We start from the raw sequence: 71,137 nt of genomic DNA, 5'->3' as shown, positions 1-71,137 counted from the left end.
AGCACAGCCACGGAGGGGCTGGGGATGTTAGCTGTGTGCTAACAAGTGTCAAAGCTGCCTTGGAATGTGCAAACTGTGAACCATGTTCCCTTGCAAGAGTCATAGGAAGAGGAAATTAGTTTGTAATCTCAGGTATTTCTGCTATGTGCCCTCACCAGCCAACACAAATCATCTGACAGACAAGTTATACAATTCCCAAAAAAGCTAAGTTGCAGGCTAGTTTATGGGGAATGAGTAGGTCTTATTTCTGGTCAGGACCATCATATTCACAAAGCAATGCCTAGGAGTGAAGAATGCAAACAACCCCAAACAGAGCTTGTGTCTCCAGGAACTTTTTTGCTGACAGGAAGAAGTGGGAAGCGTGGCAGCACAGCCAATGATCACTGGTGCAGTAAAAATGTGACCATATAGAAACAACTGACTGGAGTCATCTGAAGAGTTGTGTATGGCTCACGTTTTCTTCTTCACTATCAGATTTTTCTAGACAAAAAAGCTTGTTTCTGAGAGAGAAAGTCAACACTTATACTATTTGTCTCTTAATTAAACTCTATCTTAAAATCCAGTAATTAATGAAAACTAAGACTTGACAGCCTTAGTACATCTACCCTTGAACTTTACAATCAACAATTAACACTAAATGTTTTTCTTTACACAAATATTTGTTTCCAGATTCCAAATTTAACATTCTATTCAAATTGTCTCACTCCTTCAATACTTCTAGACTTAATTATAAAAGAAACCACAAATATTTTCACCGAGAACTTGACATTACAAGCTCAGGTACAGCTAAAATACATTAAGGCAGTTTTAAATAATTATTTTCTCATCAGGCAATTTATTCTTTAAATCTAAGTGATGCTGATTATTTGTAGAGAACAAGAAAAGCCTGAAAACTGTTTTCCTTCCAGCAGTTATCACTAGCTCAAAGCACATCTTTCATGCCAAGTTACCATAGGTACTGTGACCAAAGATGCCAGAAAATCCCTCAAGATCCCCTTTGAGAACCTCCAACAGAACGTGGATTTCTCTAATCTTAACCCCTGGGCAAAGCCCTGGCCTGAGCAAACTCCATGGCAAAACTGCCACTAATGCAGGCAGGTAAGGAGTTCTCCCAGGAGTTCTCCCAGGAGCCCACAGGAGACTTGTGAAGCCAGACCCCTCTGCACAGCTTCTCTTGGAAATGTGCTTCCCTGAAGGAACATTTGCCCCAGCCACCACTCAGCTCCTTGTGGGACTGGCAGAGTTAAGCTGTCTCTGGCACATGAGTCCTCTTCACAATGCCTGTGTTAGCAACCCGTGGCAGGATGCCCTTCATGCTACCCTGATGGCCAGGTTGGTGTCCAGCAGCCAGACCCCCCGGGATGCCCCTGCTCCCAGTGACACACACCTACAAACAAGCACCAACTCTTGTGTGGTCTGTCTCCTTTCACCTGCACCTCATCAGTCCAACCAAAGAGGGTTCTCTCACTGTCCATCCACCACCACACTTCCCCAGTGCCCTGAGGTGAGACATTGCTGCCATCTCCCCTTACCTTCCTGTTTCTCTGCAGATCTCAGCCCCATGGGATGCTGGCCACAGGTGGGGGGGTTTCCATGCTCTGCTTCTCAGCAACAAGGTGCTCGCTTCTTCAGGGATTCCAAGACACCTGCAAAAGCAAGAAAGTCTCCATTTGTTTAAAGTTCCTCAAACATGAAGACCTCTTCATGTGACAGTCCCAACACTGAAGGTTCTTCAACTCCATGTCTTGGAAGCTAGAGAGTGGACAGATGGTATCCATCCTCAGATCTACACCTGTTACCCTTTAGGATGTCACCCATCCCCAAGACAACCATTTCATGTTTGTAATGATGTTCTTATAGTTCAGCAATTTCATAGAAGTGAATGCAGAAAGGAATCTGATTTTTAGATCAAACTACATCAAAACCAGTGATGTTGACCCTCAACATTCATGTCAATATTTCAACTGAAGGAAAAAATCCTAACAGATTTGTCAAAGAGTAACAGACTTAGCTAGAGTCAGCAGTTTAGCACAACCAACATGCAGGTTAACCACAGTCTGAGCAATGCCTGTATTCCAGGCTGGAACAAGAAAGTATTCCCAATTTTATTCACAGTTTTTAAATATTCCGTAAAAGACTCTACTGAAGAATAGCAGAGGTTTTTGTTCCCATTTTAGCCAAGAGATTCACGAGGGATTTATCAAGTATTTTTTAATAACAAGAGTCGTCAGGTCACAGATACCAAGTTGCTCTCTTACTGCAAAAATGTAAATGCTACTGGTCTACAGAACATCAAGAATTTCCTCATTGTACCACGTACAAAACAAAGTCCTTACGTTTATTGTTATAGGACAATCAGCTACAGGGCCCTCTAGTATTTTAGAGCAAAAGCACATGAAATTTTTAGCAGTCATTCTCTGGAGGGAGATTTCAAGGTGACTAGAACAATCCTTTATATGGATAAAAATATGCTTATAATTAGAACAGACTTCTTATATGATCATTTTGCATTTGTTATTCATGTTAGCAGATTGCAGAAAAGGTATAGACACTTGAAAAGACACAAAACTGTAATTGATGTTATTTTAATTCTGTATTATAAAGAAACAACCTACACCATCCTGTTCAGAACTAAAAAGCTACACTGCCTTCTTCCTGAAAGCCTGGGTGGCTATGGGGAGCTACTCACTACTGAGTGGGTAAAAGCATAAAGTTCACTCCTGAGTTTCACAGCAGTACTCAAGAATTATCACAGAAGATGGAGCACACGAGGTTCTGCAAGAACTCAAGATGGAAGATCTCAGATGAAAGGGGTAAGGGCAAGCTCTGGTCCGTGGGATGTCACACTAAAATGGGCCATCTAGAGTTCTGAGTCATTTCTACAGGAGTTTGTGTCTGTGACCTTGCTTTTGGTGCAGGCAGTTTCAGCTGCAGACCCTACCTGTCTGACTGCACTCAGGCAGGCACTAGCAGGGCTCAGCTGAGTCAGCTGCTTTCCTTCAGCTGATAACACCATCTCCCAGTTGGGCCCCCCCCCCAAAGCAGAAACACTGAAGATGGATCCTACCCCCCACATTGCCTGCATACACAGGAGACAGGGGACAGACCCTCCACAGAGTTCTGAGCACAACTTTTATGTCACCAGGTGACATTAGCCAGACCCTGGCCAGTCTCATCCATCACCACTCAGCTGCCTCTGCTTCCTTACAGCAGCCTAAGGTCTACATGGGCTCATCCCTGTCCTGGAGTATTATTTGCTATATTATTAGGCTTGTGCACCTGGGAGCTGGCACTGCTTATGCTGTACCCCCTGTAGAAGGGAGAAAACAAATGAAATTTCTGTTTCTGAGGCCATCAGCTTGCTTGATCTGCCCTGTTTTAAGGAACAATGCTATTAAAACTCGCTCTATAAGCAGAAAACTTAGAGAGAAAACTATACAGACCCTCATCAAGATGCTCTCTATTTCATTGCAGGAGACTGACCTACTCTTTCAAAGCAGAGCCAGCCTCTACAGATATTCACATGAAAGCTCTTAGACTTAAGAAATGAGTAATAACACACAAGTCATATCTCCTTCTAAAATTCAGTATGAAGTAATACACAAAATATTTATGGGAAAAGAAAATATTGCATTAAGTGGGTAATTAGCAGACCTGGACAAGGGCTTGCAGGCCCAAAAGCTTATCTATTCTCCCTCCTCCCAGCTATGTCAGTAAGTCTAGTAAGGAAAACTGCTTCTCCCTACTAATTTTCCCTTGCAGAAGCTTGGGCCTTTTTCTTCTAGAATGTTCTGGTCATTCCCCCCATATATACCCCTGAGTGGTTAGTACAGGTATCCAGATGAAGCCCTACCCTGTCACATTCAGGAAAAAACAATTTTTTCAGTGAACTTCCAATAAAAGGCAGCTCTGAAGATGCAGCATAAAATCAACTACCTCATCTGAGGACTCAGGTTTTTTCTAATAAAACCTGTGGATCAGCACTTATCCAAATTAAACACAGGGTGAAATGAAGGGTACCAAGCAGGGAAACTGTGGTGAAGGTAGAGGTTAAATGGGAATGGTTATACTGCGAGGTGTGCTTGAACTTACATAAGGGTTAGAAGATGGAAACTACTCTAATTTACTGTGGAGGATAAAAGAGGAGACACAGCATCAATAGAATCTATTCAGACTCCTTCCCCTCCTGCCTTGGGCCTGCTTTACACACTTGCAATTAAAAAAAAAAAATCAGAGCTTTTGAAATCAAAAGTAGGAAACTATGAAACAGCTCAGCTTGGCTGCAAACCTTCTGATACATCAGCCATTATCATGTTAAGCACAGGGCAGAATTCTCAGGCTGTGAAAGGAATGGTTTTGCTCATACTTTTTGCTGTGTCCTTCCCTGGGGCCTCACTCTGTCTTTCCATTTACTAATTTAAAGGCTGTTTAGTAACAGTGCGAAGATTATTTCTGTCACTCTTCAGTCCAGGTCCACAATAAAGTGTCACTGGCAAGGCTGCACAACCTCAGAGCACAGTCTGGGGTATCAGGATCCATTTGTCTCAGCACATTTCTTGTATAAAGAGAGGCAAGCAAGAAAACCTCGTACCCGAGTTGACAAGAAATGCTCAACAAATAAAAAAAACTCCAGAGAAGTATCCCTTAAATAGCTAATAGAAGATTTTTTGAGGATTTATAAAAGCAACTGGCCTCTACAAGAGATAGATTACAAGGAAGAGGAGGCCATCCCCAGTGCAGCAGCAGGAGTATGCGACTGGGGTCACTGTCACTGCAGTCTAACCCATAAATCCATTACTTTGCAATCAAAAATCAGTGCCTGCTCTAACAGCCACTGTCCTGGACCTGCGTATTACACAAAGGTGTCCATAAAATTACTCATGTGCACAAGCAGTTCCACGTGGCTCAGTGGATCTCACGATGTAAGTGTTGGCAGGGATCTGAGGTCAGGATACTGCATTCCTTAAACCAGACAGATTCCCACTGAAGTGACTACAAGTGCTCCATTTGCCAAACAGAAAGAATTCCACAGGTACTTGTTTGAAGTGTGATACCCATTTACTTTGGCCACATTTCCACCTTTTTTTAACATTTGCAGAAAAAAGCTGTCTGAGTGACCGAAGCAAATTTCAGAGTCTTTTGCACCACAAGTTCCTGCATGCAGCTACTGCCACGTGAGCCATCTGACCAACTCATGACACAACTCAGATTTCTGTCTCACACACACATTTACATTTACAAGGGCACGGGAGATTTTTGATAATTTTTATACACACAAAGAAATCACTGCCCTTCTTCAAGTGAAAGGAGGGCTGCATTCAGTGCCAGGTAAATCATTTGAGAGCAAGAGCTGCTCTAGTGAAACACAGCAAATTAAACAGACATCTTGCTGAATCAGCAGCACGGGGCTGAACCCTTGGTGCTGCTCTCTACAAATGGATCTATTGCAATATGGGTCATTAGTTTAACCATTTTTCACAAGTACAACCAAATAGGAACGTTATTAAACATTTATCTTCAGGGGCAGATTAGCTGGAGGAGATAAGGAGATGTGAGATGGCAGAGACTCTCCATTAGCACTGCCTATTCCAGCATGCATTCCTCTCAGAAGCACCTTTCATTCATAAAAATATCTCAGGAACCCAAAGCATCCTACACTGTCTGCCTTTACATGCTGGCACCCTCCAGATGCAGACCGATTTAGTTCCAATACACATGGTGTGATAACCTCCTGCTGCCTTCCTACTCTGTGCTGCCAAACAACAGAGGCAAACTTTTTTGAAAGAAAATACAAACCAAAAGCCAAATGTCCCCCCCCCCTCAGTCAGTCTGAGCTTGCTCCTCACACAGCAGGCCAGCCAGCGTTTTTTGGCAACCAGAACCAGATCTAGAAATGCAATTTCTGCCTCCTAAGGTTTTATTTAACTCTAACCTATGGCCTCCAGGCCTGATCCCTGCCTCCCACCCTCCCGCTGGCACCACACAAAGAGCAGACCTGCCTGAGAGAACCAGGGTGACAGACAAAAATTAGACAGAGAAATTCCCCCAGATCTTTTGCAGGTCCTCAGCAGGTTTCCCAACCAATCTGTGACACAACAGCACCAACACAAGTGTCCGGAAGAGATCTCCCTTAACAACAAGGGTTTGTCAGGGCAAGGGCAGAGAAAGAGCAGCAGAAGAGGAACAGTTTTACCACCTTGGTACTAGAGGAGAAGGGATCCTACCAACTGCAGCAGAAATTGTCCCTGACTTGTTAAGGAAGAGGGTAATTAGACACATAAAAACCAGGGAGGATGTGTTAGGAGGTTTTTAGTTGCAGATTCTGAGCAAGAAGGTTGTGGCCAAAGGCAGAGTGTGCAGAGCTACCTTTGCCTTATCCAGATTCTGGAGGCTTCTGCATTGCCTTAACAGGAGATTTTATCCTGATTTTAAAAGCTGCATTAGACCTTCTGGATTTGAAGCTATGAAATAAGGAAGCTGTTAACTACAGTCTCAAATCCTTTTCAATATTGATCACCAAGAACTGGAGAGCTGGGCTATAGATAGAAATTGAGCCTCTTTTAGCTGAGACTAAAACAACAATCTACCATAACTGGTACATGAATTACAACATAAATAATTACTTTTGTTACAAAACAAATGTGGCAACCAGGTCAAACTGTGCAACTACAGCTATGCATCTAGTCTCTAGAGAGCCAAACTTAGTCCCATGTTTGATGATGATTTATTAAGAAGTCCTGAAACAAACTCTTTGTTTTCCAAGAGTGAGTCTCAGGCCTTTACACATTCCTTTAGATAAGTCAACACTCCAGCAAACCAGATTGTTATTCCATTCCAAAAACCTCAGACCTGTTTTTATAGTCACAGAAATACACAAACTGCACCTTGTGATGGGAGGAACAGCTAGCTGAGAAAGAGAACAAACCTAAACAAAGTGCAGTCCCCCAGAATCTACCCCTGAAGTTCCCCAAAAGGCAGCATATTTCACTCCTTTTATGGAGGAATACTGGCTCCGGTATCAGCTGCCATGCCCTCACCAGCTCTTAAAAGTAGAAGAAATGTTAGGAAGGGATTTATGATTGGATGGGGAAAGGCAGGAGATAGACTATTAAAGAAAGTATGGGAAGGAGTTAGCAGAGAGCCAAAACAATCTTGCAGCTGCATTACATTATCCCAGTGGGAAGCTGCCAGGCTGGCAGCAAAGTGAAGCTCTATCCTCATGAAAGTGCAGTGCTGATACCACCAGCTACAACTTGAATTAAATGAGCTTCCCACACCTCAGTGCCAATCCAGCTCGCTCCTGCTCTGCAACAGTTTTTCTGTTCTAGCCCTGGGCCTATTTCAGGCAAAGGCTGCCAGTCAGTCTGAACAAACCATGCATCCAAACTCTGCAGTGATTTACAATTAAGCTGCTTTCAAACCATCCCAGTAGTGAGAATTACTATAAGCAAGCAACAGCTCTGGAGTCAGCAAGCTGCTACCCATCCCAATTTGATCACAACACAGAAAATCAGAATCTGAAGCCCAAACGAGTTCCTATGTTACCTGTGATAACCATTTCATAGCACCGCAAAAGCACACAGTACTGTTTAAAATACAAACCAGAGACATTATCTGTTCAAACTGGGAGAGTTTACACTAACCCAAGATAACAACTTGGAAAGGGAATTCATGGAAATAACTCTGGTAAGAAAAAGCATCTTGGAAAAGTTTCATAAGGCAAAGCAGGATTAAGGAGCAGCATGGTAGACAAATATCAAAAGGACAAACTATGCATAGGGTACGAAATGGCAGAAAGCCTGAAACTTTTTTCATGTCCTTGTCAGCATGACAGTGGCTTAGCACGGCAGCTGAATGCTTCCTTTCACCTGCAACTGTATTGCCATGGTCACCCACCAGACCTTTCAACACCATCCAAACCCTACTGCTTCAGGAGACTGCCAGAGTTTGTGGAGACCTTCCCTGCTGGTGTAAAAGCAGAGGCATAATGGAAACAGCAGCGTGGAGCCACGGAAACACAACCACCCTACTTCAAGTTCTTTACAGCTTCATGGGGACTCAGGCTGTGTTGTTGGTTTACAGTTGCACAGCTCCCCCAGGTTACACCCCCTCCCACAGAGGAACAGATGTCACAGTAATACAAATTTCTGTGCCATTCACTTCAAAGCACTTTATAAACATTAATAAAAACAAACTCTAAGTTATAAAAGCAAATTATAGATGGGATCACCTGACTAGTAAAATGCAGTTTCTTCTGCCCAGCAAAATTATAGCAAATAGTTCATAGCTACATTACACCACCACCCAAAAACAGGAGAAAGCCTGGCTATTAAGACACATCCAGGAATCTACTTTTAATACTTACAGTTAGAAGGAACATTTCTGAAAATGTTTCAGATATTAAGCATCACTCACTATACGTCCTGGCTCTGAAATTCTTCTGGTCACCTTTACAGAAAACTATAAAGTCTTTGACAGCAGCTGTCCAGAAGAAAAACGAGCCTCAGAACTTCACAGATACAAGGACAGTCCATTTGGTTTTTGCAGGTATGTGACATTTATGTGACAGGGATGCCAGATATGCTGTCATATACCTTTATGACAAACCTAACTTGCCAGCTCAAGGGAAGCTTTTGGTTGTAAAAAAAATCCAAACAAAATAGCAAAACCAACACACACACCACAGATGATTGATCTTCAGTAACTAATGACCTGGATAACACATTTCCAATTAGCAGAGCAACTCATAGAAAATAGCTCTCATAACACATTATATATAAAGACTGAGGAAACCTGTTCACTGCCCGTGTCCTGACCAGACAGTGGTGTTTGCAGCCAGGCAGAAATCAGCTCCTCCACAGACAGCTGTTCTTTATCAGCTGTATCTGACCACTCAGATAAAAATGTAGAATGATGATAGACAAACATATCAAAGTTGGGAAGAGGTAAAAGCCCAGTACTTCCTTTCCAAGCTAAAGTATTGCTAGCCTGAGGAATGTTTAAAGAGCCAGATTACACTTTACCTTTTATTTGTTTGCTTAATATCAACAACCCAACCTATGCTGAGAGGAACATCACTAAAGACCTTATGCAAGGAACCTTCTAGTCCAAGGAGACAACAAAACTTCATAAGCAGAAGTCTGTTCTCACAGATCTTACTGCAGAAGCAGTGTCTAAGGTGGCAGTCAGAAATCTTCAAAGATAGTCTGATATAAATGTAGAGAAATGGTAAAGGAGACTCTCTTCTTCCTGCACTATGTATCCTCCTGCAATCACCTAACACTATCACACAGCTACAGAATTGCATCTGATACCAAAACAAAAATCTGTAGTGCTTCCAGAATGCAAAGAGCAAAACAAAACTCAAGTCTATGTAGTTTAAAAACATGGGCAATATTCCTGTGGGGAAACCAAGTCCAAAGCAATTCTAAATTTCTTCCTTCTGAACTCCTTGCACTGACCCACAGGCCCCAGTTTAGTGTTGTTCTTAGCATTCCTGATCTTGGAACAGCCTGGTTCTTTAGAACCACTGGAGAACATTCATTTGCAGACAAAGAAGGTTCTCAGTTGTTTCATTTACATCTTTGCCTTCCCCTGAACAGCTTCAGCATTTACAACAGACACTTGTCTCTTCTTCTGGTAGCTTCCATAGGGATGCAGAAATTCCTTCTAAAAAGTATCCAGCCACAGTAGTGCTAGGGGGGTGAATTTGTTGGAAAAATGCCATCTGTATTTGCAAAACTCTATAAATAATGATATCACCCATCTGATACTGGAGGTCAACTCTTCCTTTCTTCAGTGTTCACTTTTCAGCAACTGAAATCACAAGGCATGAAGTCAATAGATATTTAAGCTATTTAAATAGCACCAAGGATAAAGGTCATGCCTCTGCTGTGAATTATCTTCACAGGAACCCACCCAAATCTTGGAAACCACTGCCTTGGAGATAGGAGATTCTGGGGGTTGTATAGATAAGAGGATGGTATATTCAAATCAGAGATAGCTTTTCCCAGAGCGTACTTAAATAGCTTGGAGGAAGGCCTTGGGTAAAAGAAAGAAAAAGAAAAAAAAAACAAAAAAACACCAACCCAGTCCCAACAATGCAAAGAATACTCCCCCCCAAAAGCCCACCAATGAGATACACTTGGGAAAATGCCCATGAGGTTGTGGAGTTTTGCTCTCTCCTGCCCTGACCAAGAGGCTGGTGATTCCCAGGCTTGTCACAGGGCAGGATATTCAGCAGGCAGACCTTCCCATCACTGCTGCCTCATGGCCCAGCTCTGTCCTCAGTCACACACCTAACAGAGACAGCTTCTCCCTTTGCAGACCTCAGGTACAGTTCAGTGAGCCAGGCTCAAGAGCTGACCCTGCCACAACAGGTATCACACACTCCCTCTCCTTCACTTACACCAGAAGTTTTCCTAAGATCTCCAGGAGTCAATCAGCTTGCTCACACAGCTGCAAATTAGTCAAGCAACAAAGAAGCAAATTAAAAAAAATATTCTGACAAAGTAGCAAACTGGATCACTTAGTCAGAGGTCACTTGAACAAAGGAATGGATGGCAGTGAGAAAAGGGGAGAGTGTGAGAAGACAAAGCCTGTGGCTCCCCTGAACATCTCAGGGAAAGAGCTCCTCAAGAGGTAGCAGGAACTTGAAGTCAGCTCTTAGCAGCACCACTTCACAACCACATGCAAAAAACATCAGCAGATAACACAGTAAATACAAAACAGATAAATCAAACCTAGGAAGGAAAGGGCAGTATCTTCCTGACTTTCTCTGCACATTACTACACACATGTGAAAAACAACTGTTCACATAACTTCAAGAAGTTCTGAACGTTCCTGTGAATTCTGCTACAAAAAGTCTTTTTTTTCTTCCTCAAATTTATGCAATAAACAGAATCTCAGCTTCTGTAACAGACAGCAATAGCACAATTAAAAAATTCCACCTGAGGCCAGCTCTATTCAGCAACCAGAGAGGAAGAGAGCTAATTAAAACCACGTTAGCTACAATCAGAAGTGGTTAGCTGCACATACCAGACAGAACATAGCATCTGTCACAGGCGACTGACCTCTAAACAGAGAAAGGGGCAGAGAAGGTGAATGCATTTACAACAAAACATATAGTCTGAAGAAAAAAGTCATCTAAGAATGCCCAGAATCCCTGGGTTTGGGTGAAAAGAACAGACATGGAGCTAAAGAAGATACTAAAGGCACATTAGTGCAATCCTGGCACAGATAAATCAGATTATGTAGCTGGGAGTTTTGCCTATTTTCTTTGAGTTGAGTGTCTCAGTAATTTATCAAATTCTCTTAACCAGTTACTTCAGATAGTTAGTATTTCAGGTTGGTTTAGTACAGGCTTAAACCTCCAAAGGGGCATTTTGCATCTCAGAAACCACCTCACCCCTTGCAGGAGGGAGCTGGAGTTATCTTTTGAGAACAAGCATGGGGACCATCACTGTTAAATTTCAAAATTTTCCCTGCATTGCCCAAATCTCTGTAGGCTGCAGCAACTATCATTTTGGCTCCTACGGCAGTCAGAAAGATCCTGAATCATTTACATGGGAACATCAGCACTGCTATTACTCCCAGACATTTCTTTCTTCACTTTCCAATGTTTTCTCTGTGCTACCTGTCATTACCTTGTTTTCTCATTTTCCTTTTCATTAAAGGTTATTATTCAAGGGAGGAAATGCAGCACAGTCCAAGAATTCATCGGCATGAATGAAGAGAGACATATGGTCTAGTGACCTAAGAGAGGATAAGGAGCCAGGCTGCTTGCAAGACCCAGCCTAACAGTCCCCCTCTTGCTCTTTGTGCAAGTCATTTAAGGTCAAATACTTTTCCCTTCCCACAGCCAAAAAAGTTCAGCACGGGGTCAGCTCTTTTGGACAGAGGGAAGGGTCTCACCCCACTGACACTGATGCTCCAACTTCCATTGTAGCTACACACACTCCCCGTGTGAAGGACAGACCCCTCAGTTACAACTCAGGAGATGGTGAACTCAAATATTTCATGATCGTGACAGCGCATGGCACGGCCTCACAAACATCTCATGCAGGGACAAGCTCTGTACACTTGACATCAACTGGTCAAGGCAAAATTTTACTTGGATGAGAGCCTTCTCCCAGCATGACTGAAATAAAGAACATGTGTTTTCCTGATTAGCTCTAGCTACAGACTTGTGCAATTGCAAACAGCACACAGCCCAATTCTCAGCACATATAGTGCTGACTGTTCACCAGTCAGCCCGTGCAGACCACTCACTGGGGTGATGTCCTGTCACCTTTCATCTCCTCCAGTCCCAGACTGAGCAGTGATGCTTTCAGCTCCTTTGGTTCTCCAATTGTATAGAATCATTCTCATTTGTTTAACAATAGAGTTGTGGGGAAAAAAAAAGCAAACAACCAATAACCGACACTTTAGCATTAATGTGTTTGTGGTGGGGTTTTCTTCTGCCACAGAGGAGTAGAACCAGACAAAGCAGATTTTCTTGTCAGGAAAAGAGATAGTTACAAGTAAGTTATGTGAAATTTAGTCCTGTGGCACTATTTGTTTGGTGCATGGACTTACAGCTAATTTCTCTGCCTTTTTCCTCTAGGAAACAGGAGCACTGTTGCTGAATTCAGAGAGCCACAAAGTCCGGATTGTCTCCCTGGAAGCTTCAGATTAATGCAGGATAAACAGACTAAGCCAGACTTTGGTTCTCTGCTGCATTCCTGTGACATACCATGGATACCTGAAGCAGAACAGCAAGGTAACGCCAATTCTGAAGATTCACGATCAATTCTCAAAGTTTCTGTATATTTTAAGAGTAGTAAGTGTGGAGGAATTGTCTTACTACAATGACTAGATCCTGTATGAATCAAAGAGAAACAGCAAGACTTTTGTCCCCTGTTCCCTCTCCCACGAGATCCTAGCTTGACAGTCATTGATGCACATTTCTTACCAACTTAGGCCAAAAACCAAAGAACTCATCTTTTAAAGCCTCTCTAGCAGTCAGGTTTCTTTGTCAAAATTTTCATGACAAGAATTCTGAGCAAGCCAATGGTTGTCCTGGCACCTTACAGCTTCAGAGTTTCAAAATATGGCAAACATCAGTGCTGCCACAAAGAAGCCCAAACAAAACCACACAACAATACTTTCATTCCTTCCCTCTTACTCCATGTTCTCACCATAATGCCACATGGATCTGAGCTTCCATTTGAATGGACTCGAGCTTCAGACTCACCAAGTTAAAAAAAAAGGAAGGTCAGTAAATCTCAGGCCATTGCGGGTTTCTTTGCTAAGTGTCAGCTGTAACATATTGATGAAAAGAACTGAGTTATACTGAAACTGCCTGATCTAAACTCCTACACATCCAAAGCTGTACTGAGAACAGTAACACAGGGACTTTTGAAACCACACTATTTTCCTCCCCTCTAAAAAAGTGAGCAGAATCACTGTTTGTGGACAAAAGCAGAATCTTACCAAACATCACCCTTTAGCACTGGTTGAGAGGAGGAATTTTGGGTACAAGCTCAGGGAGCACTGACTCTTTGGCATTTGCTCACCACAAAGGCATTAAGCAGAATGTGATTTACTTTCTTTTCAAAGCTGAAAGAACTGCCACAGAGAAAGGCACCATTACTGTGTGCTAAAAATATCCAAACACAGGAGGAGCACAGAGGAGCTGGTGCACTGTAAATTCATATTCCAACATATTGCACACTAACTCTCCTGTACAGACAAGCCCTTAGACTAATAGGCACCTGGGAGTCTTCAAGTCTGAGTGCCCAATAAATAAAAAGGCTATTTTATATTTTTTTATTGGTGCTCTGGAACCAAGCTCTGATGTCCCTATTCAGACAATGCTTCCATTGAAATCAAGTCTTGGTCTGTTATTAAATACCATTTCTTTTACAGCTGCAAGTTTTCCAGGTTAGAGGATAGGGATTTCATATCAAGCCAAATCACTAATCTCAGTCCAAATAGGGATTGTGCAGGCATTTATTTTGGTTTTATATAGGTACCTTGATAGTGCTTGATTCAACAGGCTTGCACTGATGTCAAGTAATTCCCCAGAAGTCTACCAATTCCCAACCCAGATAAACTCAAAAAAACCCAGCCAACCAACCAACCAAAAAACCACAAAACTCAAAATTCAAATTTAATCTTATTTTTAAAACTGTTCCATATTCAGAGTTGTTAGGGACAAAGCTGGGAACTACTAAGAAGTTTGAAAATCATTAACACAGCCTTCAATTCTAGTTTCCCAAGCTTCAGAAACATAGCAGACCCTCAGAGCAAAGCCCTGAGTTCTTACAGCTCTGATCCCCAGGTTATCTTCACATGCTCCCCAAAACCATCACAGTTATCTCCCATACTGACTGATGAGGCATGAGCAGAGTTCACTGAACCCAGTGAAACACCTCTAGAGATGAAGCTAACTCAGTGCCAAGAGTTCACAGCCCAGTTGAAAAACTCCCCAATCACAGTGAGCAATCCTGTTCTGGGTAACCTGGCCACTCACAACCAGGCACTCCTGGGAATTATTTGCAGTTCCGTGGAGCTGTGAGGAAGGGACAGCAGAGGTGAGCCCTTGGCTAACAAAGCAGACCTGGGCAGCACTTGATTCACTTGTTAGCCCTGTCTGCAAGAAGCTGCTCAGGTTCTGACACAAGAACCCATTTCCCCCCTTGAGGTACCCAGCCAGCACATGCAGGAAACAATCACTTACATCCATGCTATTTTAACTTCCTTTTCCCTACGCTTTCTGCCTTTTTAGAGCGATGGGTCACTGACAAACATTTTCCTTCTATGCAGTTCACTCACTTACAGTGGTGTTCATGGAAAGTTTGACAGCTTTATCTTCTTTCTCAGCTACTTACAGCTGTGACTCCATTACTTTGAAGTCAACTTGGATTTGGTTGGAATGAAGTGCAGACATCAGTGACTTGGGCTTAGTGTGTCACCTGCATTTGTTATCTTGCAGTAGACAATTTAATCAATTACACTTTTTGTCTAGGCAAAAGAACAAGACAAAAATGCTGACCAGCATTTCACAGGGTTGTTTCTTCATTGCTAGCAGGCCATTTAACATCTGATAGACCATAAAAAATGGTCTTCCCAAGGGCTAAGGGAGTTGGGATTGTTATTTTTATAGTGGAGGTCATTAATGAGCAAGCAAAAGCAGCATGGAAACAGCTAGACAAGTCTTGTTGAGTTAATAAGAAACTGACATCCTGCTTCACTGCTTTCTCATTAAGCTCAGCAATGTTCACATCTAAGGAGACTGATGGTACAAATGTGTTTTAATGCTCAATTGAGATCCCCAAGACTTGAGTCAGAGCAAGTTTACCCTTCCTTTTTTCCCCATCACTTCTTTCAGTTCAGCAATTTCTGAGGAAAATCACTACACTGATTTTTTACAAATCCATCTCAAAAGCAGAAAATTATTTCATTAAAAAGTTAGATATACCTTGACTTTTCTGAACAGAAGTCGAGTCACCCCAAATCAAATTTTGCTCTCCTGATTTTATAAAACAGTCTGTAAAGCTACTCACCATATTACCGTACTTTACATGTTTTCCTGGACAAGAATCTTATAACAGCTTTGTTGTGGGGTTTAGGTGCCACATAGAAATTCCCAATAGCTTAAATAGGAGCAAGGAGCAGACACTACCTTCAATGGTGTCTTTTAGTATCAAGGATCTATCATGCAATATGAACAAGAATTCAGTAAGACAACTACAAGAAAAACCTTATTAACTCTCTAGCTACTCTCCTATGCCCCACTTAATTTTGGTGCCTCTGCCTAGAATCTTTACTGAGTTCACTTGCTTTTGTTCTTGCCAGGTATCCTTCTGCAGAGGATCAGTTTCCTGATTTTCAGAGCTTCTGTTGCCAGATCCAAATACCTTTTCTTAATCAACTTTCACTGCTCTGCTAACTGTTCCCAGCAACTGACTTTGTAGGAGCTTGGCACCACACAGGTGGCAAGGCAAGGCAGCTCAGAGGGTAAAACTTACCCAGCAGCGAGCTCCATGTCACAGAGGCTCCCATCAGCCTTGTGACACAACTCAGAGACACAGGGTAACACAACATCTTTGCTGACAGCTGGTTGCTGCAGGGTCAGTCACTAGGTACCATCACCATGCTCAGAAAGCCAGGCTGGCACTATGCAGCACTCAGTCATTTAGAACTGGCTTCAGGCTTATGGAGGTCCAAGAGAAGAGGGAAGAAACAGATGAGAGGGAAGTTCAACAAAGGGAAGTGATGAAAAAAAGCCACGTGTTCCCTTTTGTACTTTACATGTACAAAACCTTCATGTGTGTAACAGGCTAGAACTGCTAACACCGAGCAATTCCAGTTCTCTCCTGCTGTTTTTAACACTAAAGAAAACAGTGCAGTGCATTAGTGAGGGAGTTTCATTCTCTTATCTGTTATTCTCTAGCATTTGTTAGCTAAACCTCTTAGCTCTCCTGGCTACCCATTGCTCACACCAGGGAAGTTCCTACAGCACACCTTTTCACACAGCATGGGTTTCATTTCATAGTTGATTTCTCTTTTCTGAACTCCACACACACAGAATTTCTTGTTAGTAAGCTCGTAACGACTGTACATCCCAACTCTGAAAACTCCCTCTGGAGCTGTTGCCACAGAACTCATTTTTCTGTTAGTTTCTTTTCCTTTTCTTCTCCTTACAACAACCTTCCAAAACATCCCTAGATCTTTCAAAGCACTGTTCCTACAGAGCAGATACTGGGGGGTAAGGAGCTGAAGCTGCTGAAGGTTTGAAATCTCAAGTCATTAGGGTCATACAAAGCTGAAAAGCATTTAAAGGACTAAAAAAGAGGTGAGAAAGATAAGATGGATCCCAACATGCCAAATTACAGGATTCCAGTGATGTAAATAAACAGTTTCCATTATAGGCCATACTGGTTTTATGGAATGCTTCAGAAGCCCACTGATCTGAGATAACCTGGGAGAACTCTTCCATTATTGCAATTCCATGAGTGCTTCCCACTTCATTCTCTGCTGCAGAAACAGTGCAAGGCAACTGCAGAGACTTTTCCCTCCCAAGTCCCTCTGCCAGCTGAACACTGGCAGCTATCTCAAGACTAGCACACTCTTGACATGAGTAGAGCTGCCAGGGAGGAGAAAAAGGAAGACTTAAAGTCAAATCCACAGCATATACCTATGAACACTTTAAAGCAAAGTTAGGGCTGGTGTTGAAATCATGCCCAGCATTACTACAATCTACTCTGTACCATGTGAAGACACTGTGAACAACAGTGTGAGACCACAGAGGCAGCAGCAGGGGCTGGTGGAACTGGCAGTACATACTACTAAGTGATACCAAGGTCAAAAAAAGATCTTTTTGAACTCCATTTTTCTTGTGAGAGAAAGGGGCAGCAAAGCAGGAAAAATGACAAAGCCACAGACCGGTAAGAACTAATAATCCAGAGAAGCAAACATGCATGCCTTGATTGTGTTTCTGGTTCTTTCTGCAGTCTCAGGAATTCTCCTTCTTTTTGGTGTGGTTTTCATTGGAAAAAAGAGTTTAATATTGAAAGGCTTCTGTCCATTTTGATATTTTTATTACATAGATTACAAACCCATCAGATGGGCTTGGCATTTCATAGCACATAGTGCTGATCCTGGACACCTGAAGCAGATCTCCTAAAGTCAGTATTTCCTGTTTAAAGCAGGAACTCTTTGGCAAAAGGCAGTATCCTTGCTCTTACATGTGCACTTCAGCTTTGTGTGACAACTGCAAGATCTGTCAGCGAAACTGTTTGTCACGTTGCTCCCACTCCCTCTTGCTGTCTCATCAGAGCTGATCTTAGGTTGTACAGGGCTCTACATGCCAGTATCACACGCAAGCTGCTATCTGACTCCTTCCTCAATTATGATTAAGCCAATATAATCAGTCGGCATGGGGGAACTATGCAGGCTCTGCCTCCTTTCTGGAGACAGAAAGATACTGGAGTTCTCCTCCCCCAGGCAAGAAATTACAAGTGTGAGATGTGATGAAATTCGGAACCATACAAAACTTGCCTGGTTTCAGATTTCATTACCCCCACACCAGCGAGGTTGGCAAGGTTGGAGATGCTCTGCCAGTTGAGGTCACATAACATCAAGAATTCAGGAAGTTTCCAGCAGGTAGCAGGGTAAGAACTTGCATCTTCCGTTGAGTCTTCTGCTGCAATTTGTCCAAGTTCTGAAGTCCCACAGGGCTTTGCTCTACAAGCAATCTACACATGCCTTAAACATAAATAGTCACAGTTCAGCTTTGCAAATGGTCATGGGTACCAGAACAGCTGGGAGTGCTGTGTTCCTTCCTGGGCTTGCAGCAGCCCCCCCACACTAGGGATGCACCATTTTCACCAGTGCTGACAGTGGTGGCAGTCTCAGCAGTGACTGATGACTTCAGGAAGAATGGTTCCTGCTGTTACATTGAATTTGACTCCCACCACGACTGACATACATTACAAGACCTGGCTACATGTTTAGCTGGAATTCACCTCTCCCTCAGTCCTTTCCTGACCAACATCCCATGGCAGACAAGATGGGCCCCAACCTAGAACAGCTTTTGAGATGAGCTCTGCTCATACCCTGGAAGTCATTAAAGGCAGAGAGCATGAAAAACCAGAAGCACAGATTGAAGCCTGTAACTGTTAGGAGAGCTGTAGGTGGGGAAGCTCCATCTCTACAAGAGTTTTTGTCTGCTTAAAAATTCACATGAGTTTTACAAAAACACATTTCAGTGCTGTGCCCAGACAGCAAACTCTACATCCTACGTGGATTCTCAGGCATCCTTGAAACAACAGCTCTCTCTACTGGTGCCTTCACACCCTCCACCTCAGGCCAGCTCTGCAGAGAAAAGCACACAACACAGAGCACGGCTGTGGGTTTTTTGTTTGTTTGTTTGGAAAACCCTGCTCCTTCCTCCCCCAGCCCATTCTGTTACTGTGTATTTCCCAAGTACCATGCTTACATATGAATGGGAAAGACCAACTTCTACTGCTAAAGAATGGCTTATTTCTACAGTTTAATCTCTCAAACTTCCATCTGCAGCCAGCAAGAAAACTGTCTCCTGGGGCTCTGTGAGGAAGACAGAGAGACTGCTGCTTGCAGCCTATTTTAATATTAATTTTCCCAAGAGCAGAGGTCTGATAATTGACAGCAGCACAGTGTTGACCTAGCAGCTTCAGTCTTGCTCAGAGGTCACCTGCAAACTCTTGTTTTAACTTTAAAAAAGGATCTCTTCAAGGGATGACTGATACAGGGTTTCATGAGGCCTTCTACCTAATCTTATAATTTGGCAGCTCAGTACTGGTTTCAAAGACTTGGAAGTACATCTGAACCTCAAACTTTCAATTCTAAAATGCTACCTAAAAGGGGAGGGGGGTAGCAGAAGGGTTTCCCCTCTGCCCCCCAAGCAGAGAGGGGGACACTTTTGCCCCTACGAAGTCTTTAACCCTAAACCTTGGAGAGTTATTTTGGTTTTTCACTTTATCCATCAATCCCAAGTAATTTGACCATACAATCACCAGTTCTTATTTAAACCCTGTTTAAAAGGATGATTTAGGAAGCCTTAGCACCCTATACACTGAGAAAATACTTTTGATAGATCATCAGAAATCCATTACCTTGAGCCACAAGAGACTGCAACACCAAGTTCCAAATTTCTCTGGGGTAAGGGAGTTAAATATAATCACTTTTTTTGTTTCCCAATGTCAACTTTAGAACCAAAGCTATTCTCTCATCCCATGGTTTGGCCACTTATTTCCTGAGACCAATGGCACTGAACCACAGCTGCAGCACAGATGTTCAGAAAGGAAAACTATTCTGCTCAGATCTGAGTGTGGCCTAAGCTAACCAAGAGCTGATACTCACTTTTACAGATTCAGACAAGCAAAGGATGGAAAACCTGAATGCAGTGTTACACAAATGGACCACACAGAAACCTTCAGCAAACTGACTTTACACAGAAACAGCAGGTTTTAAAACGTTAACTATTATTTCAGAAAACAAGAGTCAGACTAGTTTTCCATTTCCTTTGTTTCTATTTTGGACAGGCATCTTAATGACATTATTGTCTATCACATTGTCTAGCACGGTGAAGCATCAGAGTGGAATTTCCCAGCATTAGTACCCCAACAATAAATGCCTCCAAGACATCATGATGAGAAAGGAGAGTCATTGTCTCCTATTTATACAGTCAGAGACAGATCCTGTCAGAGTCCTCAGATTAAAAAGTTTGACTGCTACAGCATCCAAGTACTTTTAGGGCACTTTTATGAGACCTCTTAAAACGTAAAAATTAAAGAAGTAAAAGGCTCTATGAAGTTTACTGCTCAGGTACAAACCAACACTGCTGCTAAAGTCACTGGAAGCTGTGGATTCACATCACTCCTGAAGTAAACAAAATTCAGACCGTGAATTTCTAAAACCCTTCAGGATCTTTAGATGATAAGTGTTACAGAAATTAAACTGTAATTATTAAAATATTCACCATTGTTAAATATGTAAGGCACCTGCAAATGAGGCTTTGGATCTTTCTCACAGCACGGGAGAGAAGAGAGCACGGGACTGTCTTTCCTCAGTAATGAGACAAGTGATCTCCAAGGAGAGCAGCAGCTACCTGCTAGGGCCACTACAATTACATGATTTGTTCATGATATAGCACTGACAAATCATTCTGAGGAGTTTCAGACCTTACAGACATGCGAAACATGGCAAGAGGTTTAGCCAGGAGTGAAGCCAAGTGTCAAGATTTTTCTACACCTTCCCAAGCTTTTTTTTTTTTATCAAATAAAATCAGGTCTAAAATTTTATGGTTAATGTTATTGCTCTCCCCTCCCATCTCCCAGGTTTTACAGGAATCCAGATTCCTGTAGCCTGAATCTGGATCAAGAGCTTTGGGATCTCCCAGCCATCACACAATGCAGGAGCAGACAGGAGTAAAAACAACTCTGAAATGCAGTTTAAAAGAGAAGATTTCCCAGAGAGCAGAAAAAACAAAACAGTTGGCAGCAGCTTTGGTATTTTAAGTCCTATGGCAGCAAAACTTCCTGTCCCTTCTCCTGGAATGCCTTTGACTATACATTTATGTTACAGACTGGTTTCAGTCCAATTTCAGACACTGAGCTGGCTGCAGGAGTTGGGGTGAAGTCCTGGTGTGCAGATCCTGAGATTATATATTCTCTTATCAGCAGCTCTTGTGAGGTAACTAACAAATTAGTACAACAATTTCCTGATCACCACATGAATCAACTACATTTTTAGTTACTTTAATGTAGGTTAATATCTGTCTATGAAGTCTGAACATTTTCCACCAGTTTTTCTGGATGGAAGTTCACTACAGTCCCAGTGTCCCAATGCTGCTTTTGTTGCACCTGTGTGACTAATAACAATGAAGATTCAAAATAAGATTCTCTGTGTATTTGCCGAACTCGGGCGGAAACTGAAGCGAGCAGAAAGACCAAAAATAAAAGTTTTAATATTCAAAGTCATCAAGGTATGAGTTGATGACTTGAGCAAATTCTCTGACCTCAGATGAAAACACAACACTTTCACTGTTTACACTTTGTTCTGACACTTTTCTGCCCCACAAAAATATTTACATGAACAAACATATATACATAGTAACAAACCTATCCATAGACTTAAACATTTGTAGCCTGAATCAGCACTGAGCGAAGTGTCCACAGCATCCAAAACCATATCACCCACACCAGCAATGTACTCCTTCCACACTGATTTGACTGATTAGCTTTGGGTTTTTCCAGAAAATAAAAACACAACAAAACCGGGGAGAGGCAGAAGTGGATCCGTGTGGGGAAGGCAGCAGAAGGTGTGTGATCAGAGGGCGCTGGGGTGAGGGGAGCTGAGGAAGCCGCAGCCCCAGGCCGGCAGCCATGGCCTCCCCCTGCTTGGGCTGCCTGCATCCAGCTCTCAGCCCAGCCAGCTGGGAGCAGGAGGGTAAATAAGTGCAGGGAGCTGTGCTGGAGAAACTCCCATGCGACAGAAAAATGAGAATAAAGATTTTATCAGCATGTCCTTACCAGCTCTGCTGCCAGCATCGCCTCCACAAGATGGCTGCCGCCTCAGGAGCCCCCGCACTGAGGGGAGGCCAGGACGTGCTGGACCTCTCTCCTCACAGGGCACTTCCCCAGTCCCACAGCCCCAACATTTCCCCTCTCACCACCCTGCCCAGAGGTTTCTCCTCAGCAGGATGGGCAGAGGGGCTCCTGTCCCCAGAGATCTCCCCGTGGGGCAGCACCTCCTGCCCCAAGACCTCAGCTCCCTCCAGCAGCCCCGGCTCCTTCACCCCAGCACAGGTGTAGCCAGGGTCACCCCCGCACTCATCAGTCCTAATTAGCAACAGGTTCTGCTTTTTATTTGCTTGAGCACCATGCACACAGGGGTGGGTGAACCCATCTCCCTTGGATGGAGCAGCTCCTGCCATACTAAGATGATTAAGGGAGTGGAACATCTCCCTTATGAGGAAAGGCTGAGGGAGCTGGGGCTCTTTAGTTTGGAGAAAAGGAGACTGAGGGGTGACCTCATCAATGTTTTCAAATATGTAAGGGGTGAGTGTCAGGGAGATGGAGTTAGGCTCTTCTCAGTGGTGACCAGTGATAGGACAAGGGGTAATGGGTGTAAATTGGAGCACAGGAGGTTCAAGTTGAATATTCGAAAAAATGTTTTTCCTGTAAGGGTGACAGAGCCCTGGAACAGGCTGCCCAGGGGGGTCGTGGAGTCTCCTTCACTGGAGACATTCAAAACCCGCCTGGACACGTTCCTATGCGAAGTGCTCTAGGTGGCCCTGCTCTGGCAGGGGGGGTTGGACTAGATGATCTTTCGAGGTCCCTTCCAACCCCAAGGATTCTATGATTCTATGTCTGGGCTGCCTGTGTGGGGTGACCCCGGCAGGTCCCAAACCCTTCCTGAGGGCAGGCAGGACACCTCAGTTCCTTCACAGCTTCTCCTCACAGCAAGCAGAGCTTCCCCTCAGGAATCCCTCCCAGACATGGCTCCTGACAGGTAGGTCCCCTTCACACCCTCTCTACTTCACCCTTTTTTGCCTTACATCCCTGCAGCTCCTAGAGAAGTTCCCTTCCCTCCCAGTTTGGAACTGGAGAAGCACAGACTGTTTGCAGCCTCCCCGTGTCCCCATAGCGAGCCTCTAGCTGATAGGTCTGGTAACTTTCAGGCTTTTTCGGATTTTTCCTCAAAGTGTCCTCTTTCCTGGAATTAGATGAAACCTCTGTGCCTGCTCCCTCGTGTATTACAACTTCAAAACGTATATTCAGAAATATAGGAGGAAATACGAGTTTGGCAGAGGTTCAGACAATATAGCTTAAATAGCAGCTTACTGGAACACAAAATACTTGGAGATTAACCTAAGAGCCATCAGATATCACAAAGGCAAGTACTTACTGGCAAAAAAAATAGTAAAACATTTACCATATAGAGAAAACAAGCATTGTTGGTCACAGCGACAGGGAAATTCCCATATAAGTCAAATCTTCTCCATAAGTACATAAACAACATCTCTTTCAGGAATTTTGAATCTCAGTTAATAACAGATAAATCATCGTTCACACAACACCAGCTTTAAGTGCATTATTGTATTTGTGTTCAGCTTCCTTCTGGAAAATGGCAAAAAGAGAAATGTTCACAGGATAAAGAAAGAGCAGAAAAAGCAGAAAGGTGGCAGCTAGAAGTGGAGAAGAGGAACAAGCAAGAACAACAGAAATGGAAAAAGAAAAAGTAGCAAGAACAAATGGAAGAAGTGAAGGCAGATTTGGAAAAGGAACAACAGAGGAGATGCACAGAAGAGATGCAGTTGGTGAGGATAAATTCTAATTTGAGAAGGGAATATTTAAATGGAATGATGGCACAGAACCACTGTAGAGTCTTTGCTTTTTGTCAGCCAGGCATTCACATCCAAATGCATCCATGTTCCAGCATAAAGAGACATATGTAGCAGAGCATCTTCTAATATAATAGGAGACTAATAACACAGAGCATAAAGGGCCAAGCAAACTTACCCAGTACCCCCAGACAAATTCCAAACTATAGGATAACATCAGATATTTTTGTCTGAAACATGCATACATAAATTTCCATCTTTGAGCAGGATATTAGTATTTTCCTTAGTGTTCTGTGTATGTTTACTAACTTAATTACTAATGCTTTATTTATCATTGCTCTGCATTCTCAGTCCATCATAAAATTACAGTTTTCACTCATTAATGAAGAATCAGTATCAACAGTGAATCAAAGTCATTAAACAAATCCAGTTTTAAAAAAAAATTGTACCTAGCTTACAGTGAGTTCATGAAGATGATATTCCACACTATCCATAAAGCATCAAACCCACTTCTGCACATTCTTCCTAACAAAAACCTCAGCGTACTTGCAACTAAATGATTATAAAGGCATTTTATAGCAACATAGGGTATTCTTTTATGATACAAGATATTCTTTTATGATACTACCAAAAAAAAAAAAAAAAAAAAAAGCAGTAAGAGCACTTTTGCTCCTTACCTCTGCTAACATAGCTTTAGGGGGAAAAACAAACAAACAAAACCCACAAACCAAAACAACAAATGCATAAGGCAAAGCCCTGGGAAACCCATCAGTACCTGAAGCAAGCTCTGGTGTAATATAATTACCACATTTCTACTCAGCTTTTGAAACGTTCTGCTTACACAAAACAACTCATTCTGACCCCGATTTACTGCTTCGCTCCTGTGCATCCTGATTTTTTCCTTAGGGATGGTATTTACCGGGGAGAACAGCGGCCTCCTTGGGTGATTTTTCAGAGCTGCAACCGACCTAGAAATGACTGAAGGCTTGGGAGGGTATCCCCAGGATCCAGATTTGAAGAAGTAGCAGCTTTAATCAGGTGGCTGAAAATAAAGGATGAGTCTGACTTATAAAGCAGTTTTTTACATTAATCCCATGCCTTGCTTAACTCAGTTTCAGGAAATGCAAGTAGGTATTCAAGTCAAACTGCTGGACTGAGAATGCTGAGTTAATTTGGAAATAATTTAAAATAGCTCTCACTAAAGCAGGAGGCCTTTAGTCTGTTTGTACATAACTTCCCAATCCTAAAATATTCCTTTGCAGTTCTGGGCCCCCCAGTTCAGGAAGGATATCGAGGTCCTGGAGCAGGTCCAAAGGAGGGCAACCAGGCTGGTGAAGGGACTCGAGCACAGACCCTATGAGGAGAGGCTGAGAGAGCTGGGGCTGTTCAGCCTAAAGAAGAGGAGGCTCAGGGGAGACCTCATCACTCTCTACAACTCCCTGAAAGGAGGTTGGAGCCAGGGGGGGGTTGGGCTCTTTTCCCAGGCAACTCTCAGCAAGACAAGAGGGCATGGTCTTAAGTTGTGCCAGGGGAAGTTTAGGTTAGATATTAGAAAGAATTTCTTTCTGGAGAGGGTGATCAGACATTGGAATGGGCTGCCCAGGGAAGTAGTGGATTCTCCGTGTCTGGAGATATTTCAAAAGAGCCTGGATGTGGCACTCAGTGCCATGGTCTAGCAACTGCAACGGTGGTTCAAGGGTTGGACTCGATGATCTCTGAGGTCCCTTCCAACCCAGCCAATTCTATGATTCCATGATTCTAAATTTGCTTGACTTTCTTTTGTGCTCCTTGCTTACATTGTAAATCCTCCCATAAAACCAGCCCTTTTTCACTGCCATTCTGCTTACATCTGAGTCTCAGCCAAGGCTTTCCGTTACCTCCTTGCTTGTTGCATAGCCTGGGTTCTTGTTCTGAGTTTATTTTCTCGTTCCACAAACATGCATTCCAGTTTTTCCTTCCAGAGCTTGTTCTTTGAACTCTCCCAGCTCTCTCTGTGCTCTCCTCCATCCCTTGTCTATGCATCTTTGTATCCCATGGGCCTCCTGTTCTCCTCAAAAGCACACACATCCAAACCATAATTCAAATTTGTGCCCCTTACAGACAATATGAAGGAAAGTAGACAGTGATTTTTTTTTTTTTAAATACTAAATTTGCAGAACCAACCAGACATATACTAAGCACTAACCAGCACCTCTTCTCTCTTTTTCCTCTAATTTCTCTCCCCTTCGCTTTGACAATCTGCTCATCTCTTTGTGTTGGACATGCTCTCCTGGTAAGAATGTCCAGCAAAGCCAAGGTTGCTACAGCAGTTAATCATAATTTATGTTTTAGTTTACAGAAACAAAAATCAGAAGAGCAGAGGCACCAGGAGGAGGAGGCAGCAAAGAAGTCACAGAATGCAGCCCAACCATGTATTTGGCAGCAGCAGCAGCAGGAGGGTTATCACAGAAAGCTTCTGCAGTTCCAGAAGATACAGCTGGAGGAAGAAGGAGCAGAGATATATAGACAGGCTCAAGCTTACTTGAGCTGCAGATAATCCAGCTGAATGGGTGGTTTCTGGTAAAGACATGGATTCAGCCTGTGAGTCTGGCATGGAATTCCTACAACACCAAGTCCCAAGCTTGCAGAACCTCAGCTGCTCCTCCTCTATTAAACAGATGCAGAAACAACAGTCCCTGCAGCCTGAAGGAGAGAAACTCCATAGCCTAGCTAGGATGCAAGATGCTGGTAGTAAAAACATCTGTTAATTTATTGAGGCTTTCATTATATACCTTCTCTGTAGCTACGTAGTGTAAAAAACCCCAAACAAACAAAAAACCAAACACCTAACAAATAAAAACAAATACCTAACAAAAGCAAGCAAAAAGCAAGCCAAAAAAAACCCAAAAAACAACCAGCCAAACAAAAAAAACCCAACAAAACCCAAAACAACCAAAACTTCTACCTTCTAACAAACAGCTGCAAGAGAAAGGCTTGAAAACCTAAATGCCAAGCAGATTTAAAAAAAAAAACCTCACGTTTGAGACAATAATCAACACTTGTAATGTCAGTAATACAACAATATTTTCTTTTGATTTGTAATTGATGAGAGAAACATTTCCTAAATAGGAAGTGTTTGAGCATGAATGAGTATTTAGCTGTTGGTGATCTGTTTCTAAGAGGCAGAAAAATGCAGACAGCAAGCAGCAGCAATGTGGTTAGGGGAGGAACAGTCAGCATCTGGTGAAGACTGCAGAAAGCCTGGAGTATGAAAGAAACTGGGAGAAAGCAAGATATGAGGCGAAGGAGCAAATAAAGAAAGAGGGAAGTGCTAGACTACCTCTAGAGGAAGGAAAAACACAAATACAGGTTTTCATCAGATCTGTAGCTACTAATCAGTACGAAGTTATTTTTTGCCTCAGTGATAACACATCTTCACACCTAGTGCCAGACTATTTAAAAACACTTCTGCAGTCAGGAGTTGTGTCAGTGCAGTTGATGCTAAAGAGCAGCACTGGCACCTCAGGAGCTTCTTAAGCTGCCCTCAGGACTCCAAGACACAATGCAGTTCTTTTGCTATTTAAGCAGTTTTCTAAGATTACCCCAAATTCCATCAGCAGTTCACATACACCTTATCTGAATTCTTTAACTCCTAATCCTACAGATTGTGGCAGCTATTTACACTACAGACAGAAGCCCAACTACGTTTCCCCACACACCTTAACTCTGATTACCTTTAGGCAGTCCACTGGATGGGATGCTTCCAAAATCCAGCCCTACCAGGACCCCAGCACACAGGAGCTGGGAATCTGCACATCACACCCAGAACAGTGCAAATAGCCTAACAGGCCTTCAGAAGGGAAACCTAGATCCATCTGTCTGTGCCAGGGACAAAATGACACATGGGGACAACAGCTGAGCAGGAATAACTCTCTCCTGGTTGCTCCACTCATGCTGTTGTGACAGGAGAACACTCTGGCCCATGAGAATGTATCCGCACAAGCCAGGATTTTTCTTCCCCCACCCATTCCAAACCTTGCTCCTGGGGCAAGTCCCATCTCCAGTCCAGGCTCAGTGCTCCAGCAGGCACTGTGTGCACTGTGTCAAAGCCAAGAGAACTACCAGTGAGACAGCAACAAGCAGAGTGTGTGAGTTTCAAGTCAAAGCACCAGCCTGCTAACCCAGTGAGGAATTCTGTGTCTATATTCCACTTTATTAACACTGTCTGCAGGCAACGAGCAGATCTGGAACATCTGCAGTTCTAACAAGCACTACAATTAGAAACTACTAGACTAGAACATGCTCAGGATATTCCTTGTCCATGAGTGTTTTCTTATTTTCAGGTACTTGAAAAAAAACTAGGCCTGAAGAACCATATAAAACAATTAAAAAAATGATTGGTGCCAGGCATAGGTTATCGTAGTGAGGTCTTTCAGTTCCAGTCTGATTCCAGATTCCAATGGGATCTGCACAGGATAAAAAAAAGAGCAGAAAAGGCAGAAAGGTGGCAGCTACAATCGGAGAAGAGGAACAGTGTGCCTTTCCAGCATTTGCAAGTGATTTGCAAGACTGCCCTGGGGTCTGTGTACACATCCTACAGATAGCAAGGAAAAGCATTCCTGCTCCACCAGGTAGCAGATACCAAGCCAGACAGCCCTCCCGAGGCTTCCCCAGAATCTTTGTCCCATCAGTTCACAGTAAGGATGGAGACCTCAGTGCTGACCCTTGGAGGCATCTCCCAAACCACAGAACTGCAGTAACCATGCTAGAGTTTGAGAACAGGCTAAGCTGCAGCAGCAAGAGGACAGCTGAGAAACCAGAGCAACTTTTCCTCCTTGCCACTCAGGTTTATCCTATTTTCTGCTTCTCTAATAGTGTCTAATGTGAGGCAGTGTAACATTTGCAGTGCCAATTCATACTGCAGTTTCCAGAGTGTCCTCTGGAGAACAACAGCCAATTTTTGCACTCTCCAAATTGAGGCTGAACCTCACTGAAGTAAATATCCATTAAGTACTGGTGCTAGAAGCAACCCAAAACTTGTTTACACCACGTCCAACTTGGGGTGTTCCTACAGTTCTGTGTGGTGCCTCAGAAATCGATCATCTTATTTAAGAAAACTTCCCTGCACAGCAATAATTCACAAGTGCTTGGAGAAGATGCATGGGTCAGCAGAGATACATTATTGTTGTATTATTTAAAATATTTTCTATTTGAAGCAGGAAAAGCTAAAAACTAGTGTGCAGTTATTGTGCTTCTAAAACAACAGTTAGTCAAAACTTGCATCAGACTTAAAACTTGAAGTCCAAAACCTGCCAACATTTACACATTCAACTTAAAAAAAATTATTTTCAAATTGATGATTTGATCATAAATTGGGGCTGGACTAGATGACCTTTAGAAGTCCCTTCCAACCCAAATTATTCTATGATCATATAAATCTAGTTATACTTGAGAATACGTAAATCCTTTAAATGTACAAGCTTTAAAAAAATTGGTAGATCTAACTTTGTAATGTACTTACCAACAAAGCTTTTATACACCATCATAGTGAATATTAAATCTATACATTTCACAACTCAAAATAAAGCAAGGATTAGCTTCCACCCTCTACTGCATTACCAATTCAATGAGAATTGTTTCCCTCTCCCAACTTTGTTCTTTTCTTAAAACACTTAAAACCATCATCAGTGGGACTCTATTCTTCCAACATGCAGGTAAGCACACAAACAAAGATAAAGAAAAATCACAGGAAATAAGATTAGTTATTTTTCTCCATCATATGAAAGCCAACCTGACTTCTGGAAACAAGCTTTAAAGTTGAGTGGTTTAGAAACTTTACACCAGATTATTATTTCAAAAAGGAATTATTTGAAACTATCAGTCCTCCCAGAGATGTGAAGAATATTCAAGCCTGCTTAATCCCAGACTTAAAAACTCAGGTTTTGTTTCAATATACAACTTCCAGGAACGTGCTTCCTATAGAAGGGGCACCAGTGCACCTATGGTGTGTGTATCTTCTCATTTTACACCAAGCTCTCAATACTGATCTTTGAGACAGTTCTGTAACTCCTGTTCCATCAAATTATCAGCACAGACATTGCTTTAGACCAGCAGCTCCACTGAGGTGCCACACGAAGTCTGAGAAAGAGGACAAAGTAATTTGTACCAAAGAGATGAATTTGAGGACAAGGTTACACAACAGAAATCAATCTTCTACTGCAGCTGCATTCTGCAGGAAACCCTCCTCCTCCATAGCCTCCAGAGGACTGAATGCAGTGCTTCAACCAGAAACTCATTTAAATGAGCACATAAAACAGATTTGAGAGAAAAGCAAAGAAAGTTAGTTCCAAATTACAGTACCAGCCTCAAAGCCAGGGATCTGGAGTCTGTTCTCAGCTCCCCTTGCAGCTTCCTCAGTGACAGTAAACTACTGTCCCTCACACCTTAGCTCCTAATTTGCAGAAAAGGGATAATGGGAATTCATCTACTAATGAGAACATAAAGATTTAAATTAAAAGATAATCTGATAACAATCACAAGGCTGTTTTCTTTCTGGACTTGTGGAACAGATATATTTAGTACTCTGAAAAAAAAAAAAAAAAAGGGAAATAAGCACAAAGAAGCCATGTTGCTCTACATCACAGCAGCAGTGTCTCTTCCCCCTAAGAACTGAATGACAGAATATTTTAAGAAAACCCCATATCCTGGCATTTTGTAAACAGAACTTTTAATCTTTAAAAAATTGCTGAGTGCAACTAGGTGTACAAAAGTATAACTAAATCAGTAACAGGACAAAAAACACAAGCATGAAAGAAAAGGCATTTCTAGCTTTACAGCAGGTGCCATAAAAACTAATTAAGTCAAAATCTGTTATTTCTTCCAACTATGCCATGACTAAAACGTGTCCCTAAATGAAGTTGGAATTCAAACTGAACTTGATTTAGCAAGTCAAATTAGAAACAAGTCCTATTTATCTGCAAAAATACTGAAGCAGGGACAGTACAGAAACATTCTCTCCTCACTACCCTGCTCAAATTCCCATCTGAGCTTTTATAACCAGTAACATTCCCAAAATGACCCTTTGGAACCTGCAGCTAGGTTGATCAGAAAGTGGACCCTCGTCATGATGCCTGCTGCACTACCATGACACTTCCATATCATCCATCAGAGGGAAATGATGTAGTGGTACCATAATCATATGGAATGTGAACATTAAAAACATCTTCATATTTCCTTCCAAGTTGCATTTTCAGTTTAGCTTTTGTGCATGAAGTGAAGCTGTATGTAACTATGTGAATACTCTAACAAGAAAACAGACAGCTAGTAGTCTGAAATAGCCACCTACAAAACAAGGAGATCCAAGTATTTTACTAGGGCAAGCTGAAAAAAAAGTAACCTTTTTTGAAATGAGGTATATTTACAAAGCACTTCCTTTTTTTTTTCTGGCTTCAAGATGTAGTTACTGGAGAAGCATGCCCTAATTATAAATATTAATGGTTTTACTCGTTTCCAAACATTTGAAAAGAAAATGCAAGTTGTTTATAAAATTGTTTTTCTTGTTTATTTTAAATGAAGCTGGTACAGACAATGTCCATTCAAAACCCACGTCCCAGGCCAAAAGGTACAAACAAGAGTGTCAAAGTAACACCAGTTGTCTGCTGTGAACATTCTTGCATGAATACCTGCGTGTACTAATTGCTATATGAAGTTAAAATGCTTCTGGGCTCTTCTGGCAAGATTTAAGCATCATTAGGGTTTTCAACTTTATGTCTTCAGCAAAGCCATCTCTGGAGCAAAGTACAGATGACAACAGTTCTAGCTTTTCCTTTTCCCACTCGATCGTCTTCTTTGTCGGGCCATCAGCACACTTTAAGCAAAACAGCTCTGAGTTATGGACACACAATTTCTCCAGTTTAGTTCTCTGAAAAACTTCATCTCGCACTGAAAGTTATAGTCCAGGAGTGAAACAGTCACACATCAAAACTTCAGGGCAGATATGGAAGTCATTAAGAACACTCTCCCACCTGGCAGATCTTACAGCCCCCGTGCCTGAGATGCAGGAACCTAGCAACATACAAATGCATGTGTGCACGTGTACTTCTAGAGGGGAGGGCAGGAGGGAAGGGGGGAGCAGGGCTGCAGCTGGATCACAAAAGTTCAGCACAATGAAAACAGAAACAATAGTGTATAATGAGCACGAGAATTCAAAATACCAGACGCCTGAAAATAAACTCCCAGAGATGGGGTGCCAGTTTCAATTCAGTGTTGAACACCACATTACAAAAGAACTATTATTTAAAAATAAAAAAGGATTAAAGGGGAAGAAAACAGAAGGATCTAAACTGTTGAGTGACCCCCTGTCTGTTCCTGATAAACTTCAATCACATCTTCCTCTTCCATCCCCAGCTGTAAGAACAAAGAAAAAAACCAGCATGTAATTGTCATAAATCTGGTGTACTGCATCCAGGTCCTAGACAAATTATACAGTGTTTTGTTCCTCTGCCCCATCGTAATTCATAGGAGACAAAAAGCACTCCAGTCATCATCTCACAAGATGACACGTGAATTTTAGTCCTTTTCCTTCAGCTTTGTACATCTCAGTCAAAACCAAGCTCTACCAGTGAAGTCCAGATCTGCTTGTGAAGCAGTACATATCAGCCATGTGCTTCACCTCCCTCCAAACCCCTTCCCGGGACACAGATGCACAGGAGCACAACCAACACCCTCCTGAATGCACCAGCTGCACAGCCAGCTGAGGATGAACACTGTGAGCACACCACCAGCTCAGAGTACAGCTAAACCCTACAGCTTGTAACTCCAAGCCTCTTTGCAAGTGTGCACTCAGTGTTCAGGATCACAACACACCAGTTCATCTGATTTTCAGAAGGCCATAATTCAAGTGTCTCTTCCTGCTTTGTCATAACCATTGGTGGAAGTCACTGGGCAGCTCAAGTAACCTGTGTTTTGTTTGTTTACCTGGAGCTAATAAATGTGAACTGCACACATATTCATCCCAAAGTCACACTGCAGCTCTGTCTCAACAACTGGGAAGTTCCATTGGTAGATTTATTTTTTTTTTCTCTCTGGTAAGCAGTGACTACATTCTCTCTCCTGAGAGAACACGAGGCCTAATCAGCCTCCCTCTGAACTTCGTATCAGCCTTATCAGAGATTCTAGTTACACAAACAAATTCAGACTATGTTTGACTAAATATAGTTTAAAAAGTTGGCTGTGTTTCAAGAAACACCATTCTGGTTAACAGCCCAGCAGATCAGAGAGCAGTCAGTTTGGTATTCAGTTTCTCTGGTGAACTATGACACTTCTCCTAGGAAGAAACTCACCTCCTTGGGGGTATGATTATCAGTAATTCTCTGACCCTCGAAGAGGAACCTGAGTGAATTCATTGGAACACCCTACAGAAAGAAACAGATGTACAAGAAAAACAACAATTTACTGAAACTTGTATGAATTTACAAGAAACCACAAGCAAACATACAATTTTAATAAAAATTCCACATGGGAAAGTAAAAAAAGAAAGCGTTAGTTCCTGTTATGCAGGGAGCTCAGCTATTCTGCTGCAAGCTTGGAACATGACAGTGCTGAAACACGTGTGTGTTCTCAAGTCTCACTAGAATTCTAACTCAACAAGCTGGAAGTTTCCTTAGCTTTTTTTTTTCCTTGTATTCTTTTATTTATGAAGTGCTGGCTGCATCCTGCCTTCCACAACAACTTTACAGGTGAAGGTCCAGCTTTCATCTGAGCTGTGTACCACCTTTACTAAAGGTCCTAAGGCAGCAGGGGAACACAATGTCTACTTCACAAACCCTTGCCCTTGCTCTCCCAACATTTTACCACCACAGGAGGGAACAGTGGCCTTGACTTCTGCCACTTCTGGAGAAGCTCTGTACTGGGGACAAGAAAGAGCAGAGATGGAGGAGTTAAAAAGGAACAGCATTCAAGCAGGGAGAACAGAGCATCCCAATGGTAAAAAAATTTAGGCTGCATCTTTTTCTTTCAAATCATGAGCAAACAGTGAAATATAACCTGGTCTGTGCACCAATTACATCTTAGAACTATTGTTAGCAAATAACCAGGCAGAAAAATTCACAGAAAGACAGCTTTTCACACTGTTCCAACAACCCCTCTGGCCAGCTTAGAAGAAATGTTCATGGCTTCTTTACCACAGAACTGCTACATGATACCTAAAACAGTACTGACTGCTGATCTCCTTAATCAGAGAATCTAGAATTCAGCCTGGGAGACAGATATAGTTGTGTTTATTCAAGCATGTATTTCTTTCATAAAAAAAAATAAAAAATTCCATAAACATATATATTCATCAGCCAGTAAGAATGCTGCATTCATTACTTCCAAAACCTTGTTTTAAAAAACACCAGGATTTCAAATTTATCACAATTTTAACCATTTGGACACAAAGATATCAGGTGTATCTTTTCTTTGTTCCTGCTCTGGAAGGAGAGCAAAAAAGAACATCTTCTATAAAAGAACACTTCAATTTACAAGTTCCATGTATCTCAAGGTATTCTGAAAAAAAAACCCCAAGTATTATTTATTTTATCTCCTGAAGAGAATTCCAACACAGTTATTCAAGAAAAGACTGTACAAGGTATCTATCCCCAAAGCAGGAGGGTAAACTAGGCCAGGCCTTCTGGAAATAACAGCAGTGAATCCTCAGTCTCTGCCACAGCATCTGGAAAATGTATTTTCTTTGTTATGCAACAGGAAGTTTTTTACCTGCACCCACCATTAACATCACAGATTTCTTGGACTTAGGGCATAAGAGCCAGTGCTAATCAATTACCATATTAATGGCTGTAAGCTGCAGCATTCCAGGGCTTTAAGGGAACTTTGCTTGGAGACAGGATGTTTTACAGTAAGTATAAATGCATGCCTGAGCACTCTAAAAGGTAAAGTTTCTGAGTAGCCACTAATATATTTTCAAACAGTAATATTAAATTTATTACAAAAATCACAACTGTTGCAAGTAGAAATGCCTTTACTTGGCAAAAGAAATTAAGAGACCTGTTATATTTGTACTGCCACATGCTTGTCCTTGTTGAGACAGAAGCTTGACTGTCTCAACAAATGTCTGTTTGAAAGCACAGTGCAAAAAGCTGAAGTGTTCAGCTTCATTTCATTTTTTGAAGAGAGTGTCATTGTTTCACAAACCTGTCTTTGACAGTATGATTCTTTGAGTTTCTTGAGGTGTGTTGTCATTTTCACCTTGAAGTGAATTTCACTGCTGTCCTAAGAACAGAAAGGAAAAAAGTTACTCCCTTTGTAGAAACTGCTTACTTAACCTGTGCCAATTTTAAGGCTTTTAATAAGAAAAACTTAAAACTAATATGGAATGCAGTTCAACTATCACCGTGCATGCCTTGGTGCATCATAAAATGAACCTCCAGGATGATTTATCACTAATTCATTATGCCCTTCCACAGGAAGCTCTACTTTAGAACAGATGGTATAGTACAGCCTCAGGCTCACTATGGAGGGTTTAGATTGTAAAGCACTAAAACCCATACAGGGTTCAGTCTGTGGTTCCATCTTTACCCAGCTGATGTGCTTAAGAAACAGAAACACACATACACAGGGGACTTCTGCTCTAAGATTCCCAGAGAGACAAGTTAGAGCTTGCACTTCAAAATATATACAAAACCTCCTCCAACTACAGTAATTATCTAGAAGTGAGGATACAAGCAGACTTGGCAAGGCAACACTAACCTCAGGAGTTACTCATTATTCTATACCCTTTCTCTCAGTCATAAGAAATGAGTAACTACAACTGTCAAAATGGCTACAGACAAAATAGTCTGCAAGAGGTTCTGTAAAATAAGCATGCAGGTCACATTTAGCTTTTGAATGCATTCTCATCCTTGTCAATTAAAGCAGCAAGAGGTAAGTAAGTTTGTGTTAGTCCTGCTTTAAGTCCTCCATGTCCAGTCAACAGCACAGCACTTGTGCTAACACCAAGTCATGTGAACCAGAGGTTCTTTGCACAGAAGGACTTCTGTTCAAGAAGGATTGACATTCACATTCCAACACAACTTGAATTCAGACTTATAATCCACCATTCACATAATGAATAATAATCATAATTTACTTCTACCAACATGCCAGCCAACAGAAACCTCCTCTCCCTACACAAAAAGCTGACCTCACGTACATGAACTGTAAGGACCCAAACGTATCGATTTTGCCACATTTTAATTAATTTCCTTAGCTAAATCAATCCCCTAGTCTTAAAATGGGGATCACACTGACCAGATCCTGAGTCATAAGGATAAATGACTCAAGCTTTTAAAAAAAAACCACACCAGAGTATATTAATACACATTACTGGCAATTGCTAAGTGTTTTATGGCAGGGGAGGATCCACACTGAAGAGGTATCAGTTTTCATTTTTTAATTTCTACAACACAAAAACTCACAAACAAATTCTTATGTAAAAACTCACCTGCCCAATGACTTTGAGTTTGATGTATTCCCCTTCTTTCTTATCTCCCAAGTCCTCAGCCGAAGGTTTTGCTTCCTGGAAAGAAAAAAAAAAAACAATCTGTCCAGTGAAAATAACCAAGTGTTGAACTGTATGACAGTTGTGGTTATCCTCCTTATTATGTGAAAGCAGACTACCCAAGGCACCTTATTTCTTCCTTTCTGTGTGTGAGAACTTATACACAGCATTAGGAAAAGCTGATGGGCCAACTGTGGAGAGTTTAATTAATGACAGAAGAGAAACACTCCAAAGAATGTAACAGCTGAGAGAAGGATCATATGGAAATAGATGACACAAAGGTGTACTACAAAGGCTCAGATATTTGACAGAAACAAAGCACATTGTGAGGAGGGTAAGCAGAAAGCACTTGTGGCATCAACTCTAGTTACTACTTTCAAAAGGATGCTCAGCCTTCCTATTTTCTGTGACAACAAAACACCCCTAATGAACAGCTTCCTTCTAGCACGTTGAAGACCACAATTCTTAAACACTGAAGCTCATCAAAAGGGTTTAGGTGTTATGTTCTCTAAGACATGAACTAAGGACACAGAAGTGTTGGTGTTAGCAGCTGACAGGTAAGACAACTGAGAGCTCAGGTCCTGTTAACCCCAGCCCTTGCCTGTCCCTACAGATCCCAGGTCAGGCCTCCAGCTGCATTCCACTGCAGCACAAAGGGGTTTTACACAGACACTGCCTCAGGTACAAGTGGCACTTGATGAAGAAATCTTCCCAAGCAGACAGAAACAGAGATACCCTCATGATGTTTACAATCTTCCTTTTATAGTTTATTAACACAATAGAAAAAACAAGCAAAATATGTACAAGTACCTACCATATACATTTTATGAGGTCTGAAAAGAGTTTTTGCTGAGTATACAGAAAAATTCCTTGTACGACTAGACTTGAACTTTAGGGTCAAGCCCCAAGGAACTATGTAGTAACATTCTATACATAGTCCATCCAGATAGGACTTTATATCCATATTAAAATGGTGGACAAGCCTTTTCAAGTATTTTTTTCCCCCTAACAAGGTTGAAAAATGAACAATTTCTCTGAATGCTGGCAATTCGGGGATGGGCAGAGGGGGGAGTCTGCAAACACCTTTCTTGTCTGTACCAGCCTCAGTCTGGAGGAAAGAAAGAGAGAGGAAGTGCTCTTTGGATCAGTTTGACTCACTGCCTTAAGCCAGATCCATTCTGCTTCTGTGATGACAAGAAAGGAGGAGCCAGAGACTTTACCTACTTTTAATTTATTGGGTTTTAATACCCACCTGGGCACAACCTGGACTGCTGGGACTGACTCATCACTCACCAAGCTCAAGCACAAAAACTGACCCCAAGCTTTCAAGAAACTAAGATACCCTCAAGTCCCAAATCAAGTCACTTAAAAGGTGTGAAAGGAACCTTCACCGTGCTCCCCAAAGTTTTCCCTTTCCAACACAGCTGAACTCTAACCTCATGGGGCTATTTGCAGGAATAAAAATACACTGGATTCCATTCCTGACTAACAAGAGAAAGGAAAACAAGAACCTTTGGCTTGTTCCAGTAACTTGCACAACCAGCATTTTTGCTGTCCCTCTGCAGGACTACTAACCTCTAGGAACCAGAGATACAGATCTCTACACATCTGAACTCTGTAACTTCAAAACTGCCCCAGGATTTATTGTCACTGAAATATATACCAAGATATCCCTGCTCAGCTTTCCACAACACACCTGCACAAGGTACAGCAAACCATCACAGCTACTGTGGCAGTGCCTCTGGCCAGTGGGAGTGGGAAACAATTATTTGGAAGATGTTTGATTCCTACTCTCAGGGAAAGAGGGCTCTAGTGCTAAAAAGGAATATGGGAAGCAGCAAACAGCAGAAACAGCAGAGGGAAGTGGAGTCTCAAAGGTTCATACAGTAAGGATGCTGTATGAAGCTCTCACCCATGAAATAAGAGCAAATGAGCTGTTATTTCAGGGGAAAAAAAAAAAAAAGAAAAGAAATAAGATCGACTCAGTGTTGACAATGCCAATAATTGGAGCTTAAAAAGAGTATTTGAAATCAGAACACAACAAGACTCAGCAAGTCTGAAACAGCTCCCTGCATTTTGTGAGTGAACTACACTGCTATTCAAGGCCAAATCACAAAACCAACACAAACCCCTCAAGAACAAAGAAAGCAAGGAACCTGCAAAGTTACTAAACTACAAGCAGTCACTAACAAAACTCTGGATCAGCATTCTGCAAGAAAGTCTTCACATTTTTACTCACACTGTGAAAAGAACTGGTGTTCAGGCATCTCCTGAAACAGTACACTGAAAAAGACTATCACACAAACAGAGCAGGAATGCCACACTATAAAAAGGAATACCACTTTCTGAATTGCATCAGATTCCTCAAGTTTTGAAGGTGTCCTTCCACAGCTTTCCTAAACAGCACAAAATGAAGCTTCTAGTGCTGTCTCAGATTAATATGGAAACACTAAGTTCATGACACCAAAAAAAGCACACAAAGCTTCTTGGAACACACTGGTGTTGCTATTGCAGCTAATTACACCACAAAACAAACACTGTAAGGCAGTGTCTTGTAGCTTTCCTCCTCTGACTTTCTGAAGTGATCAAACTTCAACTTCTAAGCCTAAAAAACCCCATATACTCAGGACATTTCAGGTAACCTCTCAAAAAATTACTAGAGGAATTGGACTTGAACACAGACAAACTCTTGCATTTGTTATAGGAGCAAAACCACATACAAACTACAGCTTTTTTTATTAGTAGCACACCAAGAGATAAAAATGCCAGCATCTAGACTCAAAGTAAAACCAGCCTGAGACCCTTGAAGGGAGAGGAAAAACTATTCTTTTTGCTTCTGCTTAGATCCCACCAAGCTGCCATGTGTTTTTTGAAGCCTGCCCTTCTTCCAAGTGTCTTTACTTAGCATAAAGGTTAATTTCCTATTGAAGCAACTGAATCAAGTACATTTATTTACACTAAAATGACAAACCAAATTATCATAACTGGTGACAAACTGTATCCTCTTAATTCCAGGGCACAGCAAGGAAATCAGTGTAAGCAACACAGAATTTTGAGTACTCCAATTATTTCTGCAGGGCTGATAAGCAGAGGAGTGAGATTTACAGTGCTGCATTACTGCACATTATACTGTAACTTCTGTTTAGCTCCTGTTGCACAGTTCCCCCCAAAGTGTATGACAACACATAACACTTAGCTATCCAAAAAAGGTAAAAAAATAAATCTGAAACCAAAGCCTTTTAAGACATGCATCCAAACAAGGTGCATATGATGAATTTTACATACTTGGAGCATTCCCAAAGAACAAACACGTATGTGTTTTAGCAGAACTTGCCTGGAGAAGGAATTACCTAATGAAAGCTGCTATGTGTTAAAACATGCCTTGCTTCACAAACGCAGGGAGCTACAGAGCGGGTCACGTGAAGATCCAGCTACAAAATCTAGTTCAAAACCTGACTTTTGGGGTTTTTTGCTGCCACTTTCCCGTATTTCACTCCTCGGGAAAGCGTCCTGCCGGGTGGCAGCAATAGCTGAGCTCCTGGCTGCACTCCCACAGGCAGAGAGGCAGCATCACATCCCATCACATCCCCCCAGGGCATTGATCCCTCATTGTGCTGCAGAACCGAGCCCGGGGAGGAAGCCCACCGGGACACACGGCTCGCACTCCCGGGTCACCGCGTACCACGGCCGTTCCCCAAAGCAGACACACTGTGTGCTAAGCCTACCCTCCTCTTGGGATACTTGTGAGTTCCTGGCTGGCACTCCTGCTGTTCTTGACTTCACCGCACTGCAACAAACATCATTCGTAGCTACTGACATTGATTTTTCCAAAGTCGAACCGTCACGACAAAGTTAGAAAACACTGCCTTACAAAGGCAAGGCGAAAAGACTAAAACAAACCAAACAAAAGCCCGAATAAACAAACAGAAAAGCAGAACACCAAACCGGAACGCTGTTTTAGTTTTCCACCAGCAGCCTAAAGCAAGAGCGGTAAGCAAAGGGAGCCAAGCGAGCCGGGAACCCGTAGTACAAGAAGTGACCATTTAACCTGCAGCTGGACAGTCAGAACCGACCCGAACGTGAGGATGTGCCAGGAGCGGAGGGAGGACGGGAAGTTTAACAGAGCCTGGAGTTCCCCAGCCCTCCCGGGGCAGAGAGCGGAGCCGGCAGGCCGGGCCCAGCCCGCACAGAGCAGAGCATCCTGCCGGAGCTGGGACACGGAAAACGAAAGGGAACAACAACTGCTGGGCAACACGGCTCGGCCCTCGCTGCGCTCCCGGGCCTCCAGCGCCGGGGCTGTGCGGGCCCAAACCCGCCCCGAGTCCCGAGCGGAACCGAACGGGGGATGGAGGAACAGACGGGGAGAGGGAGAGGGGATGGGGCGCGGGCTGGGCCGAGGCCGGGGACCGGCTGCCCCCCGCCGCAAACATCCCCCCGGCGCCTTCCAGGCGGCGAAAGCTCCGCCGGTCCCGGTTGCGTCGGGGGTCCGCAGTTGCCGGTACCTGGTCAGACATGGCTCGGCCCCGTTGCGTGCGGCAGGCTGGGCTGGGCCGCGGCTCCGTCCGCTCCTTTCTCTGCCCGCAGCGCAAACACAGGCCGAGGCGGGCGGGACTTCCTCTGCGCCTGACATCACTTCCACACCGGGCCGGACCGCCCACCGCACGGGACTTGCCGCCGAACCGGCACCGCGGGGGCGAGGCGGGACAGCCACACGGGCATCCCGGGGCTGTGAGAGAGGCAGCGGACACCGGGCAGCGAGCCTGGCAGGGCCCAGACTCCTGAGAGGATGTTTGGATCACAACTGATAAAATACTGCACCAGGGAGGGGAGAAGAACGTCAAGAGAACCAACAGAGATGCTGTGCAGAGCTACAGAGTTCAGAGTCTCTTCTGAGACAAGGGCGAGCAGGCAGGAGAGCCAGCTGTGTGTGTGCTGTGCCAGGAGCTTACACAAAGCACCAGAACAAGGCACTCAAGGGCTCCACAGCCACACACGATACCACGGAACAGAGGGACAGACAACTCTGTCCTCAACACTACCTCCAGTCACAACTGAAAGCAGCTTTAAGAGCAGTAACCTTCTTTAAGAGTAACCTTACAGCAATAAGGTTAACACCCAGCGTGAAACCGGAATGTAATTCTTCATTTTACCCATTCCTCTACGCAAACTTGTAACAAAAGCTGCTACTGGCACAAGACAGAATATAGCTATCGTCCTTACACACGCTAACACCACAGGCACACCACTGAAACACACTACAGTGACAATACCTCCCTTCCCTTTACCCAGCCTGCTAAAAAAAGCCCCACATCCCCTCCATCTAAATGTACCTACATGAGCTTCTTCCTACAAACGCTAAAACTCATCCTGCTGCCTCCTCCTCCTCTTCTTCCTCCTGCTGCTGCAGCAGCCTCCATTAAGACTTCTTCCCTAATAACCTTATTTTGTTCTAAGGGCTTTTATATCCTCTGTAATTTCTCCATCTGCAGCTTATCTTCATCACCTGAAGTCACTGCTGTTCCTTCACACCCACCTGGTTTAAGAGACAACAGATGTTAGTGCTTTCCTCAAAACTGCAGCACAAAGCCTCCTTGGGCTGTCAAAAACAAATTTCCTATAAAGCTGGATCTTAAGAACAATCTATAATGTCATCATGCCAATATCTTTGCTTGAGAGCAGTTAGTGCTGCACAGAGTGCTCTAAATCAGGCAACCAAGCAACATTTACACTAAAATTTGCTCTTTTCAACAGCAGCTGGGAGCCAGCAGCACCAGCACTTTAAAACTCGGGGGAACCTGGAAAGTGCCTTTCAAGTTGAGCTTAATTTATTTGGCAGCCTTATTAGTTGTGAGACCTTAAAATAGGTTAAAGCACTTTCCTTCGGAAAAAAAAAAAAAAAAAAAAAAAAAAAAAAAAAAAAAAAAAAAAAAAAAAAAAAAAAGAAGAAAAGCGCAAATACCCATGTTTCTGGCTATTTACTTTCCAGTGTATTTCTCAGCAGCAGCAGAAGGAAGGCAGGCGTGCTGACTCACAGGGCCAGTCGGAGGAATGCCCGGTATGGAGCACGCCCCGGGTCCATTTGGACTCTCCCCGCGGGCAGGAGCACCCGGTTCCCAGGGGAGGCCCGGTGTGCGGGGAGCGGCCCACGTACGGCCTACACCGACACACCGCCTGCCCGCAGGCCCGGAGAGCGGCTCAGCACACAAAGCAGAAGCCGTCAGGAATGGACGGCTTTGGGCCGGAACCTCTGCATCCCGGGGACACCGCAGCAGCGCCAGGAAGCCCTGCAGCCCTGAACAGGGGATGCCGGCCGTCTGGCGCCGCTCTGTCAGGGAAACGCGGCTGTTAATACACAGGCCTGATCCTCACAGGTAACGTCAGGTAACGCCGGTACCGTACGGTGAGGTAACGGAGGTAACACCGGTACCGTACCGTGAGGTAACGTGAGGTAACACCAATACCATAACGTGAGGTAACACCGGTACCGTACCGTGAGGTAACGGAGGTAACGCCGGTACCGTACCGTGAGGTAACACCAATACCATAACGTGAGGTAACACCAGTACCGTAACGTCAGGTAACACCGGTACCGTTCCGTGAGGTAACGGAGGTAACACCGGTACCGTACGGTGAGGTAACGGAGGTAACACCAATACCGTAACGTCAGGTAACACCGGTAGCGTTCCGTGAGGTAACGGAGGTAACACCGGTACCGTACCGTGAGGTAACTGAAGTAACACCGGTACCGTACCGTGAGGTAACTGAAGTAACGCCGGTACCGTCCCGTGAGGTACGGTTCGTGACCTCCTCAGGTAACGGCCGCCCCGCAGACCCCGCCCCTCACAGGCCCCGCCCCTCACAGGCCCCGCCCCGCCCCCCCGCCGCAGACTCCGCCCCCTCCCGCCGTGCGCACCATCCCGCCACGTGGCTCGCGAGAGCGCGGGGGGAAGCTCTCCCTTTCCCTCACTCCCTCCCCTTCCTCTTCCCCTCACTTCCCCTCCCGCCGCTTCCTCCGCCGCCGCCTCTTCCTCTTCCGTCGCGCGCCCGCGCGTGCTCGGCGGGTCCCGCGCTGGTCCGGCGCACGTGCCCCCGCGGCCCGGTACCGGTACCGCCACCATGTTGGTGCTGTTCGAGACCGCCGCCGGCTACGCCATCTTCAAGGTGAGGGGATGGGCCGTGTCATGGCGGGCGGGGCCCTGAGGGAGGCGGCACAGGGCACGGGGGCTGGCACGGCGCTGCGCTGCCCCTCTGGTCCGTAGGGCAATGCCGGCCTTGTCTGCCCCAGGGCTTCCTCTCCCGCTGGGCTTTGGATGTGCAGCTCCGGGCAGGGCGGTTCCAAGGCAGAACACAGCGAAATGCAGGTTTGTACCCGCCCGGAGCTGCTGCTCCGGGGCATTCCCCGTGGAGCCGCAGCCTGCAGGGGGTTTGCTCTCGGGGTGCCTGCGCTGGGTGCTGCCCTCCAGCTCTCGGCCACTGGAATCCCCTCCGGTGCCGCCAGCCAGGGCCTCTCGGCGGCTCCCCGAGGGCTGGCACCCCGCAGGTGAGGGCTCTGAGGGGGAGCTGCGGGCCCTGCTCGCTCTGCCGTGAGGAGCAACCAGAGGGCAGCAGCCACCCGGGAGCGGAGCCCAGACACCTCCCCGAGGGAGAGAGCCGGGAGCTCTCTGCTGGAACCCGTTAGAATTACCGCTTTAAAGCGTCTGGAGATTGCCACGATGGGCTCTGGTGGGGTTTTAGAGGGAGGTTGGGTGGTTGGGTTGTTTGTTTGGTTTTAAATTGTCTGCACGCAGTCTGTGCTTCCAAATGTTGGGAAAGGGTCAGGGTTACCCACTTCTCCTTTTAGCATTAGTCCATTGGCAGCAGGACTGAGCTCGCCCTGACTTTGTGTCTTGGTGATCAACAAGTGTCACGGTTTAACACTGGCCCGGCGATTAAACCGAATAACAGATGCTCTCTATTAATCTCTCTCTCTCCTTGATAGAGAAAGGAGAGAGACTTATGGGTTGGAAACTAAACTGCACAACTTTAATGAAACAGTAGTGATAAATAGGTAAAATTACTAAATATATACAAATATACAGGAAAATGGAAACCACATTCCTCCCTCCTTTCCCCCAATAACTCTCACGTCACCACCGAGGCTGCAGGGCAGCCCTGGGAAAGTCCAGGCTGGACTCCTGGAGTCGGCAGCAGTCGGGAACTGGAGGCAGGAACACACAGATATGGGCTGGCATGGATCAGGACCACAGGCAGATGAACAGACAGGATCCTTCCAGGATGCCGGGTGAAGGAAGGGAAACAGGAAAAGATCTGGCTCGGCCCACGTGATGCCTCAAATTTATACTGAGTGTGACGTATATGGGATGGAATCCTCTGTTTGGTCAATTCTGGCATCTATCTTGTCCGTTCCTCCCTAAAGGAGGGTTCAGGTGGGGCCTCTGTGTCCTTGGCTCTGCATACCAGTCTCTAGCAGTAACTATAAACATCAAGTGTTATCAGTCCTAAAAGCACACACACTGCATGAGAAACTTGCTGTTAATTTCAGCAAATGCAACTACTTACAAGGGACTTAGCTAAAAGCAAAAGTACAGAAACAGAAAACCACCTTTATCCTGGCCCAAACCAGGACAACAAGGGATTCCCCTGTGAGATGGATATTCCCCCCAGTTCAGGAAGGATATCGAGGTCCTGGAGCAGGTCCCAAGGAGGGCAACCAGGCTGGTGAAGGGACCCTATGAGGAGAGGCTGAGAGAGCTGGGGCTGTTCAGCCTAAAGAAGAGGAGGCTCAGGGGAGACCTCATCACTCTCTACAACTCCCTGAAAGGAGGTTGGAGCCAGGGGGGGTTGGTCTCTTTTGCCAGACGACTTTCAACAAGACAAGAGGGCAGGGTCTTAAGTTGTGCCAGGGGAAGTTTAGGTTAGATATTAGAAAGAATTTCTTTACAGAGAGAGTGATCAGACATTGGAATGGGCTGCCCAGGGAAGTAGTGGATTCTCCGTGTCTGGAGATATTTCAAAAGAGCCTGGATGTGGCACTGAGTGCCATGGTCTAGCAACCGCAACGGTGGTTCAGGGGTTGGACTCAATGATCTCTGAGGTCCCTTCCAACCCAGCCAATTCTGTGATTCTATGATATTCCTTTGTAAGCCTCAGTCCCATTGGAGGAGCAGATACCATAAATAGCCAGGACAGATAAAGCATAGTTCTACATCTTGGAAGAGTTTTTTCCAGTATGCATTACTGTCTTGCAGGGCACACAATATCCATAGGCTTGTAATTTTTCTATGCTAACAACCCTGATTTATCAGCTTCCATGTCTTTATGTTTCTCTGTCTATCCCTGTCTGTTAAGAGGCTGAAAATTTTGTAGGCCTTGGGCTAGGAAGGATGAACCGGAGGAAAGAATCTGTCAGGTGGGGAAAGGAAAAGCTTCCCCAAGGTGTTCCTGTGCCCCAGGATCCTGTGGGACATGAGTTAATGTGTTGATTAGCTCAACTGCTAGTTGAGTTTGAGAAAACCCTTTGACCAGGCCTTAATGTTGTAAGGATATTGATTATACTGTTCTTTTCTATGAATTTGTGGAGTGGGCTTTAGAGGTGTAACTGTTATCTAGTGCTGTTTAAAATCTGAGGAGCATCCCCTGACTTCCTCTGTACAAGAGGACATTAACCCATTGCTGCCTCTTTTATCTCAGCTCATTACCAAGCTGCAGTGGAAAGTTGTCTTTATAGTTCTTTTTTCTTCCTTGGGACAGCTCAGATTAATAAAAATAACCTGTGTGATCACCCCTTCCTCTTCAGTATCCCAGACATGTTGGTGTTTTCCCAGAGCAGGAGCAAGTTTGGGTTTGGATCACTGGGGTTGTGCTGGAGTGCAGTAGAGGAGGTGGAGCAAGTCCACTTTTGATAAACAAGGAGAAGGTTTTGCTTTCACGTGCAGGTTCAGAAGGACCCAGCCATGACTGAGCAACTTCTGTAGCTTTGGAGGGAATGATGAAGCTGGAAATCATCAAACCTGAGCTGGTTGGCCTGCTCAGCATTAACTCCCAGTGGTGGAATGCCCTCTGCATCTGCTTCAGGCCTCCTCTGCTGAATGCAGGGTTGAAAGTTGTTCAGAAGTGCTGTAAATGTATTTGTGTGAATGTTTTTTTTTTTTCCTCTGCAGGTTCTGAATGAGAAAAAGCTCCAAGAAGTTGACAGTTTATGGAAAGAATTTGAAACTCCTGAAAAAGCAAACAAAATGTAAGCAGCTTTATGTGGGAATAGCTTTTGGAAGGGACATGACTGCCTGTAGTTACAGACATCTGAGGGCCAGAGAGCAGTGTTGGTTTTCATTTTCCTGTACTGCAAAACCTGAAAGCTGGGAACCCTGATGATGTGAAGTTAGATATCTGGGGAAACTTTATATGGAATATCAAAGTGAAAAAAACCTCTGTTTTTTCTCTTTGTGGTGCATGTAAGCTGCTAAGTCATTACCATGTGTCACCAAAGCAGAAAATTGGACAATATTTTAAGGAGGCCTGGCTGTTTTCATGAGGCAAGCTTGTAGTGCTAGAACTGGCTGAAATGACAAGGTTTTGTACTCTCAGGAAATTCTTCATGAAAAAATGAAATCACATAATGCATCTGAACCTAACAGGGTGTGAATCTGTGAGCTGAGGGCTGGTGGTGTTGCCCATGGCATCCATCAGGGAGTGCTGTCCCCACTGTGGAGCTGCATGGGGTGGCTGTGGCCACTGACCAAGCTGGCCCTGAACCTGGGCCATGGGCAGGATTCATTCCAGATCTGCCTGGGGTATTTCCCCTGGGAGGTCTCTGACCAGCTCTGGTTATAACCCACACCTCTGAGCAAGCTCTGCCCTGTGATTTGGGTTCACCCTGCTCTGTGACACTATTTGGAGAAGAGGCCAGAATATCCCAGCTTGTGATATTGTTAATATTGTCTTGGAAACATCATCTGGGCCACTTGCTAGGCAGGCTGTGGTTTGTAATGGATCTCTGATCAAAGTAATTCCTCTCTCTCCTGCCTTTCTGAAAAGGCATCAGTGTAAGCCTGGAGCATCTGTGGGGCTTTGCCAGTGCTTAACTCAAGCATTCATCTTTATCTGTGACCTTGCTTCCTTTGCAGACACTTGACTCACAAAGAGCAGTGGTTAATCAGAGCTGGGTTAGTCAAATGCCTGTCCCTGACTAGGAATTTACTGGATTGAGATAGCTTCTTAACTGTAACTCTAGATATCAACACCACAGGCTCTGTGAGGGGGAGAGCAGAGCTGGGCCTAAGGATCTGACACTGTGATTAAACACTCAGGGTTTCTGGCACTGGTCAGCAGTTTGAAGATGGAAACGTTTTCTGTTGTTTGTTTTAAGTGCAGCTCAGAATTGGTATTCAAACATCTAATTACAGGGGAGGACTTCAGGATTTGTGGGCAGTGAATCAGTGAGGTTTTAAAGTCTTTGAAGATGCACTTGGTTGAAAAGTATATTAAACCTGAGCTGTGCAGGCTGTGCATTCCTCAGTTCCCTTGTGGAAGATGAGTGGGAAAATGCTATCATCAGTCAATCATCAGTGACACCTCATTAATCAGGGTGCAGTGCTGAGATTCAAAGATGTCTGTCTTTAAATATGAACCACAGAACAGAAAGGGGAACTGGGTTTGTCTGATTGTGTTGGTCCTAGAAATACTAGATCAAAATACTCTTAATTTTTTTTTTTTTAATTTGTAATTTGAAGTTGTGAGACTCAACTGAAAAGTTTTATCAAACTTAATCAGGTTTAGAGCTCTTCTTTTTGAGGATATTAATCTTGGTTCTCACAGTCTTAGAGAGAAGAGGAAAAGCATCATAGCAGGGGCAGAGTAAAAGTAAAATGGCTCTGGTTTTACATCTGGTTTTGTTGTTTACACATTTGTATTTTTCTTTTATAGAGTGAAGCTGAAACACTTTGAAAAATTTCAGGACACAACAGAAGCACTTGCTGGTAAGTGAGTTAATCCCTGTTATGCACAGGTTCAGTCTTTCTCCCTGTTCTGTTTCTTTGCTTAGTTTTGAAGTTACAAATCTTTCAAAGTCAACTGATTTATGAGATCACCCACCCAGCCTGTAGTGCAGCACAAATGTAATGCAGTCTATTTTTGTCCTTCCATGCTTGTTTCCCAGGCAGCTCACTAATGAGCACTGTGTAGAAGGGTGGGTTTTTTGGCTGTTGTCAATGATGGATTCTTGTTGAAGCTGAGTGTAACTGATTGGAGTAGCATTTCGTCACTACCACTGAGACAACAGACAGATATCAGAGCACTTAGTTCAGGTGTTTGATGGATACATATAATGCCTGTGAGATTCTTCAGCCTGAAAAAAAAAAAAAATCTGTGTTCCATGTAAGAGAAATTCAGGAGTTTAAACACCCAGAGCAAAACAACAGTAAACCTCTCAAAAACTTGTACTGCTTTGCTTCAGGTTTACTCAGCTGTGAAATGGGAGAGATCACTCAGACTACCTAGGGCACATTCATTTTGAAGGGAAGACTCTGCCTGTTTCAAGTGGGTTAGAAGCTCTTGGTCCCCTTGAGAGGAGGAAACTTGTCTCCATGGTTGGTTGAGAGGAAACTCAGCACAACTTTTAGATTTTACCCTTATGTTTCACCAAGGTTCTGGAAATGAAAACTCTGTGGCCTCTGCTCTGCTGACTGTAATGAAGATGTTGCATCAGTCACAGAAGTTCAGTGGAGCACAGAGCTGACCCTCAGAGAGTTGTATAAAAGTGCCTGCCTAAAATACATTGTGTGGGTTTGTAAAGCTCTTGAAGATCTATTAATACCTGAGAATGAAGAACATCCTTTTAAAATGCTTTAGTCCACATGCTCTATTGAAAGGGTCTGTGTCTGGCTGCCCAGACAGTGTGTTTGGCATCATTCTTTGGTGGGCTTTAGGCAGTGTATTATCACCATCAGTGGATGCAAATGAGCCATTCCTCAGTTTAGAATATTGTGGTTGCTGACTAAGGGACCTGGAAAATGGCTGGTTAATTAAATGATACACAAAATGTTCCCATATAACCATGCCTTTGGAAATGTTAAACATGTGTCTAAAGCATATGGCATACTGTGTGCAGAGATCCTTAAACAAATTTGACAGAAATAGAACTGAAACCACATGCAGAAAGGAGAGGCAACTGGGAGAAGGGTTTTGGATTCAGGCTTCCAAAGGAGCCAGTATGTAATTTTCTCCTGTTTTGATTTTAGCCACTGCATGGCAAAGTAGCATTGCAGCTTGGACTAGAGCTGCTGTGGGCCATTAGTACACAAATACCTAGTTAGGAGTGCTATTTTTACATGTTTTAGAAGGAGAGAGAAACTGCATCTTTGGTCTTTCTGCTTTATACAGCATCCACAGCTCTCGTAGAAGGCAAGCTCAGCAAGAACTTGAAGAAGATTCTCAAGAAGATAGTGGCCAAAGATGCCCATGAGCAGTTAGCTGTAGCAGATGCCAAACTTGGAGGTGTCATAAAGGTGATGACTGATTTTGCTCTTCTTCATTTTGCCTCGTGCTACTGACATCTTACAGTCAGGTCCCAGAAGTTATGCAGTGATTAACAACTGATCATGCTGCAAGTGCTGTGTTTGCAGTCTGTAGGATCTGTGTGATCAAACCTGTACTGGGTGCTTGCTGGGAATTTGTTGTCTTGTCTTGCTGGCGTGTTGTCTTGAGTACATAATGAAGGATATATTAAAAGTGTACTGAGGTGTTCAGGTTTGCTTGATTTCTGTCTTCAGTACTGGTTAAAAACCCAGCAGATTCAAAAATTCATTTCCCTAGTCCAGAAAAGGGGAAGAACCTTTTCATCCAGAAAAGAGGGAAGAACCAAATACCAGGTGCCCACTGATTATTATTTTTTAAATTTATTTTTTTTTATTCTGCTCATCTCATCATCACCTCCTGGTGTCAAAATGAGGAGGATTTAGTGCTAAAGTGAATACTAACAAGAACTCTGAACCAATTGCTCCATTTTGTTCTCTGAAAAAGACCCAGAACACCCTACCCTCTACCTCTGAACTTTCTGTGGCCAGACCATTTGTAGTAAACTCCAAGATTTTGTATCTTGTGTTTCCAGTGTCTACATAGGAAATAGAGATTTAATTATAAATCTCCCAAATGGAACTGTTACTGTGTGGGGAACTGCCTGAGCATCAGGGATGCCTGAAACTGTTGTGTGATCCACAGTGGGTATCGGGAGATAAGGCAAAATAATGCCAGGAAAACACCTGGAAAAACAGGTTTTGTGAGAAAAGGCTGCAGGGGGGAAGGACCTGAGAGGAATGTCATTGTTCCTGACTTGATGTCATTGATGTCCATGCTGCAGGAGAAGCTGAACTTGAGTTGCATACACAGCCCCATGGTTACAGAGCTGATGAGAGGAATCCGCTCGCAGATCGAAGGGCTGATTACAGGGCTCCCCTCCCGAGAGATGGCAGCCATGTGTCTGGGGCTGGCACACAGGTGAGGCCACACAGCACCTCCATGCCATCCCTGCTCTGCCACACTCTGTCCCTGGCTACCTCTGCATGTGTGACATGGGCTCATACTCTGAAAGTCAAGTCAGATTTGTTTCTGGAATCTTCTTTTATAAGGGAAGGGCTTTCCAGTTTGCAGCCACGCTTTAGGGAAGGCTTCATCTTCACCCAGAGCTGCAGTTGATAGCTTTCCATTGCATGTCACCTGCTTGAGGATTTTGTTTGAAATGTCTCTGTGGCATCAAATGGGTCACTTAAAACTCATTGGCACTGAGACAAGGTGAAGACCATGATTTCCTGATTTATGACAGAATAAATAACCCGATATAATGTAAATATTGTTTTCCCACTTTGTTGCCCCAGGTGTAGTGGAACAGTAGTTAAACACAAAGTTGTTGGATCACCATGAGGTCAAGCACTGATTCATGAGTAACATTTCATTCATCTTCTGACATGAGCTTGTCCTGTCCCTGAGCCAGTGGCAACTTAGAGAGCAGATTTGCTATAGCTAATTCCTTAAAAATAGATGTGTGTGTCCTTAGAAAATGGGCACTAATATGGAAAAAGAGTCTGGAAAATGCAGATCCTCATTGATATCAAGTGTCTTTTAGTGAGAAATTTTGAAGATACATGAAAGATGGATGATCATGGGCTGTCTCAGACAGTGAGAATCTGCTTCAGGAAGTGTTTTCTGTTGCTTCACATTAGCATTGCTGACCTTTGCTGCTGGGTAGGTGCAGTTCTGTGGGTTGCCTCCAGCCACTGCAGAATTGGAAATGCTGTTGTGGGGAATCAATATAGAAGAAAACCCCCAAACAGCCCATTTCCTGCCCCAGCTCTTTGGTTCAGTCTGCTGCACGTGTAAGGATGGCCTTCCCTTTCCCTTTGAGTCCATTTGCAGGGTATGTGCATGTGTAGGTGTCAGAGCTGTGGTGATGTCAGGATGCTGATCAAACTGTTCCTGTCTCCTCAGCCTTTCACGATACAAGTTGAAATTCAGCCCAGACAAAGTGGATACCATGATTATCCAGGCAATTTGTAAGTATATTTAGAGCTTAAATTATTGATGGATTTGGCTTATGATAGCTGACTTCTTTACATTGATTACAGAAAAATATTGCTGTAAGTTTCCTCCTAGCATGTTTCAGTCATGGTCACACAGGACAGGATTTTCTGGCCATTTTGGTGGTGTCTTGCATAGAAGGCAATATAGGAATAGACCTATTTGTTAGGCATGTAAAACCATTGCAGTGTGTAATGATGCATTCAGTTTCCATGTTTTCTTAGTGGAAAACAGACTGAAATTGTAAAGGCAGCTAGGGAAGCCCTCTCCTCATTTTTCCTTGAGGACATCCCCATGATAATTGGCATGTTTGCTGTGAAGCAGTGGTGAGGAATCCTGTTTGGAATATTAATTCCCAGACTGTTGTCAATGATGAAATGTAGTTAAGCTGAAATTAATGATTTAATTCAGTTCCTTCGTCACTACCACTGAGACAACAGATGGGAATGTTGGGGTTGTGTTAGTGAGAAATGCTGTAGCCTTGGGGCTCTGTAGCAATATATGCTGTGGGTGTTACAGTCATCCTGTAAATCCAGTTATTGGTCATGTCTGGTAAATGGTGAGCCTGCTGGATTTGTGTTGGGTGTATTTGTCTTCTAAAGGCAACTAAAAGGCTTAGTAGATCAGTTTCTCACCTTTAAAATGTTTTTACACCCATCTTGTGTGTAGCACTTCAGCTGACTGAGAGGACAAATAACTGGCTGCTGCTACCCTTCCAAGGGAATGAGCTTTACAGCTGTTAATGGAGGCTGAGACAATCCCAGCAATTAAAGTTGCAGGTCACACTCATGGAAATTCTAATATTTCTATAATATTGTGCCTGGGATCGTGCAGTTTTCTGATAAGTGGAGATTTTTAGTGTACTGCTCCTTACGTTTTGTTCCAGTCTCTGGGATAAAATACTTGTTTATATCCCTTTACACTCATTGAATTGGTTGAGTTGAGGGTTTTTAGATTACCTACTATTTTTAGATTACCTTTTTAGGAAAAAAAGAAAAGTCCATTCTTCTTTCTTTTAGCACTTCTCGATGACTTGGACAAAGAGCTGAACAATTACATCATGCGCTGTAGGGAATGGTATGGTTGGCACTTCCCTGAGCTGGGCAAAATCATCACAGATAACCTCACATATTGTAAATGTGTGCGGAAAGTTGGTGAGTACAAAAGAGGTGTGAGTCTGGGGAGTGTTGTGTGTTGGTGTGCAGTGCTGCCACAGCACACAGCACTGCTGTGAAGGCAGCCACTCACTCACTCACCCCGTTGGCTGCCACACGTTTACACTGTGAATAGGGTCAGTGGTGTGTGCTTGCATCTGTGTGTTGATGTAGTTTGCCATCTTGAAGCTTGAGAAAGCTGATACCATATAACCAGTCAGTTCTTCATGGACACCAGCATATCTTAGAATCACAATTAGTCATCAGACTGGTTTGAAAATCTGTTGCCAAAAGATGACGTAAGGAGAATTGCTTCTTGGTTTTGATGTTCTCAGAAACTAGAACTGCTACAATTATTCACACAAGCAGAAAAAAGGACCACTGTAACATTTTGCATACTTGCCTCACCTCTTAGGCATGTGCTTTGTACTGATGATTTTGTATTTTTTTATTTGAACTATGAAGTTTGCAGTCCAGAGAGAGAACTGGTTTTGAGGGAGGTTTTTTTTCCCAAATACAGGAAGAATTACATAGGTTTTGTTAGTGGAAAATGACTGCTTGCTTCCTGGAGTTCTTCCTTTGTAATCATACAACTGAAAATTTTCCTGTAAGCATCTACTGCAAAAGTGAAGTATGCAGTGTTACAGAAAAAGGGCTTTTGTTCTAGTTTCAAATTTAATATTCCAACCATTCTCAGCATGTATAAACATAAAAGTCAGAACACTTTGGGAGAATGGAAAAGGATGGCAGATTTGACTCACTGTTGTTATTTTGGCCTTTTATCTTTGTCTGTTTCTGTGCTTTTTTTACTGGTTCATCTCGCCCCCAGCACAAACATGCCTTCATCTGTCCCCCACAGGAGACAGAAGCAATTTTGCCTCCTCTGATGTTTCTGACATCTTGTCCGAGGAGATTGAAGAGGAGGTGAAGGCTGCTGCTGAGATTTCCATGGGGACAGAAGTATCAGAAGAAGATATAAACAACATAATTCATCTCTGTGATCAGGTATGTGCACAGGGAAGAAAAGCAACAGGAACTCTACTTTAGCCATACCAGAGCCTCTTCTACCAAGGAGGGGTTTTCCCACACACCTGTGATGGCAGTGATGACTCCTGTATTGTTGCATTCCTGATGTACAGACATGAGGGTGCTCAGTCACTACCTCATCTGAGCCATCTCAGACTCTTAATGTCCCTACCAAGTCTTAACAAAAATGGCAGTCCTACTTTGGGTTGGAATTTTGGCATCATTGTGCTTTTAACCCTTGAGGTGATGGTACTATATATCCTCTCTTTAACCTGTCACCATGGAAGCTAGGTGATAAACCCTGGAGTAAAAGTGAAGCACTAAAGCCCCAGAAGAGAAGCACTGTCCTGCTTTCATCTAGATTGCATGTGAACTCCCTCTGACTTGAGTGGTGCCAGTTGGATGCCTTTGTGTCTGTACCAGGGAGTGGCAGGATTAGGAGTAGTTAGTTCCTGGTCTAGACAAGGCTGCTTTTTAATGTACATTCTAATTGTGTGTATTTTGTATAGAAAAAGTAAAGAGCATTTATCCCCTTTCAAGAGAATGGTGGCAAAGATTTATCTGAAAACTGAGTGTTCCAGGGTTTTGTCCTAAAGAAAATGTCCTTACTAAGTATTTTTGTTCTGCTTCACTGCCTTTGGCATGTTGTCAGCTCCTGTATCCAGGGCTGTGCTGAGAAAATAAGTTGCATAAGGGAATGAGCAGTACAGATCAAATGCATTTTGTGGAAGGAGCTCTGCTCTGGGAATAGGTCCCTTCAGAAGCTTTTTATAACTCTGGCTCACGATTGCCTGTGCATTTTGCCTTTTGTAATTATTAGAATTCTCAGCACTTCCTTGTTTCAGTATATTTACCTCTGAATATGTGTTGGTCAGCTGATCAATACTGATGCCTGTAACCAAACTCTGTCCATGGCAGGTGATTGAGATATCTGAGTATCGGAGCCAGCTATACGACTACCTGAAGAACAGAATGATGGCCATTGCTCCCAATCTCACCATCATGGTGGGGGAACTGGTTGGAGCAAGGCTCATTGCTCATGCAGGTTGGTTACACTGATAAACAAACCTCATGAGAGGTTTTCTGTGAGGAGCTGGTGAGCTGAAAGCATTATGCAAGGTCCTGAGGAACATCACTTCATAAAGGGGAGGAAGGTGGCTCTTGAGGAATCTGAGAATAGCAGCACGAGCTTGGTAGCAGTCTGTGATGATGTTCTTAGTTGGCCTGAATTCTTTTTGGAATATGAGGGCAACTTAAGTCACTACCTCTTCTGAGACATTTACTGAGCCTCCTGCTGATAGCCCAGTCACTTCTGAGGTAAAATGCTGACAAAGTGGCATTAGGCTTTTAAAGTCAGGCTGGCTGAAGCCTGCAGCCTTATTTCAGTTATCTGTGCTGCAGTTCTGTGGTGGCAGATTCTTGCTGCCAGACTTTGGCAGGAGTAGGCATTACTCTGGTGGAATGTTTTATTGAGTCAGGCTTCTTCCCTGTTGCTGAAATGAAACCAAGATAGATGAAGCACGAAAGACTGAAATGGCTTACCTGTCCTTCAGGAAATGACATGAAACAGCTCTCATGGAAAGAGAGGGCTCTGGAGTTTCTTGGTTTTTAGTAGTGTAGAAATCTAGCTTCCTGCTTCTCTAGATGCACCCCTGACAAATTACTCTTGCTATGTCACCTCCTTCTAGGTTCCCTTTTGAACCTGGCAAAACATCCAGCTTCAACAGTTCAGTTACTGGGTGCTGAGAAGGCACTCTTCAGAGCACTGAAGACTAAAAGGGACACTCCTAAATTTGGCCTTATCTATCATGCTTCCCTAGTGGGCCAAACCAATACCAAGAACAAAGGAAAGGTGAGTTGTAGAATTGTTTACCAGCCTTGCTTTTTCCAGAGCATGAGTGTCTGTCATTGGGATGGCTTGGGCTTCCCAGTGAGACTCTTCCCATCCTGCTCCATGGTTATGTGAAACATAAATCTTTGGATGTCATTCCTGTTTGAAAAAGTGAATGGGATTGTCCTTTGACACATCCAGGTAATCACAGGTGCATTCCTGCTGAGTTATGATGTAATGCTGGCTTTCTCAAGGGCTGTGTTGTTTTCTTCGACACGGTAGTAAACTAAGCTGCTACAGGCTTCAGTTTTATGTGAAAATCAGACTCTGGATGTGCTAAAGCTGGTAACTTCAGTGACTTGCTTTAAAGACTGTGGGCTTTGATAATGCAGGTGGTGACTATGTGTTCGACTTGTGGTGGAAGCCACCCAGCCAGAAGTTACACCTCAACCTAAAAAGTTGGGGTGGAGAGAATTGTGCAAAACTACGTTGCTGTCTTAGATGTTTCCCTCTATTTATCTAGAAAATAAGGTGTTCAAATAACAGCATTTCAGTGTTGAAAGAATGATGTACTAATTTTTTAGGACTATATACTGCTGGTAAAGGGTTACCTTGTTCTTTTGTGGGTATGGTTTCCAGATCAGAGTGAATGGCTGCCTTAAGGTAAAGTCTCAGCATCTGATACTCTTTTTGTCTCCTGCAGATCTCCCGAATGCTGGCAGCTAAGACTGCCCTGACCATTCGTTACGATGCCCTGGGAGAAGACACCAGTGCTGAGATGGGAGCTGAGAACAGGCTGAAAGTAGAGACAAGAATGAGGCACTTGGAGGAGAGAGGGGTAAGTCTAGCAGAGGCTGCAGGAAGCCAGTGTGTTTTATTTGTGGTGTGGCTCTCTGATGCACAGCTTCTGAGCTTTCTGCCTCCACATAGCTGCGTTCCTGGTGCCACCCTTACTCTGTAGCTTCTCCCAGGCCTGGCTGGAGCAGTGGGTAAGCTGTCTGCATCCATTTTTTTGGTGTCAATGTTTCTTGTTTACATGCCTGTCTTTGATTACATTGTGCTGAAAAAAAATCTTCATTCTGAACAAGATAAGATCATACATTCACATTCCACTACATCTGTGCTAATTGCAGGGATGTGCTTATTATTTCATAGCCTCTTTCTCTCCACCTTAGAAGAAAGTGCAGAAAGACTTTCTTTCCCCACCCTGCTCCCTGCCCCAGGTTTTCCACCGTGGTTCCCCAGGATCTGAATAATGGTGATGCTTGGTCATAAGGAGCTTTCTCTGTAACTAAAGCAGATGTTATTCTGCAAATGGCTGCATTGTTCTGCCATCACCTAATGCATATCCTGCCTCTCTGTACCTGCTGTTCCATCTGTTGCTATTGGTACAGCATGCTGGGAGAAGATAGGATTCACTTTCCTCTTTCAGGTGGCATGCCTGCTGCATGTGGTCTTGTAAATGATGGCTGGGTTCAGCCTTTCAAGCTAGAAGATCTGATACTAATGCTGTAGTACTGGCATTGCTAGAACAAACAAGAAAAATCCAGAAAAACCTGCCTGCTCCTCCTTGAGCATTTCATGAGAGGTGATACTTCCCATCACAACAAAGGCAAGGAGGCATGTTAATACCAAAACAAACTGATCCACTGACGAGTACAAATTTAATTCAAATCCAGTTTGGGGCCTGTATTGTGGTTTTATGTGGCTTTATGCCAGGCATAGGGTGATACCTGCCCTGACATGCACTTATCCTTTCAAAAAAAGAAAGTGTGCACAAATTTGAGCAGGTCTTGGGAATTTAGAAGAATGGTGCTGTATGTCATGTGGCTGTGGAAGGTCTGATCCAGTACTAGATGCCCTTTAATTAAATTGGGCTCTTGAAAAGTGGTATTAGGAAGACAGGCCTTTCTCACCCCATTTTCCTCCCTGTTGCTGTTCTACTCATACTGTACTGTGAGACTCATACAAGTACATAAGAGCCTCACCAATTATAGATGTCTGCCTTTCAATTTTTAATTCTTTTCAAGAGCTGTAAAACTTATCTTGTGAATTGTTTTCATTATGAGTAACTTTTTTCTCTTTTAAATTTTTCTTGTAGTTAAGAAGAATAAGTGGCACTGGAAAAGCCTTGGCCCGAGCAGACAAGTATCAAAACAAGAGGTAAATAGTTTTGCCTTTTAGCTTGGCTGGGTATAAATAGCTCTTCATGTTTTTATTTATGTGAATCTTCTTGGTTTGTGGGCTGAGTTGACTTAAGTTACAGAAAACACTTTCAGTTCTTAAATGCTGATTACAACTCCCATTGCTAATGGCCATTTCCATTTTCCCACATTTTACAGTTGTGATAAAGCCAGGGAACTTTGATAAACAGCCCTGATTTTCTAATAGTAAATTACTGACATCATCAGATAACAATTGTGTTTATGTGCTATTAACATCAGCCCCAAAAGATGAAGAGTTCTGGGAGTTAGTATGTAGAAGCTTAGTTTAATGCCATCCTGAATAAATTACATTTGAGAAAGTCAGAGTCTGAATGAATTTCTTTGACATAGAAGCTGTCCTATGGACCTGCTTAGTAGTCTTATTCTTATGGAAAAAAACCAAAACCCAAAAAGGCAAAAAAAACCCCCACAGCATTTGTTTTGAGCAGAGCTCATCCTCTTGCATAGGTCTTGTACCTAATAAGTAATATTTGTACCAAGGATAGATAAGGTCTGTGCTCTGGACACTGTTAGAGTGACACTGTAAATGGCAACTGGGACAGCTGAACATCTAAGGATTTGAACAGGTTATTATTAGTCTGAGCTGTGACATCTGGGTTTTTACCTTAATTTGATTGCAGGCTGCTTGTTTAGCCTGGCCTGCTTATTTTGCTGAGCCTCTGTAGAGAGAGCAAATGCTCAGCAAAAGCAGGGCTGGGTGCTAGTTCTGTGAGGGGAAAAATAGCACTGTTGCATCCATCTGCAGTCCCCAGACATGTTTCTCATGCCTGGCTGTAATGTTGGTTTCCATATGCCAGGCAGTTGGGAGTGTAGCTGTGATTTCTGGAGCAGCTTTTGAAAAGACAGTGTTGGTAAGTAAAGCATCAGGGCGTGTCAGGAGGCAGCAGTTTAGGGTGAGGGTGTTGAGGAGACCAAGATCCATGCTGGTTTCTGACCTCTGGAAATGAGGAGTTATGAATTCCTGCCAGGAGATGTTAAGATTTGCTTTGCAAATGTGTCTGGGCCTGGGGGAGAGACTGAAGATAGTCTCAGGCTGTTTGGCTTACTCTGGCTGCCTAAAAGGGAAAGTTACTTGGTTCCTGTCAAATTGTCCTTGTAGTACAAAAGTGGCAGTACTGCTTTATGGAGATGGTTCTAAAAAAGTGTTTTGGGGCTGGCAAGAATCTCTTGGTTCTTTATGGAACTATGGATCCTGTATGAATTAGCTGCATCAAAGTGTAATGTCTCAGAAGTTAATTGTGAGGCAGTTTCTAGAGATGAGGTTCAAGTGCAGCATTTCAGTGTGCTTTCCAAAAAAGGTGTGAAAGAGTGCATTACCTGCCTGACATATTTGTTTGGGATTTTTTTTTTTTGTGGGTTTTTGAAAAAGGCTGTGTAATCAATATCTGAAGAGCAATATGCAGTGTTAATACCCATAAGAATAATTTCTGATGCTCAGAGGATGAGTTGATGGCACTGTCTGGTAGCAGTACCACACACATTCCAGTCTACTCACCAGCCTCAGCTGCTTTTTAATCCATGCTAGGCAGCTACTGCAGATTTCTACTTCAAAAAAGTTTGGATGCTCTGTATGTGGCTTGTGGGGGAATAGTTGAGGCTTGCTGGTTTAAAACTTCTTTCTCCTTCAGTAGGAATTCTGTTCAGAATAAGAAAAAAAATTCTTTGTTACTATTAGATGAGTGAAATGCCCCTGAAAAGTTCTGGCTAAAGATGACTGGATTTCTGCACAGCTGGTCCTCTGCAGCCTGTAGAGGAGCTTAGGGCTGAGCAGAGGAATATGCAGGATTGCAGAAGAGGCAGTGTCAGATAGAGATTAGGTATTTGAATGTCCCATAAAGCTGGAGATTCAGGTGATATGGAGAGGCCTTGTGAGTTGTGCCCTGTGAGCATCATGATAGAGAGGCAATGCAGGAAAGCAAAAGATACTGCTGATTCTGTACATGTATTACATATATACACATAAATATAAGGGTACTCATTTAAGGGTACTCATTAGGTGGAGGTAGCAAATTGTGCTTACGACCATACAGCCATACTGGGAAGGCTTTTAGCAAGAGACATCCATCTGATGGGTAATTTAAGTGCTCTGTGGAGCCTTGAGCAGATATAAACCAGAACCAAATTCTTAACTGGTATCTTCAGATTAGACAGTTGCACCTCTTGGAGTATCTCCTGTGGCCATGATTCCTGGTGAACCATTCCTGTGCTGGAGGTTGGCCTTACTACCTGTAGGAGCTTCGTTAGCTGAGCAGGATTGATTTGTGCATAATCTCAGGAGGGTGTGTTGGAGATTTGATGTTCAACTGCAGGATCTTACCCAGGGGCTAGCTCTTCTTTTTGTTACCTAAACTGACTTCTTCCTTCATTGCAGTGAAGTGAAAGTGTTTGACCCATCTGGTGACTCCACACTTCCTGCTGTGTCAAAGAAACGCAAAATTCAGGAAGTGGAAGATGAAGAGACAGAGGTGTCTGTGAAAGCAAAGAAGTTCAAAGCAGAGACCAAAGGTCAGTGCTGCATCTGTGCTGCTGACACCTTGCTGTGTGCACTGAGCAGTGGGGCTCAACAGCACCTGGTTATTCTCCTTGAGCATGACAATGTATTTTTAAATAGTACTAATCCTCTAAAGGGTGCTGTTTTATTCTGCATGGAAATGTTTTCTAGAGTGCTTCAACTTCCACACATGGAATATCAGAATTTGAGGTAAAGGGACACTTGGAAATGTCAGTCTGAATATACATAACACAGGAATAACTGTTATTCTCTGGAGAGCTAAAACTCTCCTATGACCACAGTTGCACTCTCCTCTAAGTTACTGTGCAAAGAAAGATTTTTGAACTACAATTCAGAATAATCTAGTTCTGTATTACAGTTCACTTTAAGAAACTTTTCTCTACTGTGTGCACTTCAGCACCTCTGAATGTCTGGACTGTTCCTTGCTGTGGTGGTGGAGTACCCAGTGTGTAACTTGGGAGGGGAAAAAGAGGACTTAAGATCACTTCAAGTGAGATTGAGCCAGATCTGGGGGTCAGCCACTCTGAAGTTTTGTCAGCTGCTGGTGCCTGCAGCAGGTGAGGGCTGTCAAAACCTTCCCTTTCTGGAGTATCAGAGCACAGTTATGCTGGTTTTGTACCTCTTTGTGTTCAGCTGACACTGGGGTGTGATCTTTCCAGGCTCTGGTTCATTCATGGTGTCTCTGTACATGGATGGAGCAACTTGTAGGAACCTAAATGTAGCTGAGAATTAAAGTTACAGTGGAGGGAGAATCCTGTGTTCTATAAAGCAGAGATCAGTGCCCCAGCTTGTTCTCGTGCTTATCATGAGACAAGGACACATGAGTGCTTTGGAGGCATGAACTTTGCTTGTTTCTTTTTGGATAATGTGGGTGTTCTCACAGCTACTGCTGTTGATAATCTCCTGAACTATCTGCTCTGACTGTACTCTATGAATTGTTCCCTTGGTCTTCCCTTGTGTTATCAAAGCAAGTGCTGACATCTCACCGGTGTCAGCTCCTCAGAGGTGAAGGATTACATTCATTTCTAGCCTGCATATGAGAAGGGTGTTTTCTGTGCACAGATACATTATTCAATGGTCTGTGCTTTTATATGCACACCTACTTGGGTTTGTTTCCTTTTCTTATTGAGCATTGATACCTTCTGGTTTAGGGGCTGGGTGGAGCTTAGCAGGTGTTCTTGAGCTGCCAAGAATAATTTGAGCAGTAGGTGGTGGTCAGAATACTTTTGGACCACAGAAATCTTTGCTGGGGTTTTTTTTGGTTTTGTTTTGTTTTGTTTTTTTTTAATCTTCCAAACCCCTCAAGTACAGGATTCAGATGTGTTGCTTTTCATCCTGAAAAGACAGGGCACCCTTCAGGTGTGTGGTTCATGGCTCCTGCTTTTTCCTAGTTCTTCATGTCAGCTGGGTTGTTGGGCTTGGATTCTTGGGCAGTAGAACTGTGTCAGTTGCTTCAGACTATGGAAAAAGTGTTTTCCAGAGAGATTATTTATATCATATCACCAGTCTGCAGAACAGATCCTTTCACCCTGTCCTCCCTTTAAAAAAGCACTGCTTGTGTTTGCAAATTCCTGTGCTTGATCACCCAGCAGATTACCTGAATTTCCCTGGCACAGGCTGGACAGACCACAACCTTGCTCTTGTCCAGTACAGCTGATGTAACTCCACAGTGTGTGCCAGAGAGGGGGTGATGGTGGTCTGGGAAGTTGGAGTGGTTCAGGAAGTTCTATAATACACAGCAGAATGCAGAGGGGGTCCCAGCATTAAGATTTATGTTGCATATCCACTTGAATATGCATGAACCTTTAATTTCTGCTGTTCTTGGCTCTGTTCTTTTTGATGCAGTGCTCTGTTAAGCTTTTTCCTTGGTCAGAGATTACACAAAGAGAGAAATCTCTGCTCCCTCCTTCCCCTGCTGCTTGTGCAGCTGCATGGTAAATGAGGGTAGTGGGAGAGCAGTGTGGGGAAAAAAAAAATTCCTCAGCCAGATCAGTTTTGATGTAGTTGGTATTACAAGAGGAAGGTAAGGGATAGGAATAAGCTGGGCAGTTGCTGAAAAAGTGATTTTCAGTACTATTGCTTTAATACTGATTGTAAATGAGGACAATAATTGAATTGTGCCAGTCCAAAAGGCAAATGTTGCTGTAATAATGTGTGGCATTTGCTTTCTTCCTGTTTGGGGTGCAGATGTGTCCATACTCTGGATAGGAACGGGCAGGGGAGGTGTGGGTCTTTAAACCACTTTCATCTTTTACACTTAAAAAACCCCAGAAGGATAGAGCCTGGAACAAGTTGTAGTCCACATAAGGAGCTGTCTGTTAAAACTTGTTTTAATGGTGAGGGAAGGGAAGCAGCACAGGTATCTTTGTGACTGTGGTCTTTGAATTTGAACATAGCTAAGTAGAAGGCATCCCACCAGCAGGGCTAGCCAGTGGAAATGGGTGAGTGATCTACTGCAGGTATCTCTGGCACTCACAGCTCCATCCATCACAGGGCTTTCCTGGTGCTGCTTTCTGTGCCTGGGGGGAGAGCTGCTGGCTTTCTTGTCAGCTGCTGTGTCACAAGGAAACCCCACTGGGCCTGAGTGACTCAGGATTGCTGCACCCAGAGGGAAAAGACCAGGACCCCTGGAGCCTTTATCCTTATTCTGCCTTGGTACAAAAGCCTGAAGTCCTGTGATGAGCCTTGCTAGAAAGCAGCAACCAAAATCTTCAGGAAGGAGCCTGCTGCCAGCTGGGAAAAGTGACAATGCCTTTGAGTGCAGGGGGAGCATCATCTGCCTTGTAAATTGTGACAGCCTGCTCTATCAGACTTGGACATGTAATGGGGTAACAAGAAGAGATTTTTCCAAGGTTACTACCCAACATTTTGCTTGAAAATTCATAACTTAGCAACCCAGCTGAGTGAAAAGGTGTGACAGCAAAATATGAGACATATGCTTCTGTTGTACTTTGTGGCTTTTATGTAGTTTGTGCTTATTTTTCAGCTGCTTTTTATTTCCCTGTGTCTTAAATAGGCAAGTGAGGATACTTACTCTGACACATTCTGAATGCCTCATGCTTGCATGCTGTTCACTGTGTATGGCAGAATATGTATGGCAGAATCCACTTACAGTTATATTTACCAATTCCTTTATCTGGAATCCTTTGCAGTTTTGCTTCTGGCATTTTTTGATGTCAGAACATGGCATGTGTTAGTTGGCTGTATTCTCCTGTAGACATGTTTAGAAAATTTTTACCCTGAAGCCAATTTTTTTGTCTGAAGCTTATGTTAGAGGCAGAGATTGAAGTGTATTTTAGACTCATCCAATCCTTCTGCTGCCTTGAGGAACTGAACTTGTGACAACACACAGTCAAGATGTTAGGAGGTTGTGTGTTTGGAGTTTTTTAATAATTGCACTGCTTTTGTTTCTGTTCTTTTTGTAAGGGGTGAGTGTGCTTTGAAATTAAACTGATTTGTTTTTTGGGGGGAGTACAGTGAGAAAATTACTTACTGAGTCACACCTACAGAAGCAGCTGTACAGACTGCAAACACCACCTCTGTTAGCATCTCAGGTTTGTAGCTACTGCAGAACAGGGGCTGCTGCATCATGAACTTAATCACGAGCACCATGCACTGAGAGACTCAGTACCCAGCACTGCCTCAGTCATACAAAGCATTTAACTTGAGTGTGCTCCAGTGACAGCCTGGCTACTGGAGAGGCTGTCAGCTTGGTAATGATTTTTGCTTGATTTCCATACCTGAAGATTCCTAAGGCTGTGGTCTGTAATCTAGAAAATGTGTGGTAATTCACAGTGCCTTTACCACTGTGATTAGCTTGGCCAGATGAAAAATAAATGTAAGAGAGCACACTTAAATCTTTCCTTGGGTTAACATTCCTCTCAGCTTATATAAATAATTCAATTCCTGTCTTCCGGGACAGGAAAGAGTTTCTGGTTTTGCATTAAATGCTTTGTGTCAGCTCAGCATTAAGAGATCTTTGTGTCTGCTGGTCTAAACAGTAAAAAAATTGTCCTGCTTAGCAGATTTCCAACTTCCAGGCAGGGAAATGGTTGTCAAGCAGTTACTGCTGGTGGCTGAGTGCATTTCTCACGTGGATTTTAGAGTCCTTTCACTTGTGATGCTGGTGAAAATATTTGTGGGTTGTCTGTTTTGGTTTTGGTGAAAACACACAGCTTGTTCTAAGCTTTGGGAGCAGCATACAGTAGTAGTGCTTGTACCAAGAGATGTGAATAGTGCTGTCTGATCATTGTCACTTGTGCCTTAGTTCCATATTTTGATTATAGCAGGGAGCAGGCCATGCAGGTAGGGAAACAGTGGAGAGGAAATAGGTGTAGAGAGATAAAAAGAAAGGGCAGTGTGGTTTTCAGTATTTTGCATCCTTACTGTCATCAGTGCATCTGTTGTATCTCATAGAAAGCCTTTCCTTTTTGCCTTTTCCACTCCTAATAAAATTGACAGCCTTTCATTTTTCTTCCTTCTGTGATCCAGAAGAGACAGCTGTAGAAGATGATGAGCCTGTCAAAAAGAAGAAAAAGAAAAAGGATAAGGAAAAGCAAACTGAAGAAGAGCTACTGAGTGAGGAACTCCCCGCCAGCCCCACGGTTGAGGTGAGGCTGAATCTCAGTTACCTGATCCCTTATGGGAATGAATTCTCCAAAAGTTACTGACTGAGGGGGAAAAAAGTGTTCTTATCTGCATAACCCATGGTGTGTAAGGGCACTCTAGTAGCTCTAGTAACTTTATTTCATTATACCACCACTACAATGCCCAAGAAAGTTTGCATTTAAAAATCAGGTTTGGCAAATTTGTGCCTGTAGCAGGAGTGATTCCCCTTCTTTTCAGACCCCCAGCTTTTGTCTTCTCTCTTTTTACATATTTTTTTTGTGTGTGTGGGGAGGGTGTCCCTTGGTGCAGATCACAGACGTGTTTAGGACTTGTCAGGAGCAGACTTTACCTCCTGAGCTGGTGAAGCATCATTCGATGACTTGTAGCAACAGTGGGACCAAACCAAAGGAGGTGCTGGGTTTTGAAATCCTGTGCTTAACATGGAGTTTGATTTTTGTCCCCTGTGTGGCAGACAGCACAACTTCCCTCCATGCAGAAGAGGGGAACATCTCTTGGGTTGTGCTCTGCTGAGTGTGGCAGCTGCTGTGATGCTTTGGAGTGTGAGCTGGGTTGCCTAGCTACACGTGTTGCTTTGCCTCTCCTTATGCTTTGTTCATAGCAACATTGTTTTGTTTGCAGAACACAGAGAAAAAGAAGAAGAAAAAGAAGAAAATTAAAGATGAAGGTGGAGACTGATAAGGAGCAGAGGGGAACAAAGGACAGCTGTCTCAGTAGCATTTCTTGACATAATTTCTTTGGCTTCTTGCTGAATACTGTAACTTCCCTGTGTTGCAAGAGGGCAAGGAGATAGGTTTGATAGCCTGTCTTCTGCCCTGGAACAGGATACCCCAGTGTCTCTGCTGCTTAGGAGGATTGCTGGGGTTTTTGCAGTTTCCTTTGTTGAAAAGCTCACAATAGATCCTCTTTTCATATGCAGTCTCCACTGATAAAGAATAAAAACATTTTTATGGAGATTTTATGCCTCTCATTTTTACCTTGTTTGCTGGTTTTATAATTTTTAATAGGACTACTTTTGAGATTGTTTTAAATGAATTATTAGCAAAACAATTCTAAATGTGTAAGTGGTGTGTTGCAGTTTATTCTCTAAAGAATTCAACAGTTGTAATATTTTTAAATTGTCTGTAAAGCTGATTTTAATATCTCTGCATAATACCAGAAATGTCTTGAACAGCTAAGCTGGGTTATTGAGTCTGCACTGTAGTTCTCCTGAGAAAGCCTTTTTTTAATCATCTTTAAAACAGTTTGGTTTTGTTTCTCTGACAAGAATCAGATGCATGTTTTGAACTGAAATAATTTAGCTTCAGCATTGCTGCTGTGGTAATCGTGGCAACTTTCTTCACTTGATATAAACAAATAAAAAGCCCAGGGCAAAATGACTTCTTCAGCTGTCAGGTAATGAAGGTGAAAGGACAAAGTGTTTTATGAGTAGCAGAGATCAGCCATTTGCCAGTCCTTCCTCTCTCTCTGTAGGGACAACAGATGCACTGAGGTAGCATCATATGATCAAGGTGCTAAAACTCTTGAAGCTTTATGGTGGAAAAAGAAACAGTTTTTATTTGAATATGCTTATCATTCAGTTCATTAATTGTGTGTGTGGCTGGTGCTTATTGACCAGCTCTTGGTGTTTACCTGCCTGTGCCTTTCCTGTCTGTTACTGCAAATGGATATACTGAATCCCTAACAAAATGGGTAATGTGTTTATTAATGCAGTGCTTCCAGTATTGAGAGCATGAACTGCTTTGGCTTTTTTTTTTTCCTCTCCAGGAAGGCTGCAGTGAGTTTAACAGCCATAATTGAGAGGATGGTGAAGGAGTATCCTGAACCAGTGTATTGGGACTGTGCTGCCATCCTGCAGCCATCTCTTGTCCTAGCTGTTACGTATGGATCTTCCTGCTGCACTGTCTGCAGTCACTGATGGCTTGCTGTGCAGAGCTCAGGATTGCCTAGGAATACTGAGACCTTTCCAGTTCATCTGCTTTTTGCTAGACAAGTAAGATTAATTTAAGCTGAAACGTTTGAGCAGGCAGCAAAGGTATTAAAAATTATTCTTAATGAGACGGAAGACTTGGCTATTAGTGCCTTTGGTTTGTTTTATTGTAAATGGATTTTTAAACAGAAGTCCTTACAGACATGACATTTCACTTTCCTCTGAACTATTAATGTAGTTGCTTCCTCAGAAGTATCAGATAAATTATGTATGTGCTGCTCAGAAACCATCCTATATAATTTACCCTAATCAGAAAATTTGTATGAACATCAGTTGCTTGGTACCTCTAATCAGTGGGATCGAAATGGAGAGGAGTTGTTGGTTTCTTCTTTTTCACAGACATTTCCCTCCCTTTTGTTTGCTCTTTTCATAACAAGGGAATGAGATTTACCTCTGGTTTTACACAGCACACTGGAGTGGTTGATGGGTGCAAGCCAGTGTGCAGTGCAGGCCAGCTTCCCCCTCACAAGGCAGCCCCTTGGAGCTTGGCCATGGAGCAGTGGGTCTTTGCCTCTTCTGCTCTGTTGTTGGGAGCCTTCATTTCCATACCAAAATAACTAGAGCTTTCTACTTTAATCTCTTTCAAATTTTCTGAAATACTGTAGGTTTTGGGTTTTTTCTTCAGTTTTACTGAATGAAACCCCTTTGAAGAGGAAGGAAGCACTGAGAGCTCTGTGTGTTGTTCAGAAATCCTGGGTGGAGAAAAGGAATCAAGTTTTAAGCTTCTCAGTCCTGGACAGACCACGTGCTTATCTGCCACCACTACTAGAGCAGGTAAGGAAAGAAATACTCTAGGCTCTGCTTTGAAGTGTTGAACTCTTCATCCCCAAAACAAGAAGCCATATATCCCAAAGGGCTGCTGCTGAAACATTGATGAGTGTATTCAACTTGAGTGCTCTGGGTGATCACTGAAAAAAAACAGTGGTGACAGAGTGCAGTTGTCTTAAGCCAGGGTGACTGCTTTTTAAGTTGCTTATCAGTTCAATCAGATCCGACTGGTTTGCTCATGCATGGTTTTCCAGAAAAAAAGCATCTGGGCATTTGTGTGCAGTCTTGTACCTTTAAATAATAATAAAACTTGCAGCTGTAGTTGGGAAATACTATAAACTCTTTGCACAGAGAGGTGGTTCTTACCTAGGATGTAGGACAAGCTTTTCATCAGGGATTGAGCTTTTTCACCTTTTTACAGTAGGAGTTTAAATCCTGAGGCTTTTACAGGCTCTCTTGTGAGAAATAATTGTGCATTTAGCAGCACATTTTGTAGAGCCTGTACTGTGTGTCACTGATCTTTGTGAGGGAGCTCATTCATCCCAAAATGGAACTTGTATTTTGTCTATTGATTAAGCAAAACCAAAAATAACATCCTCAAACTAATGTTAGATTCAGGCTAAGTGCTTTGGGACTCTTGAATGCAGAAGGAAAAGCCTGGTGATGAACAGCCTGGTGATGGCACTTCAAGCAAGCAGTGAAAAAAGGCTGTTGAACTAGGGCTAAGCCTGGAACAGGGTAAATGAAGCTGTTTCAAAAGGATGGCTGACAGCTTGAGAGCATCTTGCACAGGTTCCCTGGGCACCTCTGTCCCCAGAGGATGCAATGGGGGCTGTGCTCACTCTGCTTTGGAAGTCCAGACCCAGGTTATTGAGAGCTGGGACAGCTCCTTCAGCATCTCTCTACTTAACTGCTCCAGGTTTTCACTACTACTCTGCAATAGATTTTCTGATGTTCAGTCTCTCATCCCAGTTACTGGCTGATGGAAACAGCATTTTTGTCTCTACAGACCTCAAGCAAAATACAATGAGGGACTGAGTGATGTGACATTTGTAAACTACCCTGGAGAGGGAGAGCAGGGCAGGACTCAGGTGCTGGGATGCGGAAGTGAGAGAGCTGGGCAAGCAGCAGGGAAGTCAGGAAGGGCTCCAGATCCAAGGGAAATGAGGTAGAATAACTCCTGTCGTTTGGATCACAGCCCGTTGGGTTTGCCACCCTTAATCTCTGATCTTTGTATTCCACCTCTTAAAAACTGAGATAATGCCTCCCAAATCCCCTAAGTGTTCAGGGCTCTCGTTATCACATTATTTATGAAGCCCTGTAAGAGCTGTAGATAGGATGTGATGTAGAAGTGCTGTGAAGAAGAGGAAGGAAACCTGTCTGACAGTACAATGGCTGCAAGCAAGGTTGTCTAAACTCCACGATGAAATCTCTCTTGATAAAGCTTCAGGCAGGCTCAGGGCAGCCACAGTAAATTCTTCTTGAAGAAGGAATTAAAACTAACTGTGCCAAAACACACAACAGTTCCTTTTGCGTGGTGGCACAGAAGAGATTTGCTTTCATAGTGGCCCTGAAGCACGTTTAAAAGTTGATCTCTGTAAAAACTGGCCTGGCACTGGGCAGCTGGTCAACAGCACCCAAAGCTGAGCTCAGGCTTTATTGCTGCTCCCTGCAGGGTCAGCAGGGCCATGCCCAATGAAAGGTACTGCAGATGGGAGATGGGCTGTTATTTATACAGTGTGAACATAACACTGGAGATAGAGATAAATGCAGTCTAATTGCCAATTGCTTCATCAGTGTATTGTGACATGCTGAAGCAATAGTGGGCAGAGCTGTGGCAAAGCAGTGTGCTTCCTCCCTGCAGCCTGCCTGCCCTGGGAAAGGCAGCACCAGGGAAAAGCTGAACTGTCCTTCTCTACAGTTGTCCAAATTTCTGCTCACTTGAAAGCAGGCAGGTCAGGGAAAGGATGTTCCAAGCAGGGTGAGGAATACCAGCAGCTCTCCTGTGCCTGGACCCAGCTATGCCACGTGCAGCACAAAGGGGCTGCTCTGGAGCTTTGCAGCATCCCCAGGTAGTGATGCCCATCCCTTTTCACCTCAGAGGGTTAGGTGGTACCTTTAGGCTGTGGTAGTTAAAATAACCAAAGGTCTGTAAGCCATCCCAGGCATGCTCTGGGCATGTGAATCTGTCACAGGTGGAGAGAGTATAAAAGAGAAATCCAAGTTCCAGGATCTGTACTGTAGCATCTTTTAAAAATGTCATCAACAACAAACCAGAGAAGAAGCCCTTGTCTAGACACTTGTTTCCTAATGCCCAACAACCAGGAGTTATTGCTCCTGTACCTTTCTGGAGACTTTCTGGCTGTGGAATGTTCTCTTTCGAGAGGAAATCCTTTTAACTTTCAGCAGTTCAAGACTCTAATTGGGTGAAATAATAGCTTGGCACTGCCCCAAGCAATATGATTTTTATCTTTTTTGTTGTCTGCAAAAGTCTGGCTTGTTCCAGTCCTGTGAGTCATAGAGGGACTATGGATGTTGGGCTGCCCTGGTAATCCAGGGATGGGCTTCTGGTGAGATAGGCAGGAGGTGCTCAATCAGAGGTGACCATGAGAGGTCCTCCCCAGAACTGGGGTAGAGCTGCTTGCCCCTCTCTGGCTTGCACCGGGGCTGATGATGTCCTGTCTCTGATGCGTGTGTTTCCAGGTTCTCACTGAGTTATTCAGAGGGATTTTTGTGTTGGCTACTGCTCTGGTTTCTCCAGGTGACTCATCTTACAATAATTATGGATTCATGCTTTGTCTTTGCCAAATGCTAACTATTCATCAGCTTCAACCAGCATGTTTTGATGTTTTCACTGGAGACAGATTTTGATGGTTTATTTAGCCCAGAAATAAGCCTGATAGAGTAAACAGTGGAGCTTTGAACCTCTCAGGATTTTGTTTCTGTACGGTGGATTAAACAAACTGAGGTATTTAGTACAAGTGTCTCTTTCTTGTTTTGAAGAAAAAAAGACCACAAGTCTCTGAACAAAAAGCAGCAGCAATGACTTCTG

At 43.4% G+C, this 71,137-nt stretch overlaps 2 protein-coding genes and 4 non-coding genes across 6 annotated transcripts; 5 read left to right on the top strand and 1 right to left on the bottom strand.

The window, feature by feature from the left end:
- Nucleotides 1–31,371: 31,371 nt before the first annotated feature.
- On the bottom strand, nt 31,372–41,072 carry SUMO1 (small ubiquitin like modifier 1). The gene is made up of 5 exons (XM_030454381.1): nt 40,889–41,072; nt 36,330–36,404; nt 35,042–35,119; nt 33,193–33,264; nt 31,372–32,257 (listed from the first exon to the last, which is right to left on the bottom strand). Exons 1-5 carry the CDS (start codon nt 40,898–40,900, stop codon nt 32,189–32,191), a joined length of 306 nt encoding a protein of 101 aa, XP_030310241.1. The 5' UTR covers nt 40,901–41,072; the 3' UTR covers nt 31,372–32,188.
- A 2,281-nt stretch (nt 41,073–43,353) lies between these two features.
- NOP58 (NOP58 ribonucleoprotein) lies at nt 43,354–66,283 on the top strand. The gene is made up of 15 exons (XM_030454526.1): nt 43,354–43,547; nt 46,547–46,623; nt 48,309–48,361; nt 49,764–49,888; nt 50,740–50,876; nt 51,864–51,928; nt 52,973–53,107; nt 53,967–54,112; nt 55,052–55,178; nt 55,822–55,985; nt 56,668–56,802; nt 58,066–58,127; nt 60,561–60,694; nt 65,193–65,311; nt 65,949–66,283. The coding sequence occupies exons 1-15, from the start codon at nt 43,503–43,505 to the stop codon at nt 66,003–66,005; spliced, it is 1,581 nt and encodes a 526-aa protein (XP_030310386.1). The 5' UTR covers nt 43,354–43,502; the 3' UTR covers nt 66,006–66,283.
- Nucleotides 48,580–48,667, top strand: LOC115598614. The gene has a single exon (XR_003987778.1). It is a non-coding gene; the product is annotated as a small nucleolar RNA SNORD70 (small nucleolar RNA).
- On the top strand, nt 52,310–52,397 carry LOC115598615. The gene has a single exon (XR_003987779.1). It is a non-coding gene; the product is annotated as a small nucleolar RNA SNORD70 (small nucleolar RNA).
- LOC115598612 lies at nt 54,202–54,285 on the top strand. Its single transcript, XR_003987776.1, has one exon. It is a non-coding gene; the product is annotated as a small nucleolar RNA SNORD11B (small nucleolar RNA).
- On the top strand, nt 55,333–55,410 carry LOC115598611. The gene has a single exon (XR_003987775.1). It is a non-coding gene; the product is annotated as a small nucleolar RNA SNORD11 (small nucleolar RNA).
- Nucleotides 66,284–71,137: the final 4,854 nt, after the last annotated feature.

Source organism: Calypte anna, chromosome 7, assembly GCF_003957555.1.
Source record: "Calypte anna isolate BGI_N300 chromosome 7, bCalAnn1_v1.p, whole genome shotgun sequence".
NCBI lineage: Eukaryota > Metazoa > Chordata > Aves > Apodiformes > Trochilidae > Calypte > Calypte anna.
This window is presented reverse-complemented; position numbering and strand designations above follow the sequence as displayed.

Excerpts from the sequence above, each read along its gene's own strand:
- SUMO1 (XM_030454381.1), bottom strand. Across the intron at positions 35,120-36,329 it reads AACTCAAAGTCATTGGGCAG|GACAGCAGTGAAATTCACTT; the intron begins GTGAGTTTTTAC and ends TTCTGTTCTTAG. Across the intron at positions 32,258-33,192 it reads ATAATCATACCCCCAAGGAG|CTGGGGATGGAAGAGGAAGA; the intron begins GTGAGTTTCTTC and ends TTGTTCTTACAG.
- NOP58 (XM_030454526.1), top strand. The coding sequence starts at position 43,503 with ATGTTGGTGCTGTTCGAGACCGCCGCCGGCTACGCCATCTTCAAG. Across the intron at positions 58,128-60,560 it reads GACAAGTATCAAAACAAGAG|TGAAGTGAAAGTGTTTGACC; the intron begins GTAAATAGTTTT and ends CCTTCATTGCAG. Across the intron at positions 65,312-65,948 it reads CCGCCAGCCCCACGGTTGAG|AACACAGAGAAAAAGAAGAA; the intron begins GTGAGGCTGAAT and ends TTTTGTTTGCAG.